This window comes from Sciurus carolinensis, chromosome 4 (assembly GCF_902686445.1).
Source record: "Sciurus carolinensis chromosome 4, mSciCar1.2, whole genome shotgun sequence".
NCBI lineage: Eukaryota > Metazoa > Chordata > Mammalia > Rodentia > Sciuridae > Sciurus > Sciurus carolinensis.
The window spans coordinates 115,895,964-115,956,911 of record NC_062216.1 but is presented as its reverse complement, the minus strand read 5'-3'; the positions used below and the strand labels follow the sequence as shown (position 1 = coordinate 115,956,911).

The window sequence follows — 60,948 nt, the reverse complement described above, 5'->3', positions numbered from 1 at the left end:
AATCCTCATTGGAAGCTCATTGAGCATGAAGGTAGAGGCAAAATACTTCATTCTTAGTTCTCATGCTCTTTGGGGTCTTTATATTAACTCTAGAGAGAAATAAGAGGTCCATGTTGTTCAGAAGAGATAGGACATGGAAAAGAGAAACATCTTGAGAGAAATCAAGAACAAAAGGATGCCTGTTGTTTCTGAAAAGCAGAAATGCAAATGGCCAATAAATATATGAAAAAGTGTTCAATATCCTTAGCAATCAGGGAAATGCAATTCAAAATTACACTTAGATTTCATCACACTCTAGTTAGAATGGCACTCATTAAGAATACAAATAACAGTAAATGCTGCCAAGGATGTAGAGAAAAAGGCACATTCCTGAATTGTTGGTGGGACTGTAAATTACTACAGTGATTTTGGAAAGCAGTATGGAGATACCTCAAAAGACTAGGAATGACTCCAACATAGATCTAGCTATCTCACTCCTTGGTATTTATCTAAAAGGACTAAAATCAGCATACTACAGTGATTCATGCATAGCCATGTTTATAAGCAGCACAATTCACAATAGCCAGGTTATGGAAATATCCTAGGTGCCCATCAACAGATGAATGGAAAAAGAAAATGTGGTATATATACACACAATGTAATTTTTTCAGCTACAAAGAAGAACAAAATTATGTTATTTTCAGGAAAATTGTTGGAACTGGAGAATATCATGTTGCGTGAAATAAACCAAACTCAGAAAGTCAGTGTTTTCTCTCATATGTAAAAGCTAGAGGGGAAAAAAAAGTAAAAAGAGTGGGGAGAGTTAATGGAAAAAAGAAGGTAGACCAGGGGTTTCAAGATGGTGGACTAGAGGGTGGCTGCATTTCATGTTACTCCAGGACTCAGGATTAAGAAGAAGACATATTGAGAGACTTGGGGCCAACTCAAAGCCGCTGGGTGAGTCTCTCCCATTGGTGAGGCGTCCCGGATGGGGCGGTAGTCCTGGAATGCAGGGAACTTTGTGAAGTAGAGTTGCCCAACGAGACACCCCTCCCCCCGCTGGAGCAGTGAACTTGGACAACTGGGAGCATTGTAGAGGAGGCCGCTCAGCACAATGCTGGGACTCGAGCAACCTACCAGGGCTCCAGGTGGCTGTCCAGAGGAGGAGCTGCCTGGTGAGTTGCTTGGACTCGGAGCCACCGCATCGGAACTCTGGGTGGCTGCCTGGAGGAGGAGGCGTGTGGTGGGTTGCTTGGACTCAGAGCAACCACACAGAACACTGAGCAGCTGCCCGGAGGAAGAGGTGCGTGGCAGGTCGCTTGGACTCGGAGTGACCGCAGGGAACACTGGGCGGCTGCCCAGAGGAAGAGGCACGTGGCAGGTTGCTTGGACTCAGAGTGACTGCACTGGAGCTCGGGGGGCTGCCCGGAGGAGGAGGCATGCTGGGTCACTTCCAGGCGATTAGGTGCAGAGCACGGTCCTAGGACCTAGGTGGCTTCTTGGTGGAAGAGCCACACAGAGACAAGCTGAGGGGCGGAGCGAAGGTTCCAGGACTGCGGGCAGCTTCTCTAAAGAGGGGCAGCCTAAGGAGACTCTTCTGTACAGGGTGAGGCTCCCAGGCCGAGGAGGTAGGTCCGGGCCATTGGGAACGTTGCAGAGGAAGGCTGCCCAGCCCAGGTGATAGTTGTGGATTGAGGGGAACCTCTAGGAGGGGAACTGACCAGCGAGACCTCCCCACCGGGTGAGTCTTCCCTGCCAGGTGAGGTTTTCTCACAAGGACGGTAAAACCAGAGACACAGGCCCAAACAGGCCTTGTCTCAGCCTGCAGCCTAGTTCCACTTTAGATGACCATTGGTCAACAAGTGAAGGCACCTCTGCCCACTATCAGAGAATATAACCCACCTGAAGGCCATCACCCTTAGAGAGGCAGCTTCTTCGTGGAGCACTGCATTATCAACGTCCTCCAAGACTTCAGTCTACAGAAGGCTAAGAGGGGATATACTAGAAATCTTCAGGGACACTATAAGTCAATAGAGGAAATCTGCAATATCGCAACGATCCACTGATACCTGAACAATACGAGAAAACAAGGGAAGAAAATGCCCCAAACAAATCTAGATGTTACATCAATAAAATCCAATGACAGCATGGCAGAAGAAATGACAGAAAGGGAGTTCAGATGTACATAATTAAAATGATCAGGGAAGAAAATGATGAGATGAAAGAGCAAATGCAGGCATTGAATGATAGCACCAATTGACAGTTAAAAGAGCAAATACAGGAAGCAAAAGATCATTTCAATAAAGAGTTAGAGATGTTGAAAAAACCAAACAGAAATCCTTGAAATGAAGGAAACAATAAACCAAATTAAGAACTCCATAGAAAGCATAATCAATAGGATAGAACACCTGGAAGACAGAACCTCAGATATTGAAGACAAAATATTTAACCTTGAAAACAAAGTTGAACAAACAGAGAAGATGGTAAGAAATCATGAACAGAATCTCCAAAAACTATGGGATATCATGAAAAGGCCAAATTTAAGAATTATTGGGATTGAGGAAGGCACAGAGAAACAAACCAGAGGAATGAACAATCTATTCAATGAAATAATATCAGAAAATTTCCCAAATCTGAAGAATGAAATGGAAAATCAAACACAATAGGCTTATAGGAATCCAAATACACAAAATTACAACAGACCCACACCAAGGCACATTATAATGAAAATACCTAACATACAAAATAAAGACAGAATTTTAAAGGCTATGAGAGAAAAGAATTAAATTACATTCAGGGGGAAACCAATACGGATATCAGCAGATTTTTCAATCCAGACCCGAAAAGCTAGAAGGGCCTGGAACAACATTTTTCAAGCTCTGAAAGAAAATGGATGCCAACCAAGAATCTTATACCCAGCAAAACTTACCTTCAAATTTGACGATGAAATAAAATCATTCCATGATAAACAAAAGCTAAAAGAATTTACAAAAAGAAAGCCAGCATTACAGAACATTCTCAGCAAAATATTCCATGAGGAAGAGATGAAAAACAATGATGCAAATCAGCAAAGGGAAGAACTATCTTAAAGGAACTCTCAAATAAAGAGAAACCAAGTCGTGTCAAAAAAAAAAAAAAAAAAAAAAAAAAAGAGCCAAATGACCGGGAATACAATTCATATCTCAATAATAGCAATGAATGTTAATGGCCTGAACTTATCAATCAAAAGACATAGACTGGCAGATTGGATTAAAATGAAAGATCCAACAATATGTTGCCTGCAAGAGACTCACCTCATAGAAAGAGATACCCATAGACCAAAGGTGAAATGATGGGGAGAAACATACCATGAACATGGACTCAGCAAAAAAACTGGGGTATCCATCCTCATTTCAGATAATGTGGACTTCAAGCCAATATTAGTCAGAAGGGATAAAGAAGGACATTTCATACTGCTTAAGGGAAGCATAAATCAGCAAGACATAACAATCATAAACATCTATGCCCCAAACAGTGGCTCATCCATGTGTGTCAAACAAATCCTTTTCAATTTCAAAAACCAAATAGACCATAACACAATTATACTAGGTGATTTTAACATGCCTCTCTCACCACTGGACAGATCTTCCAAACAAAAATTGAACAAAGAAACCATAGATCTCAATAACACAATCAATAATTTAGACTTAATGGACATTTATAGAATATACCATCCAAGAAGAGCAAATATACTTTCTTCTCAGCAGCTCATGGATCCTTCTCTAAAATAGACCATATATTATGCCACAAAGCTAACGTTAGCAAATACAAGAAGATACACTACCTTGTATTCTATCAGATCATAATGGATTGAAATTAGAAATAAATGACAGAGTAAAAAACAGAAACTAACACCTGGAGATTAAACAATATGCTTTTGCTGGGAGAATTGGAAATCCATATGCAACAGAATGAAACTAAACCCATATCTCTCACCATGTACAAAACTAAACTCAAAATGGATTAAGGACCTCGGAATCAGACTAGAGACCTTGCATCTTATAGAAGAAAAAGTAGGTCCAGAGCTTCAACATGTCGGCTTAGGACCAGACTTCCTCAACAGGACTCCCATAGCACAAGAAATAAAGCAAGAATTAATAACTGGGATAGATTCAAACTAAAAAGTTTTCTCTCAGCAAAGGAAACTATCAGCAATGAGAAGAAAGAGCCTACAGAGTGGGAGAAAATCTTTGCCAATCATACTTCAGATAGAGCACTAATCTCCAGAATCTATAAAGAACTCAAAAAACTCTACACCAAGAATGCAAATAATCCAATCGACAAATGGGCTGAGGAAATGAACAGACACTTCACAGAAGAAGATCTACAAGCAATCAACAAACATGGAAAAATGTTCAACATCTCTAGTAATAAGAGAAATGCAAATCAAAACCACCCTAAGATTCCATCTCACCCCAATTAGAATGGCGATTATCAAGAATACAAGCAACAACAGGTGTTGGCGAGGATGTGGGGAGAAAGGTACACTCATACATTGCTGGTGGGGCTGCAAATTAGTGCAGCCACTCTGGAAAGCAGTATGGAGACTCCTCAGAAAACTTGGAATGGAACCACCATTTGACCCAGCTATCCCACTCCTTGGCCTATACCCAAAGGACTTAAAATCAGCATATTACAGAGATACAGCCACATCAATGTTCATAGCTGCTCAGTTCACAATAGCCAGATTGTGGAACCAACCTAGATGTCCTTCAATTGATGAATGGATAAAGAAAATGTGGCATATATATACAACGGAATATTACTCAGCCATAAAGAATGATAAAATTATGGCATTTGCAGGCAAATGGATGAAACTGGAGAATATCATGCTAAGTGAGATAAGCCAATCTCAAAAAACCAAAGGAAGAATGATATCGCTAATAAGTGGATGATGACATAATGGGGGGTGGGAGGGGTTACTGTTGGGGTTGGAGTTGGGTTTAGGGAGGGGGGCAGGAATGGAGGAAGGTAGGACTGTATAGAGGGAGGGGAGGGGTGGGAGGGGTGGGGCGGAAGGGAAAAAATGGCAGAATGAATCAAACAACATTACCCTATGTAAATTTATGATTACACAAATGGTATGCCTTTACGCCATGTACGAACAGAGAAACAACAGGTATCCCATTTGTTTACAATAATAAAAACAAAACAAAACAAAACAAAACAATATGCTATTATATGATGAATGGATAACAGAAGATATCAGGAAGGAAATAAAAAAAATTCTTAGAGGTAAATGAGAACAAAGAAACTTCATATCAAAATCTTTGGGACACTATGAAAGCAGTACTTAGAGGAAAATTTATTTCATGGAGCGCATTCAACGAAAGAAGAAAAAATCAACAAGTAAACGACCTAACACTACAGCTCAAAGCACTAGAAAAAGAACAGACCACCACCACCAAAAGCAGTAGAAGACAGTATATAGTTAAAATCAGAGCTGAAATCGATGTAATTGAAACAATAGAAACAATTCAAAAAATTGACCAAATAAATAGTTGGTTCTTCGAAAAAATAAACAAAATTGATAAACTCTTAGCTACACTAACAAAGAGAAGAAGAGAGAAAACTCAAATTACTAAAATTCGGAAATAACAAGGAAATATCACAACAGACACGATTGAAATACAAAACATAATTAGAAGCTATTTTGAAAATCTATACTCCAACAAAATAGAAAATCTTGAAGACATCAACAGGTTTCTAGAGACATATGAATTGCCTAAACTAAACGAAGAGGACATACACAATTTAAATAGACAAATTTCAAGTAATGAAATAGAAGAAGTCATCAAAAGCCTACCAACAAAGAAAAGTACAGGATCAGATGGGTTCTCAGCTGAGTTCTTCAAAACCTTTAAAGAAGAGCTCGTTCCAATACTTCTCAAAGTATTCCATGAAATAGAAGAGGAGTAACCCTCCCAAACTCATTCTATGAAGCCAATATTACCCTGATACCTAAACCAGACAGAGACACATTGAGGGAAGAAAATTTCAGACCAATATCCTTAATGAACATTGATGCAAAAATTCTCAACAAAATTTTAGCAAATCGCATACAAAAACATATTAAAAAGATAGTGCACCATGATCGAGTGGGTTTCATCCCAGGGATGCAAGGTTGGTTCAACATCAGAAAATCAATAAACGTAATTCACCATATCAACAGACTTACAGTCAAGAATCACATGATTATTTCGATAGATGCAGAAAAAGCATTTGATAAAATACAGCATCCCTTCGTGCTCAAAACACTAGAAAAAATAGGGATAGTGGGAACATTCCTTAACATTGTAAAGGCCATCTATGCTAAGCCCATGGCTAACATCATTCTAAATGGTGTAAAACTGAAAGCATTCCCTCTAAAAACTGGAACAAGGCAGGGATGCCCTCTTTCACCACTTCTATTCAATATCGTCCTTGAAACTCTAGCCAGAGCAATTAGACAGACCAAAGAAATTAAAGGGATATGAATAGGAAAAGAAGAACTCAAACTATCCCTATTTGCTGATGATATGATTATATACTTAGAGGAACCAGGAAATTCCACCAGAAAACTTTTAGAACTCATAAGTGAATTCAGTAAAGTAGCAGGATATAAGATCAATGCACATAAATCTAATGCATTTTTATACATAAGTGATGAATCTTTGGAAAGAATAATTAGGAAAACTACCCCATTCACAATAGCCTTGAAAAAAATAAAATACTTGGGAATCAATCTCACAAAAGAGATGAAAGACCTCTACAATGAGAACTATTGAACACTAAAGAAAGAAATTAAAGAAAACCTTAGAAGATGGAAAGATCTCCCATGTTCTTGGATAGGCAGAATCAATATTGTCAAAATGGCCATACTACCAAAAGTGCTATACATATTCAATGCAATTCCAATTAAAATCCCAATGAGGTGCCTTATAGAAATGGAGCAAGCAATCATGAAATTCATCTGGAAGAATAAGAAACCCAGAATAGCTAAAGTAATCCTTCACAGGAAAAATTAAGCTGGGGGTATCGCAATACCAGAACTTCAACTATACTACAAAGCAATAGTAACAAAAACAGCATGGTATCCCATTTCTTTGCAATAATTAAAAAAAAAAAAAAAAAGAAGTTAGACCAGTAGAGTAGAGAAGTAGAAGGGGACCTGGGACCAAGGTGAGAGAGGGATAAAAACAGGAGGTACTGAGAGACAAAATTGATCAAATTATATTGTATGCATGTATGAATATATCACCATGAATCCCAGAATTAAGTTGTGTGTGTTTGTGTGTTTGGGTTTGGGTTTTATTTTTGTGGTACTAGAAAGTGAACCCAGGGGCACTCTGCCACTGAGGTATAACCCAGCCTCTTTTTATTTTATATTTTGAGATATGGTCTTGCTAATTTGCCCGAGCTGGCCTTGAACTTGCTATCCTCTTGGCCCAGCCTCTTAAGCAGCTGGGGTTACAGGCATGTACTATCGCACTCCATTCCCGAATTATATTTAATTATAATGTACCAATAAAAATTTGTTTAAAAAGAGTGGTCACTGGAAAGGAGGGTTCTGCATGCATTTCAGGTTATGGCTATTGACTCTAGGATTCTTATTTCTCTGGCTAAGGGATCAGCTTTTTGGGACTTCTGAAAAGGACCATATCTAACTAATAAAACCAGCAATGTGAAGACTGCTAAGGATGGCTTTGTTCCTGTGACTCAAAAGGAAGGAAGGTGAATGAAGTTATGTGTCTGCAGGTGCATGTAAGTTTGTGTGGTGTGGGATATCACCTCTACAGACTGGAAATAAATTAGACAAACTTAAAAAAAATGGAGTGATGGATGAGCGGGGAGGGAGAGTAAATGAAAGGTGAGGAAATCAAGATAACATGAACAGAGGACTCAAGAAGTATGACTTTGGCTGGGTATGGTGGCACAAGTCTATAATCCCAGCGACTCAGGAGGCTGGGGCAGGAGGATTGCAAGTTTGAGATCAGCCTTGGCACCTTAGTGAGATATTGTCTCAAAATTAAAATGGTTAAAAAAGTGACATAAAACGGTCAGAGGATATAGTTCAGCAGTAAAGCACCACTGGGTTCCATCCTCAGTACCAAAAAAAAAAAAAAAAGGACTTTGAAATAGCTCTATAAAATGGAGTGAAAATTAAAGTAAGTGTGGAATCAAGAAGTTGAGTTTTTATTAACCTAAATATATTATAGCATGTTAATGTGTTGAAAGATTCATGAGGAGTCAGAGAGTAATGATTTAGGAGGCAGAAAAGAGAACTAAGACAAGAATTCACAGCAGCATTATTCATAATATCTAAAAAGTAGAAACAACTCAAATGTTCATTGATTAGTGAATGGACAAATATAGCATGGCATATCTATAAAATAGAATTTAACTTGGGCATAAAAATTAAAAGAATGAGCAATGATACATACAAGTATTGATAAATGAAGAACAGAACCCCTTTTGTAATGATAACAAAGGTAAAATAACTAAGAATACAATTACAAAACATTTGATATCTGTATGAACCTATCTTTACAATACTTCCTTTGGGTCAGGTGCAGTGGCACGTACCTGTAAACCCAAGCTACTCAAGTGACTGAGGTAGGAGGATTGCAAGTTTAAGGCCAGCCTGGGCAATTTAGTGAGATCCTGTCTCAAAATAAAAAAATAAAAAACAATTAAAAAATATAAAAAAGTCTAGTGATGCAACTCAGTGGTAGAGCTCCCCTGGGTTCAATCCCCAGTACCACAAAAACAAAACACAACAAAAACAAAAAATCCCAAACCAAAAACAGCAAAGCAAAGCAAACCAAACAAAACTAATCTTCCTTTGGCCACTACATAGTTGGCCATACTCCATGTGGGAATACTCCATGTGGAAGCTATTCCCAAGATGCTGAGGAAGTTTCAGCCAAAAGAGAAGCCGCCATGAATAATTTGGGGACTTTGTACTAAGATGGCTATGACTCAAAAGTCATCTTGAGATTTCCCTGCTTTATTGGCAATTTGGTCCTGAGGCTTGAGGGTTACCGTCCTAGGCTGTAATTGAGGTCCTCAGGGAGTTGTGAGGACACCCAGGGTCAATACCTTCCTTCTACTTAACAGATTTTCCTTAAAACACACAAACATGTGAGACCTTGGACATTGTGTAAGCCCCTCCAGCCTCTCCTTGACTCCCCATTTTATACATGAGAAGTTTGAAGCCAAAAAGCAAAAACACCTGCCCAAGGGAACACAGAGCTAGGTGGCAGAATCAAGACTTCTTAGAACACAGGTCTCTTGACTTCATCTGCACTCTGTTTTTGTTTTCTTTTTCTTTTCTTCTATTTATGGAGTCTTGAGGCCTTGGATTTAAAAATAAACAACAGTAAGCTCAGAAAGTGCTTTTCTTTTGACCAGTAACCACCCTCCTTCTTATGACCTGTCAGGCCTAACCCTGAACATTCTGTTAGGCCTCCTCCTGTAACAGTTTACACAGCCCTCAGCTTGCACAATCAGCTGAAGGAGATCTGAGATCAGAAGGAGACTAGGACACCCCCCACAACTCAGCTCTTCCCCACTATTTGGCTCCCATGCGGTTTTTTTTTATTGTAAACAAATGGGATACATGTTGTTTCTCTGTTTGTACAATGGAATATTACTCCGCCATAAACAATGATAAAATTATGGCATTTGCAGGCAAATGGATGAAATTGGAGAATATCATGCTAAGTGAGATAAGCCAATCTCAAAAAACCAAAGGATGAATGATCCCATGCAGTTTTAATCTAAGACATACCCTTGATCCTGCTTCCCACCTCTGCCTGAGGTGAGTCAGCACATGCCACCCTCTTCAGCTGGGCAGAGTTCCCCAGAATGTAGGCACCACCTGTCCCCTCGCCCCACATAAAACTTGTTAAAGAGCCCATAGGATGGTGAGACCCTTGCCCTCTGGAGGAATTCCACACACCCTCCCCACCCTGTAAGGAAGATTGCCAATCCGGAAACAAGGAGCAAAGTCCTAAAGCAGAAGGAGGGGAGACTGGTTGACGCAAAAGCTGGGCAGAGAAAAAAACCAGTGCCCCAGCAGGAGCACCACCTGGAGCTGGTGCCATGGACGTCCTGGTCTTGCTCCTGCAGCTGTTCATGCTGCTCCTGACACTGCCCCTGCACCTGATGGCTCTGCTGGGCTTCTGGTAGCCCCTGTGCAAAAGCTACTTCCCCTACCTGATGGCCATGCTGGCTGACAATGCCAACCGCAAGATGGAGAGCAAGAAACGGGAGCTCTTCGGCCAGATAAAGGAGCTGATGAGAACCTCTGGGAAGGTGGCCCTGCTGGACCTGGGCTGCGGCACTGGTGCCAACTTCCAGTTCTATCCTCCTGGCTGCAGGGTCACCTGCCTGGACCCAAACCCCCACTTTGAGAAGTTCCTGACAAAGAGCATGGCTGAGAACAGGCACCTCCGATATGAGCGGTTTGTGGTGGCTCCTGGCGAGGACATGAAACAAGTGGCTGATGGCTCCATGGACGTGGTGGTCTGCACTCTGGTGCTGTGCTCTGTGCAGAGCCCAAAGAGGGTCCTGCAGGAAGTCCAGAGAGTGCTGAGGCCGGTGAGCAGGGTGGGAGGGGTGTGGGCCTGGGGCAGGCAAGCACAGCGTTGGCCACCCCAGAGTTTGGGGGCCCAGGAGGGGGAATCTGAGGTACTAGTACATTAGACACCCCACCATCTCCACCTGCTGCTTAATAAGAGATGTGACCATGTTGGGGCACAACAGGATGCTGTGGGACACGCAGGAGGATCACCTAACAAGAAGTGGAGGCAGGAGCAGAAGTCACCTAAGTAAGTGACATTTAAATTGAGATCAGAGGGATTAAACAGAGCATGGAGGGGTGGGGGAAATACGTGTCCCAGTAGAGGTACTAGGGGGAGTAGAATTCACAAGATGTTTTGACCCGTAAGATTTCGAGCTGGGCATGGAGACAGAGGACTGTAGGATGGTTTCCAAGTTTCCAGCATGAGCAACTGAAGAGGTAATGGGTGCTAGTGTTTGCTGGAATGGAAGAGCACTGTCGGGGGCTCATTAGGTCCCAGGAGCTGCTGCGACAGCCAAGCAGAGAGACCATGCAGGCTGCTAGAAGTCTAGAACTGGAAGGCGGAAAAAGATGCAGCGTGGAGGTAGAGATTCGGACATCACCAGCCTGTAGCTGCTAATTAAGAGCACGGGGGTGAGTGAGTCACTAAGGGGAGTCTAGTGGGTAGAGAAGAGCTGGAGGAACCCCCTATGGTCATCAGGCCGGGCCTGGGCCTCCCTGGGATGTTGGAGATGTCCGGGAAGTAGCTATGGAGTGCACCTGAGTCTTGGTAGGGAGGCCTGGTGCATCTGTATACAGTGAGCGTCTGGCCTGTTTCTTAGCGGCCCTCTGTCTGCCCGACTGTGCAGAACCCCTGGGCATTCTTTAACCATCTCTCAGCAGTCATTTCCCCCTCAGCTACAAGAGGTTCTTCACAGGCACTTTGAGGAGGGAAGGAGAAGGGATTGCAGAAAATGTCAAAGAGGATGGTTTACTCCATGAACTCTCAGACCAGCTGCTCCCACTTCACTCAGATTTGACAGGTTTGATGAGAGAGGAGCGTAGGATGGTTTCCAAGTTTCTGGAACAGGACCGAGCAGCTAAGCGACACTAGCCCTCTCCTCTCTCCCAGGGAGGAGTGCTGTTCTTCTGGGAGCATGTGGCTTATCCTCGAGGAAGCTGGGCCTTCATGTGGCAGCAGGTTTTTGAGCCCACCTGGAAACACATTGGGGACGGCTGCTGCCTCACCAGAGAGACCTGGAAGGACCTGGAGGACGCCCAGTTCTCTGAGATCCAAATGGAACGACAGCCCCCTCCCCTCAAATGGTTACCTGTTGGGCCCCACATCATGGGGAAGGCTGTGAAATAAGCTTCCCCAGGTGGTCATCTGCTCCCCTACCCCATCCCCAGTCAGAACAAGCCGTCCACAGCCAAATCTGTCTTCTGCTGAGAGGGATCTGGTCAAGAATGAGAGCAGCCGCTCCCACCACCGTCCTCCCCTAGCTCCTCTCTCCCGCCTCTGCCCTAGGGGAACCTCTAGCTCCAAGAAAAGACCTATCCCTACCCTGACCAAAGGGAGGACGTCATTATACCCTGTCATCCCTTAACTGAAAATTCCAAGACTTCACCCACCCACCTCCTAGGACCGCTCCCATGCCGTCCCCTTGTCCCCAAGGTAAAGTTCCCCTGCACTCCTTAGGCTACTCTGATGTGCCCCTTAGACTCCTCTGATGTTCCTGCAACCCTGCCAGGCTACCTAAGCCTCCCTCCCCACTACTGCCTCTGTCCTGAGCTGTGGGGGTGCCAGAGAGAAGGGGAAACCCTGGGGACGAGGGAGCAGCACTTAGCAAAAAGGCCAGAGGTTTTGTCTTCCAATATTTTTTAATAAATAAACAAAATCCACTAGACTGTTGCAGCAAACTAAGGTCAGAGGAGAAGGGAAACTGAGGAGGGAGGAGCCCCCGAGTCAGTGACACAGTCTCCTCCCTGACCCTCCGGCCAAGGCACTTTGGGGGAGACAGGTTACACAGGGTGAGTGGCGGAGGGAGGGATGGGGATCCCTCCTCCCCACCTGCAGCAGGACATCCCTGCCTTCCCTCCCTGCCCCACAGCCCCATCCCTGATACACCCTCTTTCTCACAGCATTCTGAGGGGAGGTTTGAGTGTGGTTCTCATGGGTGGGAGAGGCCTGTGCTCCTGAGAAAGCAGATCCTGCCAAATCTAGATGTCAGCAACTGATTCCACCCTCTTCATCCAGAGGAGCTACTCAGGAAGAGATGGAGGGGACCTGTGGGCCAGGCTGGGACCAAGGAAGCTAGGCAATGCCTGGCACAGGATGCACCTCAGAGCCCAGCTCAGGGTGCCCATCAGTAGCCAGGATGGGGTGTGCGTCAGGACTCTCCCGCCGGGGGCTGCCCCAGTTGCTCCTCAAGATGGTCCCTGTCTTCTCTTCCTTGAACTGTTGCCGATCTTCATGAGGGATCTTCACGGCATGGTACTGGGGCACGGTGGCTTCAGGGTGCTTTGCCCGCTTGAAGAATCCCATCTGTAAGGATGCCAAGCCAGACCATGAGGAGCTGCAGGGCTGAGGTCCCAGGGACAGACACCCAGCACAGCACAGAGCCTTGCCCCACCTTCCCTGGGACAGCAACAATCAGCTGAAGCAGAAGAGACAGGCTAGCCAGCATCCAGCACCATGGGCAGCACCCAGGGTCCCACCAGTGCCAGCACCCCAGATTCTCATTCACAGCAAGAGGAAGACCAAGAGGGGGCCGAGGAGCAGGACCAAGGAAATCTCCTTCAGCCTCTGAAAGGGAGCCTTGAAGGTGGAACATTAGGACCTCCAACTCCCAAGGTTTCTACCCTACCCAAGCTTCTTAAGACACCCACTAGCATCCCCCAGAACACTAAAGAGAGCCGAGAAGGAAAATGGCTTCCTCAACCCCTGCATACCTGCAAGAGACCCCTTCAAACCTTACACTCACATCCTGTGTGCTTGCGCACTGGGTAGCATCCCCCTTAGGCAGGGCCCTCTCCTCCATGAATACAGTACTCCATTCCCTCCTTACATCATGACCATGCTGGTCCTACACACCAAGATGGTGATGTGGCCTTTTCGCACTCACACACAGAGCTGCCCAAGACTCCTACAAGCTCAGGCTGCACAGCATCTCCTTGCACATTCACCTCTGCACACTCGTGCCCACAGGAGACGTGCATGGAACCTCCCCACACTCCTACATGCTCAGCCCCCATGAGCCCACCCAGATCTTAGTGCATGCTCTACTCTGTACACGTACCCTTATAACTTCAGCCTCCTAATTATTTCTCTCCTCAGTCACTAGGACTTACATCACCCTCATGAAAACTAATTCTTGGTCATTGAGTACTGGGAATGTGCTTACACTCACATGCATACGTACTAACATGTACACATGTATTTGCACACAAGAAACACGTTGTCTCGCAATCCTTGGACCCCAACATTCATGGCTGAGTGCTGCAGAGTCAGATGGACTCTGTGATAGTTGTTGGGAAAAGATGAATTCTGACTGATCAGATGGAAGAAACTGCATTGAGAAGTTGATGGAGGAGGGGGGCAAAGTTAAAAAGCTTCTGCACAGCAAGGAAATGATTTAGAGTGTGAAGAGAGAGAGCCTATGGAATGGGAGAAAATCTTCGCCAGCTACTCGCGCCTGACAGGAAATTAATATCCAGAATACATAAAGCACTCAAAAAACACCAAAACAAACAAACAACTTCCCTCCCCATAACCCACTCAATAAATAGGCAAAAGAACTATATGGACATTTCTCAAAAGAAATAAAAATAGCCAACAAATATTTGAAAAAAAAAATTCCACAATCCTAGCAATCAGCAAATCAAAACTCTATTGAGATTTCATTTCACTGCAGTTAGAATGGTATTGCTGTCAAGATTAAAAACAGGAATAAATGCTGGCAATGATGTAGGGGAAATGGTATAATCATACGTTGTTGGTGGGAATGCAAAGTAGTGCAACTACTCTGGAAAGGTACAAAGAGTCTTCAAAAGACCAGGAAGGGATCCACCATATGCCCAGGTATTCCACTTCTTGTTATTTATCCAAAACAACTAAAATCAGAATTCTATAGTGATATAGGCACTTCAGTGTCCATTACAGTGAGATTCACAATAGCCAAGTTATGGAATATCCCAGGCATCAACAGGTGCCTGGATAAAGATATGTGGGATATATATAAAATGGAGTTTTACTGAACCATAAAGAATGAAATTATGCCATTTGCTGGTAAATGGATGGAACTGGAGAACAGCATGCTGAATGAAATAAGTCAGACACAACAAGTCAAATATTTAATTTTTTTTTACATATGCAGAAGCTAGAGAGTAATATGAACTTAAAAAAAGTAGTCTCTCATGAAAATAAATGGAGAACAGTGGAGTAGAGGAAAGGGATCAAAGGGGAGGGGGAGCGATGTGAAAGGGAGGAACTGTGGAATGAAACTGGCCAAATTAAGCTATGAATATATATAAATATTCCCCAGTGAATTTTGCCTTTATGCATTTCTATCAAGTAGCAATTAAAAAATTAATAGAAGGGAGACCAATAGAGTAGAGGAAGAGGAGGAGGGGGAGGGAGGAGGAGGGGGAAAGAGGAATCACTGGGGACAGAAATGGAGCAAACTGCATTACATTATGCATGAATTGTCAAAACCTGACATTTATAACTATAATACATTAATAAAAATTTAAAAAGGAATTGTCATAAAAATAGAAGGGAGAACTGTGGAGCAGAGGAAGGGGATTGGGGAGGAAATGTGAAATGAAATTGACCAGAGCATTCAATGTGCATATATGAATGCACATATATGAATTCCACTTTGATGTATATCTATAATGTACTACTTAAAAACAAATTAATAGAGGGAAGACCAATAAGGTAGAGGAAGGGGCTGATGGGAATGGAGGCGGAATGGCAATGAGGCATCACTGGGGATTGAAATGGAGAACATTATATGAATTTATAAATGGGTAAAAAGAAACCACACAATTATGTGTATCTATAATGCACTAATTAAATCTATAACACAAAAACCCCAGTCAATAAATGGGCTAAGGAACTGAACAGACCCTTCACAGAAAAAGAAATACGATCAATCAACAAATGTATGAAACAAATATTCAACATCTCTAGCAATTAGAGAAATGCAAATCAAAACTATTCTAAGATTTCATCTCAACCCAGTCAGAATGGCAATTATCAAGAATATAAGCAATGATAAATATTGGCAAGGATGTGGGGAAAAGGGTACACTCATACTGCAAATAGGTGCAATCACTTTGGAAAGCAGTATGGTGATTCCTCAGAAAACTTGGAATGGACCCACCATGTGACCCAGCTATCCCATTTCTCAGTTTATACCCAAAGGAATTAGAATCAGCATACTACAGTGACACAACCACATCAATGTTTATTGAGGCTCAATTCACAATAGGTGAACTATGGAACCAACCTAGGTGCCCTTCAATGGGTGAATGGATAAAGAAACATGTGGCATATATACACAATGAAATATTACTCAATCTTAAAGAAGGATGAAATTATGGCATTTGCCAGTAAATGGATGGAACTAGAGAATATCATACTCAGTGAAATAAACCAATCCCCACAAAACCAAAAGCTGAATGTTTTATATGTGGATGCTAATTTACAATGGGAGGGGGTTAGAGAAGAATAGAGTTACTTTAGATTAGGTAGAGGGGAGTGAAGGGAGTGGAGGGGGTGTGGGGATAGGAAGGATAGTAGAGTGAAACAGACATTATTACCCCATGTACATATATCACTATACAACTTGTGGTATTCTACATCTTGTATAACCAGAAGAATGAGAAATTATACTCCATTATATACACTGTATCAAACAGCATTCTATTGTATGTTTTGGTACCTTTGTCTAGTATGAGGTAACTGTATTTATGTGGGTTTGTCTCTGTCTTCTATTCTGTACCATTGGTCTAACTGTCTATTTTTGTGCCAATACTGTGCAGTTTCTGTTACTATTACTCTGTAGTATAGTTTAAGTTCTGGTATTGTGATACCTACTGCTTCATTCTTCTTGCTAAGGATTGCTTTTGCCATTCTGGGTCTCTTATTTTTCCAAATGAATTTCTTGATTGCTTTTCCTATTTCTGTGAGGTACATCATTGGGATTTTAGTTGGAATTGCCTTGAATCTGTATAGTGCTTTTGGTAGTGTGGTCATTTTGATAATATTAATTCTGCCTGTCCAAGAACATGGGAGATCCTTCCCTTCATTAATTTCTTTCTTTAGTACTCTGTAGTTTTCATTGTAGAGGTCTTTCACATCTTTTGTTAGATTGATTTCCAAGTATTTTATTTTATTGTGAATGGGGTAATTTTCCTAATTTCTCTTTCAGAGGATTCATTACTAATGAATAGAAATGCATTAGATTTATGCATATTGATTTTATATCCTGCTACTTTGCTGAATTCACTTATTAGTTTTAGAAGTTGGACCAGTCTTCCATAAAAAGACTCCTAAAGTACAAGAAATAAAAACAAGAATCAATAAATGGGATGGATTCAAACTAAAAAACTTTTTCTCAGCAAAGGAAACAATCAATAATGTGAAGAGAGAGCCTACAGAGTGGGAAAAAATCTGTACCACAATCTGGCTATGGTGAATTGAGCAGCAATGAACATTGATGTGGCTGTATCTCTGTAGTATGCTGATTTTAAGTCCTTTGGGTATAGGCCAAGGAGTGGGATAGCGGGGTCAAATGGTGTTTCCATTCCAAGCTTTCTGAGGAATCTCCACACTGCTTTCCAGAGTGGCTGCACTAATTTGCAACCCCACCAGCAATGTATGAGTGTTCCTTTTTCACCACATCCTCGCCAACACCTATTGTTGCTTGTGTTCTTGATAATCGCCATTCTAATTGGGATGAGATGCAACCTAGATGCCCTTCAGTTGATGAATGGATAAAGAAACTGTGGCATATATATACAATGGAATATTACTCTGCAATGAAGAATGATAAAATTATGGCATTTGCAGGCAAATGGATGAAATTGGAGAATATCATGCTAAATGAGATAAGCCAATCTCAAAAAACTAAAGGACGAATGATATCGCTGATAAGCGGATGAGGACATATAATGGGGAGTGGGAGGGGTTAGCATTAGGTTTAGGGTTAGGTTTAGGGTTAGGGATAAGGAGAGCAGTAAGAATGAAGGAAAGAAGGACTGTATAGAGGGAAAAGAGGGGTGGGAGGGGTGGGGGGGAAAGGAAAAAATAATCAAACATCATTGCCCTATATAAACGTATGATTACACAAATGTTTTGCCTTGACTCTATGTACAAATAGAGAAACAACATGTATTCCATTTGTATACAATAATAAAAAAAAAAAAGAAAAAAAAATCTGTACCACACGCACTCCTGGTAGAGCACTCATCTCCTGAAATTAAAAAGAACTAAAAAAACTTAACACCAAAAATATGAAGAACCCAATCAATAAATGGGCTAAGGAACTGAGAGACACTTCACAGAAGAAGATATACTGGTGATTAACAAATATATGAAAAAATGTTCAACTCTCTAGTAATAAGAGAAATGCAGATCAAAACTACCCTAAGATTTCATCTCACTCCAATTAGAATGACTGTTATCAAGAATACAAGCAACAGTAGGTGTTTGCGAGGATGTGGAAAAAGGCACACTCATACATTGCTGGTGGGATTGCAAATTGGTGCTCTGAAAGTACTATGGAGATTCCTCAGAAAACTTGGAATGGAACCACCATCTTACGCAACTATCCCACTTCTTGGTTTTATAGCCAAAGGACTTAAAATCAGCATACTGCAGTGATGCAGCCACATCAATGTCTATAGCAGCTCAATTCACAATAGCTAGATCATGGAACCAACCTATATGCCTTTCAATAGATGAATGGATAAAGAAACTGTGGTATATATACAAAATGGAATATTACCCAGCCATAAAGAAGAAAAAAATTATGGCATTTGCCTCTCCTGGAGAGGCATGAGATAGCTAAATGAGTCAACGGTACTGAAAATACTTAGAAATGCTGAAGAAAGCAAATGTTAAATCAACTGCAGTGGCTGCATTGCTCAGTGGTTGAGCAGGTGGGCTCTGTTGCCAAAAAGATTCAACTCCTGAGTCTAGTCCCGGCACTTAGCTGTTTCACCTTTCTAAGCGTCAGTTTCCCCATCTGTAAATTTTCTATGCAGGCCTATAAAGTTCACATGAAGCATGCTTTTCTAATTCATTGCTTTCAATGAACACTAAAATGATCAAAGTTCTTCACTATTCCCTCATCTATGGTTGTATACAATGTAGACTCACACCATTCATGCAATCATATATAATGAATAAAAATGTGTATGTAAAAATAAAAAAATATTTTAATAAAAAAGGCAAAAAATCTCTCATCCATTTGTTCATCCATCCGTCTAGCCATCCACTGTTCATTCATCCATTCAACAGCGCAGTCTTGCTTGGCATTTCAAATGGAATTGTGATCCTTCCTTGATTCTCTGCTTTCCCTTCTGCCCACCCCTCTTCCCTCCATATCCCATCTGGAAATGATAATAAAGACATATGCCACTTTGAAAAAAAAAAAAGAATATATTATCTCAGGGCTGGACTTGTAGCTCAGTGGTAGAGCACTTGTCTAGCATGTGTGAGGCACTGGGTTTGATCCTCATCACCACATTAAGAAAATAAATATATAAAATAAAGTTGTGTCCATCTAAAACGAAAAAAAAAAGATATTATTTCTGCACTCATGCACTTTACTTCTAGAAAGGAATACATTAAAAATATAACCATTAGTTTGGTAATACTATGAATGAGAAAGCACAGAACACTATGGCATTCCTCTGTTCTTGAAATTCCATTTTTATAGTCTCTAACTTTTCAGCTTTAACTCACTGATAATACACTCCAGTCTGACTTCTTCTTACCCTACCCCCAATTTCCGCATTTTCTGAAAATGGTTAGGATAAACAGTGAAACTCTAATTTTTATTCTAATACTTTCATTCTTCATTTTAATTGCTCTTTGCAGTATTCTACATTGCCAACAACCTGTTTCTTAAGATATTCTCTTCCCATGAATTCCACAGATATTTTGTTTTTCTAGTTATCCTGTCTGCATTTGCTGCTCTTTAAATATTAGGAGGATCCTTATAACTTAATATTTGAGCCTCCTATATTCCTGCATCATCAATTATCACCTATGTTATAAGGGTTGCAAAATCCATAGATCTGGTTCCAAATTCAATGCCTTGATGCTACAGGCATTGATCTTATTTTAGATGAGAATGTACCTTAATTCAAACTAAAATTGTAATTGCCACACTTTTTCTTACTCCTTTTGTTTTGATTGACATAAATGACAGTAACACTGATTCAAACTCCTTGGATTCAAATTTTGGGCTCTTACTCCTAATATTTTTTCTACTCAAATTTTTTAATCTATTTTTGATTTCTTGTCTTATTCCTACTTGTCAAAATCCGGTATAAATGGTATCCCCTCTGAAAACATTGATGGACTAATTCAAATTGAGTTGCTCTACTGAGTAATTCGATTGCTTTTTCAATTAAAAACATTATTCATTTCTTTTTTCCAAGCATATGCAATTAACTTTATTAATATGTAAGTTTAAGTAAGTAAATAAATGAAAAAATTCTAAAATTTAAAAATAATAAAACAATTCATTGGTCAAATGAAAGTATAGCAGTTAACTGCTTTGACAGTTCTTAATATTTCCACTTTCTCTTATGTAGGAAATTGAACATGTAAATTCATTTATACTTTCAGGTTAATGCAGTGGTCATCAAAATGGAGTTTATGAACAATCCCAGGTTGTCATATAGTCTGTAGTGCTAGTATTGGCTAGAAGATAACTAATACAATCACACATTATTTTGGCTTCATACAGAATGATACTCTTTGGTTTGCTCCATATCAATTTAACAACAGTTTGCAATTTATTTATTTCCAAGTTTCACTGGACTGAATTTTAACTCTGTTGGGTGCCTAGTAACTGTCAGGGAGTTTGGTACATAGTAGAAACTCATCCAGTTCCAAATCTTTAATTTTTAAGTTCTTTAAAGATGCAGAAGCTTTTCGACTGTATCCTTGAAGGCTTGCTTTACCTGTTGGTTCCTTAAGGTGTAAATGAAGGGGTTCAACAAAGGAGCAACTGAAGTAATGAGTAGAGCTACTCCCTTGTTGAACGTGTCTCCTTCTGTTGAGGGTTTAATATAAATGAAGATGCAGCTTCCGTAAGAGAGTGAGATGACAATCATGTGGGAAGAACATGTGGAAAAGGCCTTTGTCCTTTGCTGGGTTGAAGGAAGCTTCAGAATAGTCCTGATGATAAATGTATAGGAGATAATCACTAGCACCAGAGTGACAATCAGGGTCACAGATGCCACAAGAAAGACAACCTTCTCAATGAGTCTTGTGTCTGAACAGGAGAGTTCTCGAAGAGGCTCAAAGTCACAGAAATAATGATTCAGCCTGTTGGATGCACAAAAGTTCTGCTGACTCATCAGAGTGAATGGTGGTATAATAACCATTAACCCTGCCAGCCAAGCGCAGAGAACCAGCTGGGTGCATAGTCTGCTACTCATGATGGTCATGTAATGCAGGGGTTTGCAGATGGCCACATAGCGGTCATAGGACATGGCAGCCAGAAGATAAAACTCTGTTGATCCAAGGAAGATGGCAAAGAAATACTGAGTGAAGCAGCCAGCAAAGCTGATACTCTTGTTCCCTGTTGTGATGCTGAAAAGGACCCTGGGAATGAAGATGTTCGTGAAGGAAATTTCCAAGAAGGAGAAGTTCCGGAGAAAAAAATACATGGGAGTCTGAAGGTGGGAGTCCAACAAGGTAAGGATGAGGATAGTCAAGTTTCCAATGATGCTGAGAAAGTAGGTAAGGAAAAGAAAGATGAAAATTGCCGCCTGGAATTCAGGGACATCTGTTAGACCCAGAAGGATGAACTCAGTCAATATGGTGTTATTTTTCATCGTGGAAAAGTTTTCGAGTCTTAAGGTAAACAAGAGAGAAATCAAATTGAGAAAGGTAGAGGAACTCTGAAATGGACAGGGGAAATCTGAGGAGACCAAAATGAAAGGGCCCAGGAACTTTTCCTCTGATGACACGATCAGTGGCTCATTTGAATGGTGGTGATTTCTCCCTGGTCCCTTCTGTAGAAAAATTCTTGTCATTATTTCCCAAAAGAGTACCCTCCCTAGTGCCTGCAAGAAGCAAGTAACTGCCTCATGACTGATGTTCTGCAAGTTCATGGAGTCAGTGAATAAAGGAGTGCCACCAGCTGCTGCCTCTTCCAGAATAGTTACTGATTTCTCTCCCCCAGCCTTCACTTCCACTTTCCATTGACTCCGTTCATTGCCTTACCTCCTTTGTCTGCTTCACTTTGCTGTTTTCCTTACTCTTCCTGGCAATTTTTGTTTTTTCTTTCTCATATAATTATGAGAATCTCTCATTTTTCTTCTGGTTCAACTTCCTTAATTCTCTTGATGCCAAAGAAATGCCAGCTCCTCATTTCTTCCCAAGGGACCTTGCAGTCTTCTCCGCCCATGTCTGTCAAAGAGAATTTGAAGCTCTGTGTGTTAGGCACCTGTCATCCTGTCCTCTGGAACATTCTCCCTACCTGTCAATATAGCAATACCCAAATTTGATTGGGGTAATAATCGGCATTTACTTATTCTAATGCATTGAGGATCTTTAGATATAGTTTTACTTTCCTGTAAGGATAAGGAATTACATTGCATTCTAAGGATTTTTAGGAACTTAAGGATATTTAAGGCAGGCACTCTTAAGCATAATCCCACAGTTCCTAGATTAGATGTGCTACATTTGTGAATCCACTAAATTGTGTGTAAAGCATTTTGTGTGAGTATGTAACTTTTATGGAGAAAGCATAGAAAACTATGATCTCTTGTTTTCTGGGAGACTCTATATTTGAGCACTTTATGGGCATTTCAAGTCTCTATTTGTGAGCTCAAGGGGTTAAAGAGGCACATTATCTGGGAGTGTCCTTACTAATTTACTCAAGACTTTTTCTAGTTATTGTTTTCATAAACATTTACAAGGCAGCTGCTTCCAAGCATTATGGATCATAATTCATTCTACTTTTTATGTATTTTTTCAGCCAACATATATGTTCATTTAAATAAAATTTTACAGCACATTCCTTATTACATATATACAATATATTTTCTATTTCATTGTATTTTAATTTCCTTTCAAATATTGGTTGCAACCCACTAAATTGATAACAACCACCTAGTGGGTTGTAGTCCATTTACAGCTGGAATTTGAGATAAAAAAGTCATGCAATGCTCTGGATGCCCTTTCCCTTCTGGTTACCAACCTGGAGTTTTCAGGCAGTGGCTGCGTATTCACCTCTGCATCAGTTTTAGGATTTGCAACCACGGAGAAATGAAGTCAATGAAGGTATGAATAGCAAGCACACTTCCTTACTTGGCCATCCCAATGACCCAGTCAGATTTTAATCCTAAATATTCCTAGAAGGAAATCAAAATTTTAAGGTCACATAATTAAAATATAATATAAACTTTATTGCATTTTCTATATTCTCTGTTGTCAAATCCCCCTATCCTGGATTTCACAATACCCCACGAACTTCCAGAGCTTATCTTGGTAAGAGGTAAACTTCTGCTCCTGTCCCTTCCCAATTTATTAAAGATTTGATGGTTTCTGCTCTTCAACTCATTCAGACTGGAACTGAATCAGAATTGTTGGACACCCTCTTTTGAGAGCACAGTTAATAAGTAGGAGGCTAAAAGAACATGGAGGAGTAAAGTAGTCCTGGATTTTTCTGGTCCAGAAGAAACGAGGCTGATAGCCTCAGAAAGCAGAATATATACTTTACTCACAGTGACAGAGGTTACTGCTTTGTTGAGAACATGCACTGGGGGATCAATTGAATGAAAAAACAAAAGTTTCCCTGGGGATCCTTATTGGAACAGGTTAATGAAAGTCCTTTGTTGACAACTTTGGGAAGGAGCTTTATACATATAACAGGCAAATGGGTCTAGAGAGAGAGACTAGAGGGTCTGGAGAGAGGGGTTGGTATGGAGAGGGTGGGGAATCTTAGCAAGAAAGCATCAGCTACAGAGAAGAGGAAGAGTATGGAGGAGTCTTATTATCCTTTCCGTGTGGACGGTCACAGCTGTCCTGACTGTGGATAAGCAGACTGGGTCTGATTGTCAGATCATGGAAATCCTGAAAAGCCACATTGTACAAACATCACTAGTCTGGTTTCAGTTAGCTGAGTTACAGATTATTGGTTAAAGACAAGTAAGAAGCAGTTTTCATTTTTCTGGAGGATGCATGAGGAAATAAAATATGAAATAAAAAAAGTAGGACGGTCAAGTTGAAGTAAGGGTAGAAGCCCATATTGAGAATGTATTTGCCAATCTCCAGTTTACAGCAGGGGAGAAACTTGTTAAGACATGTATATATTTCCTGGAATCGCTGACACATTGCTATCCAAGAACTTCTTCATATAAATAGGTTAACCACCTATTTATTATTAGAATACAAACACCAGGAAAACCAATTCCAGTTTGGAAATAAAATGCCAGAATTAGGGACAAAATACTCACTACACAGTGCCTTACAAATGTCTTTTCTACCCACAGTTTCATTTAAATCTCACAATGGTAAGGCCAAGAAAGGGGATGCGGTCAACCAAATAATCAACTGTTTTTCTTTTAAAAATTAATTTTATATAGTTATTGACATATAATATTTGTACATGTTTATAAGGTACAATGTGATGTTTTGATTTGTGTATACATTGGGTATTGATAAACTTTAACATTTCTTAGTGAGTTATATCTTTGAAATCCTTTCCTCTATGTTGAGATATGTAATTAATACATTATTGGTAATTATATTCACCCCTCCATGCCATAGAACATCAGAATTTATTCTTCTAGTCTAACTATAGCATTGTGCCCACTACCAACCTATCTCCCTACCCCCATTCCTTCCCCTTATGCTCCCTTGTGACTGGTATCCACTATTCTATTCTCAACTGCCATGATCTACTTTTTTAGATACCACATATGAATGAACTCATATGGCATTTGTCTTTCTGCACCTGGCTTATAAAATTAACATAATATCCTTCAGGTCCATCCCAATTTAAAACAAAAACAGAATTTCATGGCTGAATAGTATTTCATGGTGTATACAAACCACATTTGTCATCTTCTTATCCTTTTTTTTTTTTTTTCTGTACTAGATGTTGAATCCAGGGACTCTCTACCACTGAGCTCCATCCCCAGCTTTTTTTCCTTTTTATACTGGGGATTGAACCCAGGGGTGCTTAATCACTGAGACACATCCCCAGTCATTTTTAAATTTTTGTAAAAATTTTTATAGACTGCATTTTGATCATTGTACACAAATGGGGTACAACTTTTCATTTCTATAGTTGTGCATGATGTAGATTCATACCATTAGTGTAATCATATGTGTACATAGGGTAATGATGGCTGTCTCATTCCACCATCTTTCATATCTCCTGCCCCCTCCTCCCTCTCATTTCCCTGTGTGTAAAGTTCCTCCATTCTTCTCTTACCCCCTGCCCCCAGCACCCCCATTATGTATCATCATCCATTTATCAGGGAAAACATTTGACCTTTGGTTTTTTGTGATTGACTTATTTCACTTAGCATGATATTCTCCAATTCCATCCATTTATCTGCAAATGCCATAATATTCTTCTTCTTTATGACTGAATAATATTCCATTGTGTATATATACCTCAGTTCTTTATCCATTCATCTGTTGAAAGGTATCTAGGTTGGTTCCACAATCAAGCTATTGTGAATTGAACTGTTATAAACATTGATGTGACTGTGATACTGTAGTATGCTAATTTTAAGTCCTTCGTAGACACAGGGTCTTGCTAAGTTGTTCAGGATCTTGCTAAATTGCTGAGGCTGGCCTTGAACTTGCCATCTTTCTTCCTTAGGCTCCTGAGTTGCTGGGATTACAGGCATGTGCCACTGCGTCTAGCCCAGCCCTTTTTATTTCTTTTTTTGAGACAGGATCTTGCTAAGTTGCTCTGCTGGCTTTGATTCTGAAATCCTCCTGTCTCATCATCCCAACTTTCTGTTATTACAGGTATGCACTACCATGCCCAGCTCATACTACATTTTCATCAGTTGGTAGACATTTAGTTTGATTCCATATCCTGGATGTTTTGAATAGTTCTACAATAAACATGGGAGTGCAGGTATCTCTTTATTTGGAACAGACTAAGGTACAATGTGATGTTTTGATTTGTGTATACATTGGGTAATGATAAACTTTAACATTTTCTTTGTGATGTATATCTTTGAAATCCTTTCCTCTAACTATGTTGAGATATGTAGTGCATTATTGGTAATTATATTCACTCCTCCATGCCATGGATGTCCTTTGTTGGTAAATTTGGGAACAAGCTTTACACATATAGCTGAGGGAAGAGGGTCAACAGAGATGAGTTTGGAGGTGGGTTGGTGGGGAAGGTGTAGGGGGACATGCTGATTTAATTTTCTTTGGGCTATACCCTATAGTGGTATTGCTAGATCAGATGACATCAATGCATCTTAAATTACACAAGCATCTTCATCTCTCTCAGTCTCATTTTCCTATTCTGTAAAACAGGATCACAATACCCATTAAATAGGATTATAATTGTTAAGGGTGTGGATTAGTGCCTGGTATATAGGATATACTCCCCAAATATTTCTCATTTTTATTTTCCACCAAAAGATTATCCTAAATTTATATTTGGCAATAGTTCATTTGTTTCTTTTAAATATGTTTATACAGAAGAAAGCCAAAGTTGCTATTGGAAACCATTTAGTTCTGACAGATTATAAATGCTTTGTGTAAGGAAGTCTCTTTCCCTAGAGATTAATTCTTCCTAGGAAAATAGAAAAGGATAGCTGAAGAAGTAAGGTGAGCAAGTGGTCATATCTCATGTGTTAGTCTAAGATGCAAATTGTGCAGGCTTGGAATCTGGGAACAAGAATCACTATAAACTAAGGCAAGGAGAGGAAGGAGTGAAAATATGTTCAGGGAGAGATTTATGGAGGAAATTATTTGATAATTATTTGAAAAGGTGGGGCTGTGTGTTAGTCGGCTTTCTATCACTGTGACAAAATACCTGAGATAAACAATTTAGAGGAGGGATTATTTATTTTGGCTCATGGTCTCAGTTCATGGTTGCCTGGCTCCATCATGTTTTAGCAGAACATCATGGCAGGAAGCACATGGTAGAGCAAAATCATTCACTTTATGTTGGATAGGAAGCAAAATGATTTCCTTACCCCTTTCAAAGGTACCCCTTTCATACCCGCATGTCCTAAGTTTCTTCCCACTAGCCCTACTCCTAAAATTTCTACCACCTTCTAATAGCACTTACCTGGGGATCACGCCTTCAGAAACATGAGTCTTTGGGATACATTTGATTTCAACCATAATAGGCTGCTCTCTAAAGTTTAGAAAGAACCTAAGTTGTATGATAAAGAAATGATTAAGATAAATGTGACCAAAAGAAGGTAGCAGTTGTTTTGGAAATTACAATTTTTTTTGGAGAAAGCATTCTAATGTCAGAAATTTCTGGTTACTTCTTTTATGGAAGTTACATTTGTGATAGTTTCACTTTGGGATGAAGAAAGTTGAACATTAATTTCATGTGTGAGGTGCTGTAATAAGAACACCTGTGGTCATTTCTAACTTATTCTCAAAAATATTTCAGTTCATAATGTTACTAAGCTTTTGTAGCATTTGAACTAGTCATCATTAGTGTCTTGTATCTAATGAGTAGATCTTAGTAGGTTATAAGCTAACCCATTCATCCATCCATTCATCAAATACTTATTGAGTCTCATTTGCCATGTGCAGGCAATATTCTAGGCATTGGGCATACAACCCTCAGCAAAACCATTAAAGTCCCTGCCTTGAAGTGGCATGTGGACAATAAGTGAATTAACAGGTAGATATAATGAGTGAAATGATGCTAAGTGTGATACAAAACAAAACAGAATGTCATGGATTAAATTGTGTGCCCCCACACAACTTCTAATCCTAAATACCTCAGAAAGTGACCATATTTGTTATCTTATTTAAATTTGTTTAAATGATCGGTTCTCTTAAGACCGTTTGCAGAGATAATCAATTTAAAGTGAAGTCATTAAGTGGGGACTCAAAGTGAATATGACTAGTGTCCTTATACAAAAGGGGAAAACTGGAGACAGACACAAACACAAGGACAACGTCATGGGAAGATGAAAGCAGAAATTGGGGTGATGCTTCTACCAGCTGAAGACTGCCTGCCAACCACCCAAAGCTAGAGGACAGGCCTGGAGCAGATTCCCTCACAGTTCTCAGAAGAAACCAGTGTTGCTGACACCGGGACCTTAGGCTTGGAGCCTCTGGTACTGAGACAAATCAAATTGGTTGGATAAACAACCCAGTTCATGGTCCTTTGTTATGGCAGCTCAAGCAAACTAATACATGAGTAAGAATGTGAAGGAGAGCTAGAAATGGTAAGAGGAGCATTTTACTTGAGGTAAATGAAAGTGACGTTTGTGGGAGGTGAAGGAATGAACCATGAAGTTATTTAATAAAAGCAAATTCCAGGCAGCAGAAAAATGACCTGGGGCAGGAACTTCATTCGTGTGTTTTAGGACAAGAATGAATGACATAATTAGAACACAGCAAGGGAAGAGGGTGCTGAGGTCAGGGAGGTGAGAGCTGTGAAGAGCAAATAGGGTTTTGTGGGGTATAATATGAATAATACGATCCGATTTGGGGTTTTGAAGTATCATTCTGGGTGCAGTGTTGAGACTAGATAGTGTAGAACAAGGTCCAAAGCAGAGAGACCAGACTAGAAGTTGCTGCAGTAATCCAGGTGAGATTAGATGGTGTCTGGCAACAGGGTGGAAGGGGTAGAGATGGTGGAGGGGTCAGATTCTGAATATATTTTGAAGGGAGAGGTAGCAGAATTTGTTGCTGGGTTCTCTATGGTGTGTAAACTATATTAAAAATTAGCTGTCCACATATAAATGGGTTTATTTAATAGATTCACTATTCTGTTCCATTTATATATTTGATTCTCTTTATGGTGGTACTTTGATTATTATAGTTTTACAATGATTTTTAAACTTAGGTAGTATTAGCATTCCTCTGTTTTTTTGCCTTTTCCAGAATTGTTTTGGCTATTCTAATTGTTTTGGCTATCCTCTGTTTTTTTTTGCCTTTTCCAGAATTGTTTTGGCTATTCTAATTGTTTGGCTATTCTAGTTCTTTTGCATTTCCATAGGAAGCTTGAAATCAACCTGTCAATTTTGTAAAACTACCTGCTAGGATTTTTTTTTTTTTTTGGTGTTGCCTTAGACCCATGAATCACTTGTAGGAGAATTAATATCTAAAAAAATTAAGTCTTCTAACTCATGAACAAGGTATCTCTGAATACCTTGTTTAGTCTACTTTAATTTCTTTCAGTAGTGTATAATTTTCAATGCTAAATTTCTCTCTAATTATTTAATATTTTGATGCTATTATAAATGGTATTATTTTAAAATTAATTTCTCATTGTTCCAACTGTATAGAAATATATTTGATTTTTGTATAGTTATCTTTGCTTTAGTCAGATTTTCATCTTTTGTTACCAGAAGACCTGAAAACAATATAGAGAAGAAGTTTATTTTTGGCTCATGGTTTTAGAGGTTCAGTCCATGTTTGGCCACTTCATCATCTTGGGCCAAAGGTGAGGCAGGAAATCACGGTGGAGGAGAGCAACTCAGGACATGGCAACAGGAAGTGGGGGTGGGACGGAGGGAGAGAGAGAGAGAGGGAGAGAGAGAGAGAGAGAGAGAGAGAGAGAGAGAGAGAGAGAGAGAGAGAAAGAAAGAGGGAGGGCTTTGTTCACCAGGACAAAATATGAACCCAGAGGTATGCCCCCAGGGACCTACTTCCTGTAGGCACACCCTGCCTGCCTACAGTTAATCCATATCAGTGGATTAATCCACTGATTAGATTAAAGCTCTCATAACCCAATATTTTTACCTCTAAACTTTCTTGCATGTGCTACACATGAGCCTTTGGGAGACACTTATTTGCACATTATTTCAGATTTTCTAGACTACCCTGTCATTTGTAAATACCAACAGTTATTTTTTCTTTTCAACCTGGATTTCTTTTATTTCTCTTTCTTGTCTGATTAGCACTGCTAGAATATCTAACTTGAGACAGAAGAAATAGTAAGAGCAGAAATTCCTACCCTGTTCTTGATAACAAGAGGAAAACACTGAGTCTTCTTCCCTTAAGTCTGATGTTAACTGCAGTTTTTTCACAGATATCCTTTCTCAGGATGAGGAAATTACTTTCTATTCCTAGTTTGTTGAAAGCGTTTCTCAGGATGAATATTGGATTTTGTCAAATGCTTTTTCTGCATCTACTAAAATAATCATATGGTTTTGTTTTTCAGTTTGTCAGTATCATATATTAAACAATTTCTGGATGTAAATAGTGTGGAACAATTAAATCAAGTTAATTAACATATCTACCACTGCAAATATTACTTTTTGTGGTGCAAATATTTGAAACTTACTCTTTTAATGATTTGAAATGTATACTATACTATTAACTATATTCACCAAGCTGTGCAATAGATCTAAGAATGAACAGATCTTATTTCTCCTGAGACTTTGTGCCCTTTGACTATAATCTTTCTATCATGTCCCAGTCTCTGCTGATTATGATTCTACTCTCTGCTTTTATGAGTTCTGATGGTTTAGGTTCAACAATAAGTGGAAACATGCAGTATTTGCCATTCTGTGACTGGCTTATTAGCATAGTGTTCTACAACTTCATCCATATTTTTTGCAGATGACAGAATTTATTTATTTTTAAAGGCTGACTAGTATTCTTTTGTGCATATATACACTGAATTTTCTTCATACATTCATCTGTGATGGAGTCATAGGTTGATTATATAACTTGGCCATTGTGAATTGTGCTTCAATGAATGTGGAGGTGTAGACTTCTCTTCTGTATTCTGATTTCATCTCTCTTGAGGAAATACCCAGAAGTGGGATGGTTGGTTCATATGATAGTATTATTTTTAGTTTTTCAACAAAACTCCATACGCTTCTCCATGAGACTGCACTAATTTACATTCCTAAAAACAGTGCAAAAATTGACCTTTCTCCACATCCTCACCAAAATGTATCTTTCTTCTTTTTGATAATAGCCATCCTGAGATGTGTGGTAATATCTCATTTGGGATTTAATTTGAATTTCCCTCATGATTAGAGATGTTAAGTACTTTTTCACATTCTTATGGTCGTTTGCATGTTTTCTTGGGACATGTCTACTCAAGTCTTTCACACATTTTTAAATTAGGATCTTTTCTTCTTCTTATTGAATCCCTTACATAAACTCCTATGCCACTTCTTTCTTCCTATCCATTTTCAGACATCTCAGATATGTATATCTCCCCAGTTATTCATTCTGTGTGGCAATTCTCCATTTCCCTTTGTTATATTGGGTTGCTGTAGGTTCCTAAATGGGCACTGGAGCCCTCCAAAGAGTATTATCACTTATGGAGAACTGTGCATTTTGTGGGAGAAGAAGTTTAGTGTACTAACTATGGTTACTGTCCTTTTCTTCTACTTTTTACTACTTTTAAGTCCTTTGCCATCTTTCATTGGATAACAAATTTTAATTTTGTTGATTTAAAAGTTATAAATCACATCTTATTTTTATGATGGATGCTTTAAGTCTCACTCTTGTTCATTTTCATCTGTTGATTAATTTATACATTTAAAAAAATTTTCTTCCTTTGACCACAATAAATATATGATCTTTCTTTCATGTTACTTTGATCTTCCTTTGCAATCCCACCATGCATATGTTTTCTAGAATTTTATTTCGAGTTATGTACATAGATTTTCTTTTTCTTCTCTGAGTCATATTTTTAAAAAAGACAAAATATAGTTTATATGGATTATGTTAATTGTTATCATTTTTAATGTTCTGTATCATTTTCATCATTCTTTTGGATTTCTATGTTCTTTTAATTGTTTCTTTAAAAATTGTTTTCAAAATTTCTTCTGAGTGCAGCAAGCCTACTGAGGCATTCTTTTATTATTGTGCTAGTACATGTAAAAGCCTGCTTTTAAAAGGTATATTCTTTCTTTGTCTATCATATATCATACTTTACGATACCCATCACCATTTTTCTATATATAGGAAATCTATTCCCCCCTTTCACCTATGACTCCCATTATTTGGATTTATTTTGGCATTTGCATTTGTCTTTTGTTATCTATTGTCTATCATCTATCTACCTACTTATCTATCATCTCTCTCTAGTTCAGTCTTTATGTTGTCTTTGATTGTATTATTGGAGGGTTTACCAGAACTTACCTTTTATCTTGTTATTTCTGCTTTGACTATACCTCTCCTTGACTTAGTGCTTTTCAGAAGCATTTTCACTTCATTATTTTTGTTTGTTCTTTATAATATCAGTATCTTTCTTATATTTTTCTATAATATTACTTATTTGAAAAATTTTGATGTTTCTGTTTCAGTAATTCTCCTTTATATAATACATTGTCCAGGTCATGATCTTGTCTTTCCTCCAGTGGACTAATTCCTCGGATGGATGTGTTGATTTCAGAGTGGATGACCCCAGTAGAGTTTTAGCTATACTCCCTACTGATATGTATGAGCAGATATGCTTAAGCCCTCATTTGTGACCTTCTGGGTGATTTTAAATAAAGGAGTGAAGATGGTCCTTAGGTTAGAGTACTCATGTTATTACAGAACTGTTTGTAACCATTTCTTTATTATACCTTACTTTATTTCTTAAAATACTTTTTTCTTTTGAATTTTACTTTTAACTCTTGGTGAAGAGTGGCATTGGAGTTGAATACCCCTTTAGATTTCAAAGTCCTAAGTCCACAAGCTCTGGAGGCATTAAGGAGAGGCAATGTGCAAGTGTGGCATTTGGAAATCCTTCATTTCCATCATCTCATCCTAGCACTTCAGTGACATCACACTGAGAATACTAGGTACCTAAATCTGTTTCTTTTGATTCTTGTCTACAGTGGGGATTGGAGGAATAAAACCCACTAATTCATTTACTTAGTATTGAATGTTCCCATAACTCAGAATCAACAAAAATCATTACTTTTGTTTATCTATGACCTAGATTATATTCCAAGAATATATTAACAGGAAACCAGCCTAGATGAACAGCTTCTGAAGAGCATGAATTGTCTTTTATTTGTTGCATTTTTGGAAGGTCATTTATTCCTCCCAAATTCATTTCTAAATGCTTAGATAATGAAGACAGTGATGTCACACCTCGTGACTTTAAAATTTGAATTACATGGTGTGCTTATTTCTCTGTCCCAGAATATTAATACATCCACTCTCCCACAGATATCCAGTGCACATGAGGCTAATGTTAGCCCAATCCTAACAACCCATTCCTGAGTATTCTGATATCTTTATCTGGAACATAGGCAAGACCTTCAATAATCTGGCTATTCAAGCATGCAATGAGACATAGGAGGGGTGGAACTATATTGGTTTTGTTGCAGAAGGATTTCAAGTAGAATGGCCCACATTGTATAGTTCCAGTTATATTAAACCAATCAATTTAATGTCTCTTTTTCCCAGTTAAGCTAAAGTTTTTCAAAAAGGATATTGTTTACATTTATCATGTGGTTATAAAGGATGTTATTACTAAGCGGTAAATACTGGCTCTCTTAATATTCTACATCTCTTATTTTATTTTATAATTAAAAGTACCCTATCAAATAGACACTATTAATATCCATATTTTAGGACTGGGGATATAACTCAGTTGGTAGAGTGCTTGCCTTCCAAGCACAAGGCCCTGGGTTCAATCCCCAGCACCGCAAAAAAAAAAAAAAAAAAAAAGAAAATCCACATTTTAGAGTTGAGAAAGATAAGTCCCATAAAGGCTGAGTGACCAACCCTAGGTGATTCCAATAGATGGTTGAGAATCTGGGATTTGAACTAAAGCCACCATGTTTCAAGCCACCATGTGGCATTGCTTCTCCTTTACCACACAGGTTTTGGGAGAAATTTGGATGTGGAGGAACTTAATAATGCAGGTGTGAATGTTTAAGAACATTAGTCAACCAATTAAAAGGTATCTCAATGAATCTGGAATAAACTGAAATTAATTTAGCAATTCAAATTAATTACTAGCTATTCAAAACAGCAGAGGCTTTCCATAAAAGACTTTTTATTTAGAAATACTATAAACACTCCAGTACTTTCTGTGGGTCTGACAATTTGTTCTCATGATCTGAACAACCCACCTTACTGCTCATGTTACCACATATAAAGTGTATGAATACATTGGATTATGTTCCATTTGTACTCAAAACATTAAACAACATCCTACAATGTGTTAGGATATCACTAAAGTAGGTTGACATGCTCAGACTAAAAAGAAGTCCCACCATTGAAATCAAGGCCCTTACCAACACCTGTTAAAATGTAAGTTGTTACCTTGAATCCACGTATGGCATTATTTTGGTAAAGTTATCTATTCCCAGATATTTTTCAAGACTGATGATTTGGAAACATTTTAGATAATAAAATTGTATTCATACTTTATATTCTTTTCACTTTACAAAACAGTTATCCATGGTGGTTTATGTTAGCAAGAAAAGTGGCATATTTAAGGAAAAGCTAAAGAATGGAGCAGATCACAGAATTTGTCTTTTCTAGTATTTAATTAACATAAACAAAAGGATGAAAATAAAATCATAATAGGATAAAGGGGGACTGTATTTGATCAATGTATGCTATATGCATGTATTTGAAATAGGACACTGAACCCCTAATTGTAAACTTTAATTAATGTTCACATTAATTAATAAATTAATGTTTACAATTAATACATACAAATAAAAAATCACCAGAAGTGATCAAAGAGAGAAAGCAGATCTCCTGCTATTAACTCAGAAAGATGTCACCTAAGAAAATCAATGGATTCTGTCCAGGAGAGGCACAGAAACAGAGGCTTCTGATTTTCCTCTAGGAACCTCTTTTTACCCTAAACTCTAGAAAGGACAGCAAGCTGACAAAATCCAGAGAAATTTCTTCTAATTTGGAGGACATGGGCTAAATGCATATTCTTTCCTTTCATTTTCCTCTTAGAAAGGGATGGAAGTTGCAGTGGCTACAATGGAAACCTAAATAATAACAGGGAGAAAAACTGAAATTATACTTTAATGGAAGCACAGTCTCTGGGGCTGAGGAACAGCATCAGTACCTCACCCCTAGGAACAAGGCTGATGGTCAGGTGGCATTTCTTAGGACTCCTCTAGACTCATTAAACTGAACCTGCCCCTCAGTTTGCAATTACACACTTCACCATCTGGCCTTCTTTGTCACTCCAAATTCTTAACCACTTCTCCTTCATAAGCAGTGTTTTGCTCCTTAAGTTTCAAGTCATTTCTGGAAAGAAGAGTTAATTCTTCCCAACTGTTCTCTGCTGGATTCTCATTCAACCTTTTCTAGTAACACTTACTATGTGGTTTTATTTTTTGTAAATTCATCCATCAATTTATAGTTTGTACAACTTACCTCTACTCTGGACTATGGATTCCTTGACTTGAGACATGTGATTTCCATATTTTTGTGTTCAAGGGCCAGTCCAGCACTTAAAATTAAATACTCTCAGTACATATTTATGAAGTGGAAATATGTTTTTAATTCTTTGTTTTTTTCTTAAAACTTTACAATCTTTTTGACAGTGTCCTTGAAGGCTTGCTTTACTTGTTGATTTCTTAGAGTGTAAATGAAGGGATTCAACACAGGGGTGACTGAAGTAATGAGAACAGCTATTCCTTTGTTGAAAGCCCCTCCTTCTTTCACAGAGGGATTAATGTACATGAACATACAGCTGCCATAAGAGAGGGAGATGACGATCATGTGGGAAGAGCAAGTGGAAAAGGCCTTTGTCCTTTGCTGGGCAGAAGGGATCTTCAGAATGGTCCTGATGATGTATGTGTAAGAAAATGTCACCAGCACCAGAGTAATCACTAGAGTTACCACAGCCATAAGTATGACCATCCTTTCTAGGAGGCTTGTGTCTGAGCAGGCAAGTTCCAGGAGGGGCCCATAGTCACAGAAATAGTGATTCAGCACATTGGAGGCACAGAAATCTACCTGACTCATCAAGATGATTGGCGGCAAGATAGCTAGGAGTCCCCCCAGCCAGGAGCAGAGCACAAGCTGTGTGCAGACTCTGCTGCTCATGATGGTCAGGTAATGCAGGGGTTTGCAGATGGCCACATAGCGATCATAAGACATGGAAGCCAGGAGGTAAAACTCTGTTGCCCCCAGGAATATGGCAAAAAAATATTGAGTGATGCAGTCTGCAAAGCTGATGGCTTTATTTCCTGTTGTCACGCTGGTCAGAAATCTGGGAATAAAAATGGATGTGAAGGAAATTTCTAAGAAGGAGAAATTCCGCAGGAAGAAATACATGGGGGTTTGGAGTTGAGAATTTAGTAAGGTGAGGATGATGATAGTTAGATTTCCTAGGACACTGAGCATGTAGGTGATAAACAAAAAGATGAACAATACCACCTGAAGTTCAGGTTGACTCGTGAGGCCCAGTAGAATAAACTCAGTCAGCATGGACCTGTTTTTCATGTTGACCTTCAGCAGATCTAAAGTGGGAAAGGTGAGAAAGGTGAAAACTGAAGAATTCCTTAGAGGAGGAGGTAAGAATTTTAACCAACAGAAATCAGGTCATACATTGCTTTCCATCCTCTTGGCCCAAATCAGTGTACTACTACTGGGCTACACTTGGTTCCATGGAAGCCCCATATCTTTTACATAAGTGACCTTATTCCTAAGAGTCTTGTAATTCCTCAAATTTAACTATTCCTAGACATTTAACAGAACATATTATAGAATAATTATACAAAACTTTTGTTTTCAGAAGTATACATTTTTGAAACTATTCTTTCCTTTTAAAGTGTTTATGAAATCTCCATATTTAAAGCACTTTCCTCTGACTCTATTAATAATCTCCCCTACTTATTGCTCTTGGTAGAAATATCTCTATCTGATGCTGTTTTCTGTGCTTTCCTGTTTCTTTGATATCTCTGCAATACTTTTTGCTTCACTGGATATCTGTCGTAAATCCCTATCTCCTCACTATCCAAATATCTGACTTCCATGTTTCAGAAACAGGTAATACTTCTTCCCATGGGCAATGCTGAATAGCATCTCATTTTATACTGTGAGAGTTTATTCTGCCTGAACAAGGCTCACGCATCAATAAATCATATTAATTAGCATTTTCTTATGTGTCTGTCTTACCATCAGTCTCTCCAGGACATTGATTTGCAATATAGTCCTGAGAATAGAGCTCTCGAGAGATGCATAGGTAGCATTACACACTGAATTTTGCTCAGTTTTGAAGCATCATCAGTGACCATAAAGGATGTCCAATGACCATTGTCCAACCTGCCATCTAATCTTGGAATATGGAAAGCATAAGCAGTCTCCACTTTTTTTTTTTTTTTTTTTTTAACAATAAGAGTTCTTTCTACATAAACTGGTAATTTCCAGGGAAGGAAACTTTTTGGTGATATTCTATGTGCATGTTTAGATTTTTCTGATAAAGAAGCAAATAACAAATAAAGGGGTCCCTCCAGTTCTCATGCATGATGTTAGAAAAATCATATCAAAATTGTTCTCATCAATCTCTACATTTTCCAATACATATTTTAGAGGTAGTAGGTGATGTTAAACATTGACCTGCATGTCTTACTACCTTCTTTTCCCTCTTCATACTAACCTGTGATCTTTGGAAAGTATTGAATTTTCTTCCAGAGTTTTACAATTAATTGCTTTCATGACTCACATTAACAGAATAGTAACATCAGTGACTTTAAAAATACATGATGCTAGGGCTGGGGTTGTGGCTCTTTGGTGGAGTGCTTGCCAAGCATGTGTGAGGCACAGGGTTCTATCCTCAGCACCACATAAGGATAAATAAACAAAATAAAGATATTGTGTCCATCTAAAAAAATAAAATACATGATGCCTGTACATTAGACAATCTAAATGTCTGTAGGGCACTGTTTACCTCGTCATTCCTAAGAGGCAAGACAAAGATAAGATGTGCCATGTGAATGTCTGAGTAATCTGAAATCTGACATGCTTTCTATTGGCTTTCCATTCACACCCAACCTTAGATTCCCTTCCACATTCTACCCTCTTAGTAGAGGGTAAGGTTGTGGGCCTTAACTAGGAAATAATACTATCTTCCCTTCCAAGAATACATGCCAGAAACAAATCACAGTTCTTGACACAGTCCTTCACATGTAGAATAAAAAACAAAAGCAAGGCCCTGGGTTCAATTAAAGCATAAAAAAACAGTAAAACCAAACCAACAGTCTCCCAACAGTTATAGAACTGGAAGACTTTGAGAAGCTAGAACTTCTTGGTATTTCTGTCCTAAGAGAGTTTCTGTGTAAGAAGGCAGGCAAAGGGCTTCTTTGCAGTTTCCATGTTACCTAGAGTGACAGAGGTTTTATCTGCTCTTTTTGAAGCAGACCCATGGGGATCAATTTCCTGAAGAAGCTCCAGATGCCCTGTGGACTCACATTCAAAATGTGATAATGAACCTCAGTTGTTGACAACTCTGAGAACAAACTGTAAACATATGGCTGAGAAGTGAGGCTCCAGAGACCACGACACAAGGATTCCACAAGAGAATGTGCCTGAGCATGAGGTCTGTGGAGAAGCTGAGAGCAGTGGGGTGAGACTCCTGGGGATGGGTTCTCCTGGTCCCGTCATTGTTCCCATTGTTTCTCCCTTTAACAAGCCAGGTGTCCAGAGCTCAAACCTGATGTAAGTGACTGGCATTTTATAGTGGATTACCCCAACCTCAATGCCCTGGTATTACTGCAGTGGGAAAACAGTTTTCTGTTAGCAGTGGCTACAGGCATGATCTTCAGCACATCTAACCTTTTCCAGGAACACATGTGTGGTATCATGCTGGTAACATCATTATGGGAGGAAATTCCAAGGATATGCTTGCCTGGCATATAAAAACAAATGTCATAGCACTTTCCCATTGAGGTTGGGCAATTGCTTCCCATAAAATTCAAGGTCCTGACCATGTCTGAAAAATTACAAGTGAACCCAGGGATGACCCAAGGGCCCAACACTGTGTTTATTTGCATCCCAGAGGCAATACATTTCTCATTTACAGATTTATTTACATCCTTTATGCTGTTAACCACCAACAATCCCCCTAAGGGTGAGACATCCAACAGCAAAAGGTACTAGAATGTGTCTAAGTTGCAATACAACAGGAATTCCCATTAGTGCCACCCAGAGACTTTTTCACTCCAGAGGCTTTACTGTCCTCTTGTCGTTGTTTCTGGAATCTCTGGATCTGCCATGATGACCATAAATCATTCCTGGTCTTCAGCAGCAAGAAACTATGTTCCTCAGCTCTACCATATGCACCTTTAAGGGTGGCAAGTGTTGACTGTATATTGGGCCCATCTGAATTGGGCTAAAATTATTAGTGACCCTCAGGAAATATGTTGGACCCAGACAATGTGCCAAAGCTTTGGATATTTTAAATGAAGTATCATGAGGTTTCATGTCTCATATTTAAGTGTTTATTGAGTTGATATATTTTTATTAAGTTGATGCAAAAAACTATGTATTGTGCTCAACCTGCAACATATCTTGAAATATATAGATGCTGTGGAAGAGTTAAATACAGCTAACTAATGAATGCATTACCTCACATAATTATAATTTTGTGATGAGGACACAATTTCCACTCTCTTTATATTTTTAAGACTAAAATATGTTGTCATTAACTATAGTTATGCTGTTGTCCAGTATATCTCCTGAACTTATTGCTTCTGTCTAACAGAAATTTTGTGTCCTTTGAGTAGTGTCTCTGCAACTCACCCCAAGCCCCAACCAGTCCCTGGTACACACCGTTCTACTGTTTCCATGAGATAACTCTTTTAGATTCCACATATGAGTGACATCATAGCTTTTCTCTATCCGCATTGGGCTTATTTCACTTAAGGTAATGTTCTGTAAGTTCATGTATATTGTTGCAAATGAGAGAATTTCATTATTTATTTATCACATTTTCATTTACTTTTTTTAAAATACAAATTCAAGTTTCTTTCTTTTTCACTTGTTCTTTTTAGGTATACATGAGAGTAGAGTTTATTTTGATATATTACACATACATAGAGTATATCTTATTCTAAAGAGGCTTCCAGTCTTGTGTTGAAGGAAAGTTATGTCTGATTCATTTCATTTCCTTTCCTATTCCTATTCCCCCTCCATTCCCTCCAATTCCTTTTGTCTAATCCACTGAACTTTTATTCTTCCCCTCCACCTCCTTGTTGTGTGTTAGCATCCACTTATCAGAGAGAAACTTCAGTGTTTGGTTTTTTGGGATTGGCTTATTTCATTTAACATGATAACCTCCTGTTCCATCCATATACCAGCAAATACCATAATTTCATTCTTCCTTATGGCTGAGTAATATTCCATTGACCATATGTCTTACATTTTCTTTATCCATTAATCTGTTGAAGGGCATCTAGGTTGGTTCCATAGCTTGGCTATTGTGAGTTGAGCTGCTGTAAACATTGTATATATCCCATTTTCTTCATCCATTCATCCACTGATTGTAGTTATACTGAGTCCATACTTTGAGTATTGTGAATAATGCTGCGGTAAACATGTGAGTGCAGTTCTCTCTTCAATATATTGATTTTACTTGCTGTGTATATAGTCCCAGAGTAAGAGGAATAAATGTGCACCATCAATTTCTTGGTTCCATTAGTAATTACAGATGTGTCATATATATTTGTTAAAGATTTATTTCAATGTATTTCTGGGATTAGATAAACTAAAATAGAATAATACTTATATCAATAGTGGACTCTAGAAGTAGCAGAATGGAATTTTGGTATATAAAAACATGTCTAATGTAGAATTAGGAAAAAATAAAATGGAGATAAATATTCTTGTATATCCTTTCATTATTCACTCAATTGTCCTTTAATTCTTTGTGATGGAGGAATCCCACTCCCTTTTTTATTATAGCATCATAGTTACATATAGTAGCTGGGTTTATTCTGACAAAAGTCCTACCTGCATGGAGTGTGAACCAATCCGTTTCAGTTCCCATTCCTTCCCTACTCCCTTTTCTCCACCCCCTTCATCCACTTCATGATCCTATTCCTGCTCATCCATAACCATTGTTTATTGGTGCTTTCCACATGTATGTAAATGTGAAGTTCTCTGGGGTATAATTGTATATGCACATAACATGATTTTTTAAAAATTCATTCCACATTTGGAGGATATCTTTTTGATCATGTGTTTGAGAGCTTATCCCACTTGCTTATATAAATGAAGGGTTCATAACTAGGGCAATTGAATTGGTTAGCACTAGTATCACCTCATTAATAGCTGCCCCTTTTTTTTTTTTATAAAACTCTTATTTGTTTGTTTTAGTTTTACATGACAGTAGAATGCCTTTTGACATGTTATACATACATGGAGTGTAACTTCCCAGTCTTGTGGTTGTGATTCACGTGGAGCTACTCTGGTATTGTATTCACATATGAACATAGGAAAGTTATGTGAGATTCATTCTATGGTGTTTCCTATTGAGATACCCCTCTTTTGCAGATGGTTTAATGTAGTTGAAAATGCAGCCTGCATAAGTGACAGAAACCATATTGTATGGGAAGAACAAGTAGAAAAGTTTTTTTCCTTGGCTGAGCAGAAGGGAATCTGAGAATGGTTCTGATGATATATGTGTAGGAGACAATCTCACATACTAATGTGAACAGGAGTGTCAATATAGCCAAGACTTAGATGGATCCCTGAATAAACTGTGATAGAGCAGTAATCATCAGGATGTGTTGGCACCCCCTGCTCACATTAGGATGTTTGATTATGTCCTACACAAATATCATCAGGACCATTCTCAGATTTCTTCTGCCCAGCAGAAGCCAAAGTGATCTGTGACATTGAAGTCACAAAACTCAAGTTCAAAGCCCATGCCCAATGGCAGGATGACCGTCTAGAACAATTGGTAACAGCTGATAAGTAACCTGGTGCAGACTCTGTTGTTTCTGATGGTTGTAATACAGAGGTTTGAAGAAGGCTGTTATAGGACATGGCTGTCAGGGGGAAATGCTTAGTCATGTCCAGGACAATAACAAAAAAAAAATAATGGAGCTGCAAATGCTTCATAGGTTACATCATTGTCCTCAGATGCCACTGCATGGAAGAATCTTGGAATGCAGATGGCTATAAATGAGGCTTCAAGATGGAGAATTCCAGAGGGAAAAAAATACATGGGTATTTTTAGGATGGGAATCCAAAAACATGAGAGTGATGATGGTCAGATTCCCAACAAGATTCAACACAGATGTTAGAAACAAAAAGATTTGGTCTCTCTGTCAGTCCCACCAGGATGACTATGGTAATGACTGTATAATTTTTCAGCACTGATTCCTGACTGTGGCCTGGTCTGTGTGTAAAAATAGGAGATAAATTAGAGACAGGGACTGTCAGAAAATGTTAATATTGGGGTCAGGCGAAAATGTTTACTCAGGACAGGTTTTATTTTATTTTGTTACCTGTTAATAAAGTTACTGGGTTTGATAGTTAACCAATAAGGCAACTGGACTACCACTATGGCCATTATAACTAGAGACCAGCCCAAAAGCTCTTATTAAAGATTCTTGCTGCTATACTGACATGGTATTTCATTCAGTAGGTAAGATATTCTTTGATCAACAACCCCATGGAAATGAAGCTGTTTTATATTATCTTTGTGAATAAACAGAAAATATCATTTAAAAATACGTGTGGTTCATAATATCATGAAAATAACAGTTCTAGGTGTACCCATCATCTTGGCTCTATGTGGGGTACACAGGACTGACCATGGTTTCGTTTTGAAAATTCTTCTGCTTTCAGCTTGTTTCCTCACCTCACTCCTGTAAAGTCCCTCATGACTTTCTACTTTCTTCCCTTTTCTAAAGTGCACAGAACTACTCTTTCAAGTCAATTCTGAAGACAGAACCAGAGTGATTTTTTTAAAAAAACCATACATGAAATCCACTCTTCTGTTAAAATCCACATTCTTTCATGGATAGGTCTTACTTTTGAGGCTCCAGCTTAAGTGTGACCCCGTCAAAAATGCTTTTTGCTTCTGAGTCTTATCTATGTTGTAACTACTCCAAATGTTATAAAAACACTGCTTAGTTTATATTAGGATACTTGTTATAACTTGTACTTTTTATTTTCATTTCCCACTCTAAACTAAATTCCATCAGAACATAGACCATATCTATTTCATAGACTACTGTAAATCCAGGACAAGCTCTTTGCCTTGAACATATCAGATATTTAAGAACTTGTTGAATGCATGAGACCTGTTTGTCCTTGACAACTGATTGGCTGATTACATTTAAAGTATAATCAAAAGGTTACATTATCAGTTGCTTTGAATTTAAAGCTTTAAATCTTCCATTAAGGTCACAGAATATTGAGGCAATTTTAAGAATTGGAAAGATAATCACTTTTAGTCATAATCCCTACCCAAATGACACTGGACTATTCCATCTGGGGGTAACAGTAAATAAGAATTAATACTTTAATTCTATAACAGCATTCATTCATACTTGATTCAAGTGGTGGAGGATGGAGGGGATTGTGTGTGAAAGGAGATAGCTTAGAAGTGAGGGTTCCAGTTTTGTCCTCTCTTTACCATTTTTTTTCTCCAAATGTATTTGAGGCTACTTGAAACCTGGTCCTTGAACCTCCTCTGAGATGCCCATCTAGGTTAGTTGTAGGAGGTCATAGCTATGAGTGTGGACCCTGGAATAAGATAGGGCTTGAGACGCTAGGTCAACCATTTAATGGCATGAAACCTTGGATGATTCAGTAATTGGCTCCACTTTCTGGTTCATGAAACTTTCTGGTTCCATTTCTTTGCAATGAAAATAATAAGTGTATGTTCTTCATGGATTGTTATTAATATTAACCAAACTAATTCTTTTAGGCTCTTAGTATCATGACCACAAGTCTATTTATGTGGTGAATTACTTTATGGATTTCCATATGTTGATCCCACCTTGCATCCCTGGGATGAAATCCACTTGATTATGGTGTGCCACCTTTTTAATGCTTTTGTCTGTCAATATTTTATTAAAAAATTTTGCATCCATGTTCATCATGAATATTGGCCTGAAGTTTTCTACTGTTGATGTGTCTTTGTCTGGTTTTGGTATCTCTGCTGTTATAGAATGAATTTGGTGCTGTTCCATCCTTTTATATTTCATGGAATAATTTGAGGAGTATTGGTATTAGTTCTTCTTTAAAGATCTGGTAGAACTTGGCTAATAACCTGTCCAGTCCAGGGCTTTTCTTCATTGGAAGACTTTTGTTGACTGTTTCAATTTTATTACTTGATATTGGACTGTGTAAATTTTCTATATTCCTCTGTTTCAATTTGGTTAGGTCATATGTCTCCAGGAACTTATCAATATCTTCAAGATTTTCTATCTTACCTCAGAATATATTTTCAAAATAGTTTCTGATGATCCTCTGGATTTTGTTCGTGTCTGTGGTGATATTACCTTTTTCATCTTGAAATTTGTTAATTTGAGTATTCTCTTTCCTTTGGTTTGTTTAGCTAAGGGCTTATTAATATTGTTTATACTTTCAAAAATCCAAATATTTGTTTTGTTGATCTTTTGTATTGTTTTTTATTCTGAATTTCATTGATTTTGGCTCTGATTTTTAATTATTTCCCGTTTTGTACTGATTTTAGTGTTAGTTTGTTCTTTTTATAGGGTCTTGAGGTATAATGTTAGATTATTTATTTGGTTTCTTTCTGTTCTTTTGATGTATGAACTCAATGCTGTAAAGTTTCCTCTTAGAAAACTTCATACTGCCTCAGAGATTTTGATATGTTGTATCACAGTTTTCATATACTTCTAAGAATTTCAAAAAATTTCCCCTGATTTCTTCTGTAATCCATGCATCATTCAAAAGTGTACTATTTAGTTTCCAGGTGTTAGAGTTGTTTGTTTTTATCTTATCATTTATATCTAATTTCATTGCTTCATGAGCTGATAGAATGTAAGCTATTATCTCTGATCTTTTGTATTTGTTAAGATTTGCTTTGTGACCTAACGTATGATCTATTTTAGAGAACATTCCATGTGCTGCTAAGAAAGTGAATTGTTAATAGATAAAAATTTACATATATGAATGAAATGTTACATATTATTAATCATAATTTAAATTCTGTGGAATATTAATTTATGTCTGGATGATCTATTGAGTGGTGAGAGAGGTATGTTAATGTCACCTGGTATTATTGTATTGTGGTCTAATTTATTTTGAATATTGAGAGGGCTTGTTTGACATACATAGATGCAACATTGTTTGGGACATAGATATTCAGAATCATTATATCTTCTTCTTGTATTATTTCTTTAAGCAGTATAAAGAGACCTTGTCTCTTCTGATTAATTTGTTTTAAAAATTCTGTTTGCTGTGAGAATAGCTACTCTTGCTTGTTTTTGAGTACCATTTACCTAGTATGTCTTTTCCCATTCTTTCACCTTTTGTCTGTGTATGTCTTTGCCTGTGAAATGAATCTTGTGCAAACAGCATATTTTTGGGTCTTTATTTATTGTTGATACTAGGGATTGAACCTAGGGTTGCTTAAACACTGAGCAACATCCCCAGCCCTTTTTATTTTTTATTTAGAGATGGGTCTAACTAAGTTGCTGAAACTGGCTTCAAATTTGCTAACCTCCTGCCTCAGCCTCCTGAGTCACTGGGATTATAGGCATGCTCCACCACCTCGCCTAGTTTGGTTCTTGTTTTATTTTCAGTCTCCCAACATATGTCTTTTGGATGAAGAGTTTAGATCATTTATACTTAATATTAGAGAGAGATGCTATTTATTTCATTCAATTTTTATGTATTTCTAATGTTTAAATCAGACTTGAACTCAATGCAATAAACCTTCCTCTTAGAACTACCTTCATACTGTCCTTTAATTGACTATACTCTTTAAATGACTATTCTAGTGTAATTCATCCCTATGCTGCTTTTCATTTTTATTTTAAAATTTCTTCTTCATGAAATACTTCATCAAGTATGTTTTGTAGTGTAGACTTTCTGGTTATGAATTCTTTTAGCTTCTGTTTTCATGGAATGTTTTTATTTCCTCTTCATCTTCAATTCTGTAGCTTAATTTTTCTGGGTATAGTAATCTTTGTTGGAATCCATATTCTTTCAGAACTTGCTATATATTATTCTAAACCCTTCTGACTTTTAGGGTCAGGATTGAAAATTAGTTGAAATTCATATAGATTTACCCCTTAATGCGACCAGCCATTTTTCTCTTGGAGTTTTTAAAATTCTATCCCTATTCTCTCTGTTAGGCATTTGTATTATAAAGTGTCTTGGAGTGGGTGTGTTGTGATTTGTATATTTCAATTCCTGCATGACTCCTGTATTTTAATTTCCACTTCATCCTTAAGTTTAGAAAAATTTTCTGTTATTATTTCATTGAAAACATTGTGCATCCCTTTATTTCATATTTCAGAACCTTCATTGTCTACCCCAAGATTTCTTAAATTTGACCCGTTGATGTTATCCAAGATTCCTCTCATGGTCTCTTAACATCTTTTCTTCTTGGTCCACTTTATTTTCAATAGTATTTACTTTGTCTTTAAGACTTAAAAATCTATCTTCAAAGTTGTCTAATCTATTGGGAATGCTTTCCATTGAAGTTTTAATTTGGTATCTTGAGTCTTTCATTTCCAGGATTTCCATTTAACTCTTTCTCAAAAATCTCTATCTCTTTATTGAAGTGATCTTTCACTTCCTTCATTTTCTCTCTAATTTCACTCCTTATGTCTTCTTTTAGTTTGATGGACATTTTATCTATGAACTTTTAAATTCTTTCTCTAACATTGTCTCCACTGTAGTGTTGGTGGAGTGAGTTTTTGAAGCATTGTGATCTGTTTCGGGTGATTTTTTCCCTTGATTTTTCATATTGTTTATATGTCTAGCCATCTATTGGGACATTATCACCTCTTCTTTCATCTATGGGAGTACTTTGCAAGCTTCCTTCTCTTAAGGACTGTGAGTTGGACAAATATCCAGATATTGATATTTTAACTCAATTTGTGACCTCTGCTAATCCCAATATTAGCACCAGTTTGAAAGAAGTCACTGAACCCTATTTACTATGATCAATTCAGAGTCAAGCCTCATACCATTCAACTTTATGAAAAAAAAAAACTTGTTGAAAATGTTGTCCACAATTCCTCAAATCTGGTATAAACTGATAGTAAAGTTCTGGAATAGGTTGAAAAATTAGTTATTAAAGTTAGTAAAATTTCTGTAACATTAAATGATGGGTAAAAGTGGGGAAGAAGAAAGATTGGGCAAAAAGAAGGGAAATGAGGGGAAAAGAAAGAAAGAAAGAAAGGAAGAATGAAAGGAAAGATAGAAAAGATTAGTACACACCAAGGTATAAAGGAGAACTGGATGGTGGGTATTTGAGATAATAGCAGATAATGTAAGAGGACAAATGGGGAGAAAGAGGATCAAGAATAAACTAGAGGTGGGGAAACAATGATAGAAAGATAGATTCCAATGAATGTTTTAAACTATTAGAAGAAATAAATTCAAATGAGTTGAAGATACAAAGTTGGCTACTTGGGCAACAACTATCAATGAAGTTAAAGAGTGATAATATGACCAAAGTTGGCATTAGAATTATTTATATTAAATCTTGCAAAAGAGAAGAAAATTCTGTTTGAATATTTGTTTGGATTTCATTGGGATTTGGACATGAAGTTGATGTCCATCATTCTTTGGCTGTGGATCCTTCCAGAGATGCTGGGGCTCAGGAGCCACTTCCCTAGTTGCTATAGGCCTCCCACCAGCTGGTTCTGGTTTGTCAGCTCAGAGGCCTGCAGCTGACTTATCAGGGGTAGAGTGTTCATGTTTTGTTCACTTGTAAGGTGTGCAGGAATTTAGGATGCTGGCTTTGGATTGTCTGTGATTGCCGTGGGTCCCCATGTGCCTGCTCCCCTCTACAGGATCCTTTTCCTGGTGGTGAAGTGCCTGGCTCTCTATAAGCACAAGTCTGTTGGTTGTGGATTTTCCATGAGTGTTCTGTGGTGCAGAAGCATTCCCCTAGCCAACATCACTCTCTGGGGCAGAACAGTAAAGGAATTTATGGAGTTCGCTGGGGTTCTAACTTCCACTGCCCCGGGTTGTGAATTGTGGATGCTGATTCCATGTGTTAAGTATGACTGAGGCAAGGTCCAGTCAGTTTCCAAACAACGTCCTTTAACTCACCAGTTGTGGCCATGGGTCAGGCTGGGAGCTGGGGAAGGCTGGGAACAGGCACTTCCTGTTGTCTTGGGTCAGGTAGTTTTCCACCTTAACTGACCTCCCTCTGGATATGGTTGTGGGTGCCTTCTGCCTAGGTTTCCTGGGCTACTCATGCAGTTTTTTCTCTTGACTTTCTGCCAGTGACTGCCACCATCCAGGAACTGGCTCTCTATGTTCCTGGATATTCAGGCAGCTTCCCTATTATGTGGCCCCGTGATCAAGGGGGCAGTCTCTAGGCTTCCCTGGTGCCTTCCCCCAGTGTCAGTAGCTGGGGCTGGTGTGGTCCTGATGGATCTGCTTTCCTCTGCTCAGGGCCAAATCTGTCTTGATGCTGGTTTCTGCCTGGATCCTGTGGAGTTTCTACAGAGTTCTTTTCCTCTGCCCAGGCCACAAGGAGGCTGAGTGGAGTAGTGGTAAGGCACACTTCCCTGCCCAGGGCTGTTTCATTCCACTCCTCTTGTTCACCAGTGAGGGAGAGGGGCTTCCAGCCATTTTTGGTTATGCTAGTAGTGATCCTAGTAGAAATTTCTTTTTCACCAAATTCTTAAGTGATCCTGCTGCTGGGAACTTCATTCTGGTTTAATTTGCATCTTTCTGGGTGTGGGAAGATGCTGTGTTGATTTAAGGGGGTGACTAGTTGGTTGAAGGCTCCATAAAATGCTGTGGATACCCCTGTGCCCCACTGCCCCCAACTTTCTTTTCAGTATTTAGTTTTAAATTGGTTAACCTCCTTCAAGGGCATTGCTGTTTCCATCATGCTTTACTTTGTGTCTGCCTTTCCAGATATTTTTAAGTAAGTGAGTGAGCTTAAGAGTTTCTCTGTTCCCTTTCTCCCTCTTTTTCTCTCTGTTGCCCTCTGCCCTTCTCCACCCTGGTTTGGATTCAGAGTTAGGAAACTCTGAGCTTATTTTCACCTCTAGGAACCAATCTCCAAGTCACTTCAGGTTTCAGACTTTGTAGTAGTGAATCTTAAAGCATTTATTTTGCCACGTACCTCTCAATTCTGCTTTTCCTTCACTGACTTCTTTTTGTGTTTTGAGGAGATCAGGAATTGCTGCCTATCTCCCTTCCACAACCTTCTTCCAGATGAAAAATTTCAAGTGTTGGTGAGGGTTTGGAACGATAGGAATTTTTCTGCATTAGTATTGGGAAGGCAAAATGTTGTAGTTACTTTTAAAAATAGGTTGGCAGTGTCTTATTTTTTTTTTTTAAATTTATTTCTTCTTTTTAGGTATATGAGATAATAGAGTGTATTTTGACATATTACACATACATGGAGGATAACTTATTCTAATTAGGAACCCATCTTGTTGTTGTACATGAGGTAGAATTTCTCTGGTTATGTATTTATATATGAACATAGGAAAGTTATGTCTGATACATTGCACTACCTTTCCTATTCCTATTCCCCCTCCCTTCCCCTCATTTCCTTTTGTATAATCCACTGAACTTCTACTCTTCCCCTCCCCGCTCCTTGTTGTGTGTTATCATCCCTTATCAGAGAGAACATTTGGCCTTTGGTTTTTGGGACTGGCTTATTTCACTTAGCATGATAGTTTCCAGTTCCACCCATTTATTGGCAAATGCTATGATGTCATTTTTTTATGACTGAGTAATACTCCATTGTGCATATATACCATGTTTTCTTTATCCATTCATCTTTTGAAGGGCACCTTGGTTGGTTTTGTAGCTTAGCTATTGTGAATTGAGATGCTGTAAACATTGATGTGACTGAGTCACTGTAGTATGCTGATTTTAAGTCCTTTGGGTATATTCGAGGAGTGGATATATAACTGGGTCAAATGGTGGTTCCATTCCATGTGGGGAGTAGAGGAATGGGATCCAGGGAGAGGGGGAGAGATGGGAAAGGGGAGGAACTATATGGAATGGGATTGATTAAATTATGCTCTGTGCATGTATGAATATATCAGAATGAATCCCACTTTTATGTATAACTAATTCACCAATTAAAAAATAAATTAATGGAAGGAAGACAAATAGAGTAGAAAAAAGGGATCAGGTGGAGGTCAGAAGGTAGGAGTTAGTACTGGGCATTAAAATGGAGCAAATTATGTTATGAATATGTAAAAGTAAACCACCTAATTAGGCAAAACTATAAGGTACCAATTAAAAAAGTATATTACTGATTCTCCATGTTAATTACCTCTTTATGTCAGGGGCAGTGTATTTCCAGTCTTTCAGACTTAAACTCTGTGAGCGACTTAGATGTCATTTTCCTCTCATCTGACTTATTAATCAGATGGTAAATACCATTGATTAAGTCTATTTTTTATATCTGCCTAAGGTAACATTTTGCCCAAGTAGGAAGATTTACTCAAAGGGCAATCCATTTTTTGATCCTGTTCTCTTGCAAGAAATGCTCTTTGCTTCTTTCTCTTCCATCTTTCTAAATATCTTCTATGTTTAAGGAGAGTTCTGTTTCTTTGCAGGGTCTGTCACAATAGGAAGCAGTATTGTATTCTGGGGATGTTGATGGACTCTGGATCCAGATCATCTGGGTTCAAATCTCAGCAGTTCCACCTATTAGTTGTGTGTCTTTGGCTCTGTGCCTCAGAATCTTTATCTGTAATACAAGAATGATAAGAATAGTATGTTATTTTTAGTTAATAACAAGTAATGATCACAATAATTATAGAGTATTAGTTGATTCTATTATTGCCATACAGATTTCTTAGTATAATGCCTGGTACATAGTAAATAATGTAAGTACTTTTATTATTTTATTCAACCACAGGAAGTTTCTCTTCCATATTGGAAACACTCACGTTTGCCACTCAGGTGGCATTTTAATACATGCCTTTTTGTGAAGTTTCTTGTCCTGATAACCTTTCATGGTTGTATATCTTCCATATTGTTCTCTTGCCCTGGGGCAGATTTATTTATTTAGTTTTGCATTTTTATGGTACAGAGTGTAATGATGAACACACACTCAAATATTTATTAAATTGTGAACAAAACGTATTGCACTCCAGAGTTCCAGGGCTCTCTCTGTTGCCAGGGGAAATGATTACGTGAGTGAGAAACACTTAGCTATTTTATTTTTTATTTTTTCATTTCAGGAAAACATTCTCTTATTTTATTTTCATCTCAGCAAATGTACTCATTTGGCACCTAACTGGCATTAAACCAAAAACCTCAGCCCAACAAACCTGTGTGGCTCACAAGCCTCCATAACTTGGTCTCCAAGGCATGAGCATCAGAGCACCTGCTTCTGTCTTTGGTCCCTTAGAAAGGCCTTAATCGGTCTCAGATGCACCTGTGGAGCTGACCACGAGGTGGTGGGACAGTCCTGAAATTGCATTCTGCTGGACTAGGAAGCCAAGCTATGACTTGTTAGCTGGCGTTCTTTTCTCAGGTGGGGTCTTAATCACGCTCTCATGCAATCTTCTTCTGTCTCTGCGTGAGCTGGAATGAAGACAGGGCCGTTCTCCCTCATGGCACAGGGCGCTGTGGGCTCACTGCTGCTGGCTGGACCAACTCCTAGTCCAGTTTTGCCGCCTTCATAAAGAAGTACACCCCCAGGATCCATGCTGAATACTCAGAGCCCATCAGGACGTTTTAATTATGTGCAGTTTCTTACTGTCGGAGTACTCAGGACTGCCCGGGCTAGGTCCCTTCTTAGGATCTCAATTCAGGATTAGATACTTAAAGTATGAATAACAAGAAATACCTTTCGGATGGAGGATGCTCTTTTTCGACGCTGCTAAAGAAACAATGTTAGACCTCACTGTCATAGAGAAAAGTGGACACTCAGCCCAGCAGGAGCAGACGCTGCCTTTAGACCAGGATCTCTTCTTCAGCGTGATGCAAGTCGGGCCTCAGCCGGAGGTCCAGCTGTTCAGTAGTGCAACTCTCCTTTTCCAATTCCTGAGAGACTAGTGGACGCGACAGGCGCGGATCATGAGCAGCTGCAGGAGAATGAAGACCGGAGATGCCATCAGGCCGAACCAGAGCTCTTTTGTCTGCTCCACCAGCTTCTGGCACAGCAGCATCTCAGAGACGAACTTGAAGCTAAGGACCGTGAGAACCCAGAAGAGGTCGCAGCACCGCCAACCGCTTCTCTGGATCTGGGAAGAGACGCACGGACACGACAGTGGAAAAGTAGGTGCTGAGTCCGTGAACGGCAAAGAAGGGTACCGACAAGTTCCACCAGGAGAGGCCAGGGCCCGGAGGTCCACTCGAAGTGTCAGAAGCACGGAGAACACCAACAGGGCTGACAGGGGCACGAAGATCTGGAAGGTGGTGAAGCCTAGCCGCTAAATCAGTTCCGCAGTGAGAGGAGCATCGCGCGGGCGGAGCTCATGCGCGAGCCCAGGCGAGCCCGCCCCTCGCGGCGCTGCGCTCTCTGCCCGCGGCTTCGGCCGCCTCCGGCCGCCGCTACGACCCAGGAGCAAGGAGCGGCCCTGCCCGCCCCGCACTCCGGCCTCGGAATCCCGCCGCCTCTACCCGGGCCCCGGGTAGGGACCCAGCACTGGCCGCCCGCGGACGCCCGCCGCGCCCGGACGCCAAGCCCCGCCGGTCTGTGTAGGTTTTTAAAAATCCAAAACTACAATCTTTTTCTCTTTTCAGAACAGCCACTTTGGGATCAGTTGTGCTAACGATGTGTTCCCTGGGGGTGTTGGTACTGAGGACTAATAAAGACTTTTTGTTCTTCAAGAACAAAGGTTAAGTGGAAATTTAAAGAGAAGCCATCCTAAGAGACGCGTGAGGAAGTTGCAAAGGGTTCATCGCAGGCAGGTGGTCGGCAGGCTGAAGGGAAGAGCAGCAGAGATGGACAGCGGGTGGAATGGCATCCTTGCACTGACTGGCTTGCAAAAGAGATTTTAAAGTTTTGTCTCAAATCTGCCATTCAGGTAACCGCAGATCTTTCTCATCATGGAGAAAGCAGTTATTTAACTGGAGCATTGTGTTTATTTTTTAGTAGACTTTTTTTTAAAGAACACTTTTATATTATAGAAGAGTGAGAAAAGAATACAGAGGGTGTCCACATATCCTATGTCCAGTTTCCCCTATTAACATCTTACATTAGTATGCTGTATTTCTTACAATTAATGACCCAATATTGGTATGTCATTATTAAATAAAGTCCACAGTTTATTCAGACTTTTAAAACTTTTACCTAATACCTTTTTCTGTTGCAGGATCCCTAGGATAGCACATTACATTGAGTTGTGTATATTCAGGCTCCTCTTGGCAGTGCCAGATTCTCAGACTTCCCTTATTTTTGATGAACTTGATATTTTTGAGGGGATCTGGTCGAGTGTTTTGTACCATGCCCCACTACTGGAATTTGTCTGCCATTTTGGGGAAGAGATCATAAAGTGCAATTTTTGGCATGTCACATCAGGGGTACTGATCAGCATGACTAATAATGACTGTTGATGTTAGCCTGGATCCCCTGACTCAGTCTGTCTGTCACATATCTCCACTGTAAAGTTTCCCTCCTCCCAGCATGGTTTCTATACTATACTCTTGGGAAGGAAGTCCTGTGTACCTCATGTCTAAGGAGTGGGGAGCTATATTCCCCTGCTTTATATTTATCTACATAAATTATTTGAATTACTTTTACCCAGGATATTTGTCTCCTCTCCATTGTTTATTAATCTATTTAAATATTTATTTGCATCACTGTGGATTCTTGGCTGTTTATATTTTGCATTATAACCTAATACTATTTTATTTGTTTTGTTACCCAAATTGTTCCAACTCTTTCAGTTGCTTCTCTGCTCCTTTAAGATACCCCATCAGTATAACTGCACTTAAAAGGATTGTTCAAGAAGACTCATACTTGAGGAACTGTTCTAGAGACTAAAGTTAGGGGTGAATGTATGAGGTTCTGCTTGCATTATAAGCACTCTCTTTTCAATTTCTGAGAGTGACGTATAAGTTCCATGTTACCAGGGACCTCTCCCTATTTGTTTCATGCCCTATGCTCAGGCATAAAACAATGCTTACCATAGCAGTTATTCAATAAATAATTGTTGAATGAATAAATGAAATTATAATGGTAGGTCTTAGATGGAAGTGGTAGGAATGTTTTCAATGCTTGCCTTAACTATAATGTAATGATATAAATAATAGTGACAATATTTTCTTTTCTTCCTTGCCCTCAAATCTTGTATTTTAGCACATTTCTATGGCCACACTCTCATTTCCTTAATCATGCAAATAGCAGCTCTAGTAAAAGGTCTAATGACACCAAAGTAGATTCTATCTAATTAAGAAGAAACGTTATTTCATTAGAATTACCAGAGGAAAAGATATGGGATACATTAGCAAATAAAATTAATTTTAATATTTAAGAATATTTATAAATATTAAATGCATCCCAATATTTTATTATTATTATTATTTTTTTTGCAAGCATATTAAGCAGGTTTTATTTAAAGGTAATAATACAGACTTCTCCCGGGAGGAAGAAGGGGGCCATGGCTGATGTTCTAAAGTCCCAAGAAGTGAGCGCACCCTACATCTTTTATAGGTTAAAGTCTCTTTTGTTCTCCAGTTTTCTCCCCCCTTCTGTCTCTCTCCTTCCTGCCTAGGTGACTAGGCCTGGTTTTGCATAAGTGAGAAGCCATGGGCAGGGGGAGGGCCAAGGTGATTCAGGCAGGCAAGGGCCCAGGGGGCATTAATTAGCATCTCCTTGCTTGCAGTCCTTGATAAAGGCAGGTAAATTTGGTAATCAATGGGCTCCGGAGATCCTTGACATTCCATTCTTCCAGTGGCAGTCTCCAACTTCCAAAGGCAGATGGCTTCATGGCTTCATTTCCTCGAATTGACCCGATTCCCTATTTCTACACTAACTACCTGTCCTTAATTCTGGCTTCATTCCCCCCTTTAGCTGTAGGAACTCCTAACTGCTTTAAGGAAAAGAAAGGGGGCGTTGGTCATTCTGGCTGCTTCGAAGCTGAAAGGGGGCAGCGAGGGGCAAAGCAGTTTGGAGTTCCTTTTTTGAAAATCGGGTCAATCGAGGGGTCCAAGGTAGAAGTCTGGTTGGGGAATAGCAGGTTGTAAAGTCAGCTGGGGTGGGTGCTTCTATGATAGAAGAACAAAAAGACATGAGTACTGAAATGAGATTAGTACAAAGTAAATGTTGCAGCATCTGGAACATGCCACTGAGTATCATGAAAATGACAGAAGTCAACCTCTCACCAGGAGGTGGAAGAACTGAGAAATTGTTCCCATAACTAGGCCTAGCAAAAGGCTGAAGAGGACAAGGCCTTTATTTGGGAACTTTAACATTGTCCAGGTTATCAGGAATGTAAACACAACATTTAACTCTTAATGTCATAGATGTCCCAAAAAAATATAGTTAAGCTACTTAATGACATCTGATTTTTGTAAAATATCCCTTTATTGGTATAACCTGTGTTTAGTAGAGAGTTCTATACTTCTGTTACTTAGGGCTAGATAATCATATGAGCAAATATAGATTAAGTCTACCATTGTAGCTTAGGAAGGTCTTAAACTGACGAAAGACTTCTGACTCTGGCAGTTTCTCTTAATAGTTATCAGGCACATTTGCTGAAGAATCTTTCTTTCATTTGTAGCTTCCAGTCTTTATTCTAGTGGGCTAATACAAGTGTACATCTTAAGTTACATTTAACTATTATTTCTTTTAAATGCCCAAAAATGATTATATTTTGGTTTTAACTGTTTTGCTGGGTGTCTAAGATCAAGCTGGTCAAATTGACCTGGTTCCTGTCTTGTTAAAGAGTCAGCTGAGTTCCCACAGGGGCCACTCGTAGAGAACTTAAGAGCAGCTTCTTAGCTCCACCAGTGCCATTGGTTAGGTTGGGTCTCCTTGATGAGGTGACTTCCTTTGGAAGCATTAAGGGATGTCTCCCTTTTTCCATGACCCTCCTTTGCAGCAGATGCACTGAGTGATTTTCATCCTCTAGTCTCAACAATCTCCTTGATCAGGAGGTTGTGTGACCCAGAATTGCAAAGCTCCTTAGAGAAGTTCTCTTGTTCGTGGGTTCAAACTGACTGAGGGCAAAAGTTCCAAATACTGGTCTATTTTGCCTTCTGTATTTAATTCCAATCTCTAAGTTTGATCTTAATCATCCAGCAAGCCAGTCTCACCAGTCATAAAGTAAGAGTACTGGGCTTTAACTTCAATGTCCATAACTTTGCAGTTATTTACCCTTTTATCTAACTGGAGTCTGCATTAGTACTGGAAGTTACCACTATCTGTTCTGGTATCTGTTACCACTATCTGTTAGGTGATGGCTTATTATCACAAGTTACCTAGGTTGCGTGTTCTTGAAGCAGCTACTTCTGCAAAACATTAACAGGTAACAGTTTTACAAAATGAAATTAGCAAGAGTAAAAATATATTCTGCTTGTATAAAAGCTATCTTGAATTTTGATTATAGTCCCTATTTGAGATCATAGTAATTTTACAACAAAAAACCAATCTTTTGATTATAACTTTAAATAAGCTGAAGTCTGACTTATTTTGGAGTCACTCTAACATGCAGTAAGGTGGGAGGCAAAGCCTTATCTCAGGTAAGGCATGGCTCTTTACAGATTTTAAGTGTTCTAATTCTGATGTTGATCTTTGCTTCTTCCTTAAATATCATTAAGTAGTTTACGTATACTGTTTCCTGAGTCTATATAAACTTCCAATATTTTATTATTAAACTATGCATGACATCATGAAGATTTCGGGTTATGTAGTCAAATCTGACAGCTATATACAGGTGAGGAACTGGCATCTGTTATCATGAATTTTTAAATTCTTCCTCTGTCAGAGGCATTTGCCCTTAAAGAATTATAGACACAGATTAATACATGCATATCATAAACAATGAAAACCAATAGGGGTATAATGACAAAAAATGTAGAATAAGAATAATTTTGTTGAGAGATTAAAAATTTAGTTTAGAACTGTGATAGTAATGACAGGTGTATGAGAAATAAACAAGAACTTTTTGATAGAAAAAACTGTTAATGCTGAGTGACTGAATAGGGCATTGATCAGGCAAAGCTGAGGGCAAGTAGAGTGGCAAACATACACACTCGTGTACAAGTATGGTGAACATTTGCCACTTGGTATAAATTTCCTCTAACCTACATATAAAATTTAACTCCACAAAGTTCTGAATGTTTTCATTAATCAGATTTGGCAAAGTTAAAAGCCATGATCAATTTCTGTATCAGTTGGTCAATATTGGAACCAAATTTTGGTCCCAGAGAGACCGAATTGAGACTTCTTGAGACCTGACCAATGCCCTCCATTTGCATTTCCTCCAATGAGTCGGTGCAAGAGAAGAATGCTGCACTGTCCAGAACAGAAGGAGGCGAGAACCTTGCCTGAGCCTACTTCATGACAAGTGTTGTTCCTACCCAGAGGGACTTAGTTCTTGAGTGGTAAATTGGGCAGGAGTGTTTAAAATAAACTTTACAATGTTAAATTTCGTCGTTGTTATTTCAAAGTAAACAACATTAGTACACACCAGTTCTGCTTGGGAAGGACTCACAATAGGGGTGAAGTTATGAACTTGGAAAATACATATATCACATAGATTAAATAAATTATCAGAGGAGAAACTAGAGAACACTTGGTTGTGTTTTGTTGGTGTTTTAGAAAGGCAAAAAGAAAATAGGCCTTGGGAATAGTCTGATTTTTTCTGAATATTTCTGAAGTATAAAGGAAGCTTATACCCATACCATGGCCATTATATGAACAAATTATAAATGTAATCAAAATTTAAAGTATGGTTGAACAATTTGATGTTTGATAAACTTAGATGTCTAATAGTTACATACATACTGTGAAAGCACAAAACTTTATTTTCATAATTACAAGCCATGAAAATAATAAGACTTTTTATTAGTTAATAGAAAGAATTCCAATTATTTGCAGGATTAGTACTTGTTTTTCCTTCTCTGTCCCTCTTTTCTAGACCCATCCCTGTTTTTTACACTCTTCTGTGATTTTATCTTTGACATTTTAAAATGTCTTTTCCAAATGTTGAAATTTTTTTGATATCTTGATCAATCTTCCAAAAGTTTAACATTCTTAAATCAAGAGATGCTATAAATCTGAATAGTTGTAGAACTCACCTAACCAAAATTTAGTTACATTGCTTCTAAATTAAGGGCTTGTTTTCTTTGAGTCTATGTCTAAACACCTTCAATGGCAATCTCAGTTGAAGACATTCAGCATTTGGGAGTCTTATTTTTTTTTTTGCAGTCAAGATTTAATATGCCCAAATAACTTCAAGAACAGCTAGTGTAAACAGTTTTGTACATTTACATTTTCTGGATATAAATTTAAAAGGAAGAATATAATTATGCTCACTGATTTAGAGATTACCTTACTGACACCTTTGGTATATCCCTGAAAAATGAATATTTTAAAAAAGAAAGAGATCTTGAATATACTATTTTACTTTACATAATCATTTTTTTTGTTGCTTAAATTTTTTTCTATTGGAGCCTTTATATCACTTCTAAGCTTCAGTAAAGAGTCTTTAATGACTTTTTGAACAACTGGGGCTGCATATTGAAGTATTCCTGAGAAGTGAGAACTGGTCTCTGGATATTTTGAGTCCACATCATTAGAAGGCTATGTGGCCAGAGATACAATTTCTACTGCTTTGCATTTCCTTTATATGACATTGATCATTTGACTAATCTTTGGGGCATGCAATAATTGAACAAATCTTTCTAAATGAAGTAAACTTAAGAAAAGGCAAACTAAATTGCTCGATTTTGGTTTTTGGATTATAAGAGAAAAATGTTCCTGGGGGAGCATTGGCTTGCTGAGTCTACCAAATTGGAAGAAACCATGTTTGTCAAATTTGTGAATGGTGCTCACAGTTAACTCAGGTTTAAATGTATGTAAGCCTCAAAAAACATCAATGGGCTCTACTTTGTTGTGAGAAATACAATCTGTTTTACTGTGTCTTTGAAAGCTGCTTTTACTTGTTTGTTTCGAAGTGTGTAAATGAAAGGGTTAAGCAAAGGGGCAACTGAGGTAGTGAGTACAGATACCACCTTATTGATGGCCACTCCTTCCTTTGCCGAAGGTTTGATGTAGATGAAGATGCAGCTCCCATAGGTGATGGAAACCACAATCATATGGGAAGAGCAGGTGGAAAAGGCCTTTTTCCTTTGTTGGGCAGAAGGAAACTTTAGAATGGTCTTGATGATGTATGTGTAGGAGAGAACCACACACACCAAGGTAATAATCAGTGTCAGTATGGCAAAACTCAAGACTATTTTCTCTAAAAATACTGTGTCTGAGCAGGTTATTTGCAGAATGGGAGATGCATCACAGCCAAAGTGATCAATCACATTCGAGTCACAGAATTCCAGCTGGAGGCCTATGCCAAGGGGCGGGAGGATGATCAACAGGCCGGCAAACCAACAGCAGAGGACGAGTGTAGCGCAGACTCTGTTGCTCATGATGGTTGTGTAGTGCAGGGGCTTACAGATGGCCACGTAGCGGTCATAGGACATGGCAGCGAGTAGAAAAAATTCTGTTGCTCCAAAGAGGACAATAAAAAATAATTGGGTGGCACAAGCATTGTAAGTAACAGTATTGTCTCCAGTTGTTATGGAGTACAGGAATCTGGGAATACAAACAGTGGTGAATGAGACTTCCAGGAAAGAGAAATTTCGGAGAAAAAAATACATGGGGGTTTTAAGATGAGAATCCAAAAGCGTGAGGGTGATAATGGTGAGGTTCCCAGCCACACTCAACAGGTAAGTGAGAAACAAAAATATGAAAATGAGAACTTGTAGTTTTGGATCATCTGTCAATCCCAGCAGGATGAATGTTGTTATTGCTGTATGATTTCTCATCACTGCCTGGTGCCAAGTCACAAGTGATTGGACCTAAAGAGAGGTGTCAAAAGAAGCTGGCATTGGAGGCTGACTGAGGACATCCCAACCAGCCTACCAGCTCCTGCACTTAATATTCCTTTACTTGATAATCAGTTACCATATTTATCATACCCATACCATTGACATCTTTTTAAAAAATATTTTTAGTTGTAGATGGACACGGTATTCTTTTTTTGATGTGGTGCTGAGAATCGAACCCAGTGCCTCACATGTGCTAGGCAAATGCTCTACCACTGGGCCACAACCCCAGCCCCCACTGACATCTTATAAGGAGGTTTCTACAGGAAATATCAGATATAGATCTTATGCTTCTAATTCTCTGATTAGAAATCATATTGGTAAAGACGTCAAGTGAAAACAAAACAAAACCTAAATCCTATGTGCAGCATGCAGTTTCTCAACAATGTTGCCTTGAGGTGACAACTGTATTTGTTCTTATCCTGGAAAAACTAACAATTTCGGAATTCCCTTCTCCAATCTTTATCTTTCTTCGCCTTCCCTTGCCATACTGGATTGTTCTAATCAAGGAGGATCTGTTAATTGGAATTTTATTTTGATCATTTCAGGTTGTTGTAATGAGTTTGAAGAGCAGTGCATTCATTTTAGTGTTTATTCTGCTCTTTGCATTTCAAATAATCTCTAACTAGGGTGAAAAGTTTAAAATGCAAAGGTGTGCCATTGTTTTTTCATTCTTATATTTTGCAAATTAAAAGTATTTATTTTTATTAGTTCATTGTAGTATTCATAATATTAAACATAATATTAGGGTTCATTTTAATATAATTTTACATGCATGGAATATAATTTGCTCTGATTCAGTCCTCAGCACTTCCGCTTTCCCTTTCTTTTTTCTACTCTATGGATCTTTGTT

General features: G+C 38.8%; 4 protein-coding genes and 1 pseudogene across 4 annotated transcripts; 1 reads left to right on the top strand and 4 right to left on the bottom strand.

Moving 5' to 3' along the window:
- The first annotated feature begins 10,153 nt into the window (after nucleotides 1-10,153).
- On the top strand, nucleotides 10,154-12,117 carry LOC124982624 (thiol S-methyltransferase METTL7B-like). Its single transcript, XM_047549574.1, has 2 exons — nucleotides 10,154-10,602; nucleotides 11,697-12,117. The coding sequence occupies exons 1-2, from the start codon at nucleotides 10,222-10,224 to the stop codon at nucleotides 11,931-11,933; spliced, it is 618 nt and encodes a 205-aa protein (XP_047405530.1). The 5' UTR covers nucleotides 10,154-10,221; the 3' UTR covers nucleotides 11,934-12,117.
- Nucleotides 12,118-20,722: 8,605 nt separating this feature from the next.
- LOC124982623 (olfactory receptor 2AP1) lies at nucleotides 20,723-21,649 on the bottom strand. Its single transcript, XM_047549573.1, has one exon. It carries the CDS (start codon nucleotides 21,647-21,649, stop codon nucleotides 20,723-20,725), a length of 927 nt encoding a protein of 308 aa, XP_047405529.1.
- Nucleotides 21,650-35,408: 13,759 nt separating this feature from the next.
- On the bottom strand, nucleotides 35,409-36,389 carry LOC124982915 (olfactory receptor 6C4-like). The gene is given in 1 exon segment (XM_047549788.1): nucleotides 35,409-36,389. A coding segment is annotated over 1 exon segment (981 nt).
- A 15,704-nt stretch (nucleotides 36,390-52,093) lies between these two features.
- On the bottom strand, nucleotides 52,094-53,492 carry LOC124982913 (transmembrane protein 203-like; annotated as a pseudogene).
- A 5,604-nt stretch (nucleotides 53,493-59,096) lies between these two features.
- LOC124982585 (olfactory receptor 6C2-like) lies at nucleotides 59,097-60,035 on the bottom strand. The gene has a single exon (XM_047549456.1). It carries the CDS (start codon nucleotides 60,033-60,035, stop codon nucleotides 59,097-59,099), a length of 939 nt encoding a protein of 312 aa, XP_047405412.1.
- Between the last annotated feature and the right edge of the window lie 913 nt (nucleotides 60,036-60,948).

Coding starts and splice junctions, on each gene's coding strand:
- LOC124982624 (XM_047549574.1), top strand. CDS start 10,222: ATGGCCATGCTGGCTGACAATGCCAACCGCAAGATGGAGAGCAAGAAA. Junction 10,603..11,696: donor TCCAGAGAGTGCTGAGGCCG/GTGAGCAGGGTG, acceptor CCTCTCTCCCAG/GGAGGAGTGCTGTTCTTCTG.
- LOC124982623 (XM_047549573.1), bottom strand. CDS start 21,649: ATGAAAAATAACACCATATTGACTGAGTTCATCCTTCTGGGTCTAACA.
- LOC124982585 (XM_047549456.1), bottom strand. CDS start 60,035: ATGAGAAATCATACAGCAATAACAACATTCATCCTGCTGGGATTGACA.